This window comes from Apodemus sylvaticus, chromosome 19 (assembly GCF_947179515.1).
Source record: "Apodemus sylvaticus chromosome 19, mApoSyl1.1, whole genome shotgun sequence".
In the NCBI taxonomy this organism is placed as follows: domain Eukaryota; kingdom Metazoa; phylum Chordata; class Mammalia; order Rodentia; family Muridae; genus Apodemus; species Apodemus sylvaticus.
The window spans coordinates 36,541,818-36,613,906 of NC_067490.1; the positions used below are offsets into that span (position 1 = coordinate 36,541,818).

General features: G+C 39.2%; 1 protein-coding gene across 1 annotated transcript; it reads left to right on the forward strand.

Annotated features, from left to right (window-relative positions):
* The first annotated feature begins 852 nt into the window (after window positions 1–852).
* LOC127670233 (amine sulfotransferase-like) lies at window positions 853–29,001 on the forward strand. Its single transcript, XM_052164616.1, has 6 exons — window positions 853–994; window positions 4,835–5,043; window positions 6,173–6,299; window positions 7,200–7,294; window positions 12,416–12,602; window positions 28,880–29,001. Exons 1-6 carry the CDS (start codon window positions 853–855, stop codon window positions 28,999–29,001), a joined length of 882 nt encoding a protein of 293 aa, XP_052020576.1.
* Window positions 29,002–72,089: the final 43,088 nt, after the last annotated feature.

Here is a 72,089-nt window from a genome sequence, read left to right on the forward strand (position 1 = left end):
ATTCAGGGCTTGCTGTGGAGGAAGAACTCAGTTCTGATGATGCCTAAGTATATTGACTGCTGTTGCTTATAGTCTTGTGCTTGCCTCTTGCCATTTGTCTATCCCTGGTGTTTGCTGGTCTGGGTGATTCTGTCTAGAGTCTACCTCTTTAGTCCCTGGGTTGCTTCAGGTCTCTTATTAGGCCTGAGTCCCTGGCAGTAGCAGAACTCCTGTGGGTCCTTCCAACTGGGGAAATCTTCAGAGGGGAAGAAAAGCTACTGATCTGTTACCCTGGTGGCAGTAGATCTCCTCGGAGGCCTTCAAACTGTTGGGTCTTCAGCAGAGCATTCAAGCTATTTTCCTGTGTGAAGCTGGATGGGTGGGGAGTGGAGAGGAAACTATGCATTGTGGTTTCTGTCTCTCTTTATGCAGCAGAAATCCAGGGAGGCTTTCAATGTGTTATCTGCTCTGCATGCAACAGAGTCCCTGGGAGCTCTTCAGACTGTGGTGTCCACTGCCAAGTTGCCCTATGTACAGAGGAACTCCTGGGATACCTTCAGGCTGTGTTGTTTTCAGGGAGGAGACAAGCTAGTGATCAATTGCTCAGTTGCCCTGTGTGCAGATGATCTCCTAGAATGCCTGAGACTGTGGTGTCAATAACCCTGAGTGCAGCAGATCTCCTGGGATACCGCAGGAAGTGGTATCTTCAGGACAACAGACTGTCTCAGTCTGTCCCAGCAAAAAGTACTGGGCAAAAAGGCATGCAAGATTCTTAAATGGTTCTCAGTATACAATATTTCAGTAATTATTATTCTATACTGTATATTTAAAAAACAATGTGAATTATATGTTTTTACTTCTAGGTGAAAAGTTATGGACAATACAAATGAATATTTGCTTAACTTTAAAGGATATAATTTTGAAAAAAAATCAGTGAACATTAAGCTATTAGAAAAGATGGAAGTTTTTGAAATTAGAGATGATGATGTCTTCATCATCTCATATCCAAAATCTGGTAAGTGCCAAGATTGTCCATGTGCCATTAATGTCTCTTTTGGTTTAGTATTACCTGTAAAAAACTGACTCCTGTCCACTCACCATAAGAAACCTCCCTTTACGTAACAATGTGTGATCAAATAATATGTAAATAAAATCCTAATCTGTAGAATTGACACTAATTGGAATGAGGTTTGCAACATAGAACCAGGAAGAGACACTTTGTCAGCACTGACCATTTAGGTCTGCTGGGTGGGAAATATTTGAAATATTTTATTCCAAATGCAAATGCTTCATAATTTAGTATGATAATTTTTAATCTCATATGAGTTACTTTATGCATGTTCCACAGAAACTGAAGTCTACTTCACACAATTTAAGACATATAAAAGAAAGTTTTTCCTCCTGGGCCCAGGCTCCAGGAATGATGACTCTGAGACTCAAAATTCATCTACAAATACCTTGACCATAAGCCTATTTGATTCACTGGTTAGATCATGACTTTATTCTCATCTAAATTTTACAAGACTGCTGGTTCCATCTGTTCAGCTGTCATAATTTTCCCTTCCTCCATGTTTTTAAGCTCCTATTTCCCCTATCCCAGAATTCACTCTCCCAGTCATATATTCCACCTTCAATTTCCTGACTAATCATGTAGGCAAATCAGCACTTTCTTGACAGGTACTGCATTCATACATTACACAAGAGATGTTCTACAATTCTCCCTTACATTTTCCTGGGTATAGCTGGGTCCTTACAGTCTAACCAAAGGATTTTTCTCTTAAAAGATACTATGTACAATAATTACAATTATGAAACAATTATGGAGACTATCATGTAAGTATTACATTCACAAAATTCAGTCCATATGTATTTGACAACTACGAGGGAAGTATTCTATTATCTATCCTATCTTAGTGAGTTCAGAATTTGGTATATAAGAAATCCTTATTATAACTTTCATAGATTTAAAAGAATTTATTTATATCTTAAGACACTTAATTTCATATGAAAGACAATAACTATCTGGTTGTCAATCCCATTACACATCTGAAAAGGAACAAATATTTGAGTATCCAGGAAGTACAGGCAAGCTGATTCCAATACTATAGAAATGACAGGGAGAACTGGCTCCTTGAACAATCCCTCCACCCATATTTCCCTATAATGTTGGAGCTTCTAGCTTCAGACTTCTGACACAGAATAGTTGACAGACATTTGGGGGAAGCATGAATTATAATGGACTACTTACCTTGTCTTGGGAAAGCTCAGTAGTCGACTTCTATGCATGCATGCTTGTCCAGTTTGGACAGTATAATGTCAATAGGTGAAGTAAGGTCATGTTTTTTTGTCCAGTGGCAGCTTCCTAAGTTTGAAACAATTATCTTCTGGGACTTTCAGTGGGGTGTTCTTCCAGGAGCTGACATTTGTCATTGTCAAAAACAAAAGCCTTAGATTAATAAAACCATCTTTAAATGCCATTTTCTGAAGGTATCTGAAGTTTTCAAGTTGATCTATTAAGAGCTTCTTCAAATAGGCAAGTGTTTCTTGTTTCTAGATATTCAGTGTTTGTTCAATATAGGGAGCATATTTCTGTGATGAATTAAAGTAGTATCTGATGTGATCATGAGTTTGACAAACTGTTAACTTGCATTGCATAATTATCCTAAAAATTTTTGTCATAGCACTTTTAAAAGAACTCCTACTAAACATGGCATTTTAAATGAGTTGCATAGCTCTGATATCTTATATAAAATTAAAACATAACATACAATATGTTGTTTTCCACTAATATCCATATAGTGAGTGTATACCATGTATGTTGTTTTGTGATTGGGTTACCTCACTCAGGATGGTATTTTCTCAATCCATCCATTTGCCTAAGAATTTTATGAATACATCATTTTTAATAGCTGAGTAGTACTCCATTGTGTAAATGTATCACAATATCTGTATCCATGCTTCTGTTAAGAGACATATGGGTTCTTTCCAGCTTCTAGCTACTATAAATAAGGCTGCTATGAACATAGTAGAGCATGTGTCCTTATTACATGTTGGAGCATCTTCTGGGTATAGCTGGGTCGTCAGGTAGCACTATGTCCAATTTTCTGAAGAATTGCCAAAATGATTTCCAGAGTGGTTATACCAGCTTGCAATCCCACCAGCAATGGAGAGATGTTTCTCCTTCTGTACATCCTCACCAGCATCTGCGGTCACCTGAGTTTTATCTTAGCCATTCTGACTGGAGTAAGGTAGAATTTCGGGGTCATCTTGGTTTGCATTTCCCTGATGACTAAAGATGTTGAATATTTCTTTAGGTGCTTCTCACCCATTCAGTATTCCTATGTTGAGAATTCTTTGTTTAGCTCTGTACCCCATTTTTAATAGGGTTATTTGTTTCTCTGGAGTCTAGCTTCTTCAGTTCTTTGTATAAATTGGAGATTAGTCCTCTGTCAGATGCAGCATTGTTAAAGATCTTTTCCCAATCTGTTGGTTGTTGTTTTGTCCTATAGACAGTGTCCTTTGCTAGGAGAAACTGCAATTTTTATCTAAGCCATTCTGATTCATGTAAGGTCTAATTTCATGGTTGTTTTTATTTGCATTTTACTGATGACTAAGGATGTTTAACTTTTCTTCAAGTGCTTCTCAGCCATTCAAGAATCTCTGTATGTTCAGCTCTGTATATCACTTTTAAAATTGGTTTATTTACAGATAGGAGGTTTCTTGAGGGGAAACGGGGAAAGGGAATAACATTTAAAATTTAATTAAATGAAATATCCAATAAAATTGGGTTATTTGGTTTGTTAGAGTTAAACTTCTTGACTTCTTTATATATTTTGGATATTAACCCTCTGTTAGATGTAGGGTTAGTGAAAAACTTTACCCAAATTGTAGGCTGCCATTTTGACCTATTGACACTTTCATTTGCCTTACAGAAGTGTTTCAGTTTCAAGAGGTCCCAAGTATCTTTTTTTTTTTAATCTTAGATCCTAAGTCATTAGTGCTCTGTTCAGGAAATTTTCCCTGTACCAATTTGATCAAGGCTATTTTCCAATTTCTCTTCTATAAGTTTCAGTATATCCAGTTTTATGTTAAAGTCCTTGATTTACTTGGACTTCAGCTTTGTAGAGGGAGATAAATATGGGTCAATTTGAACAAATGTCCTAAAATGCAGGGCCTGTACTGTCCTGACCCACAGGACAGTCAACAGGGTTCCGGAGCTATCTAGAAGAAAGGCTATGGGGTGACAAGACAAAAGAGGGACGGACAGCAAATCTAATCCTGATCAAGCTGTCAAATTTTAATTTTTACATAAGTCAATATAAAGGGAAGCTTACAAGGTTTGGGAGGGGTAAAGGGAAGACAATCTCAGGGGGCTGACATCATTTCTAAGAAACAGTTTCTCATAATTTCTGGTAAAACTAGTTATTGCTGCTGGAATTCTGACATGATAAAGGGGGGTCATGAGGAGGTGAAGTGGAAAGGGGTTTCTATAGTAACCTATCCACAGATGAACTTCAAAAGGAGGGGGTTTTGAGATTTATATAGGAATAGTTCCTGGCATGGAGATCTAAGTGAGAATGACTCCTGGTATCGAGATCTCCTGGCATTAAGAGCCAGGTGGGGATGGCTCCTGGTATGGAGAGTTCTTGGCATTGAGTTCTAAGTGAGGATGGCTCCTGGAAATGTACTATATCATTTCAAATCATATACCTAAGTATTAAGAAAAATAAAACAAATACTACACTTGCTTATTAACATACACAAAGTATTAAAAAAGCACACTTGTGTTTAAGATGTATGTTTTTACCATAGATATTATTTAAACCTACCTTAGTATTGTTATCTGTATTTACAGGTACCATCTGGACTCAGCAAATCCTCTGCTTGATTTATTTTGAGGATTTTCGAAATGGCACTGAAGACATCAAAACATATCATAGAGCACCATTCCTTGAGTATGCGAATCATAATTTAGACTTTGTCAAATTGCCATCACCCAGGATCTTCATTACCCACATTCCATATTACTTAGTACCAAAAGGTCTCAAGAACAAAAAGGCTAAAGTATGTCACAGAGTTTAGTAAGTTTTTGCACAATTAAAATACTTTTATCATTGGATAGCATAATTACTTCAGAATTTGTGCTATGATGGTATATCTGATCATATTTCCACCAATTTCCCAGAATATCAGTCATGAAAGGAACTGCAGAGCAGCAAGTACCAGAGCACACCTTTTTAAGAGGTAGTGCTGCATTACTGAAGAAAGTGAATATTCAATTATTTTGGAAATCAGCAAAGGAAAAATTCTTATTTTTCCTTTAGTAATTTGACATCTCAGACTTCAATGTTTGTCAATATGGCAGTAATTCAATTGTGATTTATCCTTGTCTTAATTTGCATATCTATAATAAATAATGAGATTAAAACATGCTTGATATTTACTGACCATAATCAATTGTGATTTTGTGAAAGGGCACTACCATTGATATAGCTTTATATTCCTATAACATTGCTATTATATTTCTAATGTTTTAAATTCTGTCACTTTTTGATACTAAAATATTTATACTGTGAACTTTTTTGTTTTATAACTTTGTTCATATTTGTGGCTTAATTTGATTGGAAACACAATTTTAGTTATATCTAACATTAATTTTTTAAATATAAATTCATTATGTACTCATTTCATTATTTAAGAAATCTGTCTCTGTTTCAAGACTAGAAATATATTGATCTTAGGTGTAATACTCTCAATTTACTTGATTTTATTCATAATAGTATGAAAGAATGTTTTACAAAATTTGGATGCTTCTGGTGTTGTACTGAAATAATAGTTTATTTATTTATTTTCTACGTATTTCCACTCATATCCTGGTTATATATCAAATATCTCAGGAAATTCAGTGAAAGCCATTTTCTCTAGCCTTTGTAAAATGTACTTATTATATTTATCACCTTTCCAAGTAATATAACTTATAGAAAGTTGACCGGTGTTCTTGTACAAGCATTGAATAATACAAAAATGAAAATACTCTTTTTTTCCTTCTGGCATGGAACAATAAGTTGATAAGCAACTAAATGTTCATAGTTATTACCTGGATGAAAATGAATTATCATATGAGTCTTCAGAAATTACCAAGATAACCAAGAATATCTAAAACAAATAGTAATTGTGTTTTTTTTTCCTGCAGATTGTTTACATTTACAGAAATCCCAAAGATGTTATGATCTCATATTTTCATTTTTCAAATTGGGTGGATATCTTAGAAAGTACAGATACCATAGAACATTATATGGACAAATTTCTCGAAGGAAAAGGTAACAGCATTTATCCCTCTTACCCGTTTATAAAGTACAGAGGAAAATGGAACCATCACACTGTATGGAGCATACATCAGAGTGATGGGGGGGAGTGGAGTACACATAAAAGGTAATAACATCATGATCAACTTAGCCTGAAGCACAAGAGTTTTCTCTGCCATTTTTGGAACCATTTGAGAATTGTAAATTTTATAATGCTGGATTATTTAGGATATATTTTGACAAGATATATAAAAATATTTTATTCATTTTTTTCTTTTAGTTTACAAAATGGGAAGAGTCATGTAGCTGAAAGTGAGGGTGAACAGGTACTGGGCATGCACACAATTTTAGGTAAACTGAAGAATTTTTTTGTTTTACCATTGTGAAGAATTGATTAATGAAAGGCAGGAGGATTGGAGAATCAGGATTGCACATGTATGTATGATTACATTCAGTTCTGTCTCGTTGTAACATGGAAACACTTCCATTCAAAGATCTTGTAGTGTAGGAGAAATGGAGATATATGGTTTCAGGTAGAGAAGAAATAGTCAGAGGTAACAAAAGGATACTAGATTCCCTGGAACTTGAGTTATAGCTGATTTTCAAGACACCATTTGAGTGCAGAGACCTACATTTGGGCTTTCTGCAAGAGCAGATAGTGCTTTAAACACTGAGCAGTGTCTCTAGCTTCTGACAATGGAAATCCTCAATGACTATCGTACTGTTTTCATATATTGGTAGGAGCTTTGTGTGAAGTCTGCATACAAATAACCCCTTTAAAATTGTTATATGGACAAACTAATGTAGGTATTACATTTTCATTTCTGAATATACTAAATCAGTAAAGAAACAAACAATTTTGCTGCTCAGTAAGTATAATGCCTTCAACTTACTACCAAGTAATGTTCTTTTCAGTTGTAGGAGGCCGTTGGTTTGATCACATTAGAGGCTGGTATGAACACAGACATGACTTTAATATAATGTTCCTGAGCTATGAGGATATGAAGAAGGTAAGATGGGAAAGAATAATTTAAGAAGACGAGAGAATAATGAAAATTATTGCAATGGAGGAGTGCTTATCTTTTTCCACTCCTTACCAGCATCTGCTATTACCTGAGTTTTTGACCTTTGCCATTCTGACTGATGTGAAATGGAATCTCGACGTTGTTTTTATTTGCATTTCCCTGATAACTAAGGATGTTGAACATTTCTTTACTTGCTTCTCAGTCATTCAGTCAGTAATCCTCAGATGAAAATCTCTGTTTAGCTCTGTTCTCCAGGTTTTAATATAGTATTTGGTTCTCTGGAGTCTAGCTTCTGAAGTTCTTTGTATATATTGGATATAAGCCCTTTGCCAGATGAAGGGTTGGTAAAGATCTTTTCCCAGATTGTTGGTTGCCATTTTGTCCTATTGACAGTGTCCTTTGCCTTACAGAGCTTTGCAATTTTATGAGATCCCATTTGTTGCTTCTTGATCTTAGACTATAATCCATTTTAGTTCTGTTCAGAAAAATTTCCCTTGTGCCTATGTGTTTGGGTATTTTTCCCACTCTCCCTGTTATTATATTCAGTGTATCTTATTTTATGTTAAAAGTCCTTGATACACTTGGATTTGAGCTTTGTATAAGGAAATAAGAATGTATCAAGTTGCCATCTTCTACATGTTGACTGCCAGATGAACCAGCACCATTTATTGAAAATGCTGCATTTTCCCCACTGTATTGTTTTAGCTCCTTTATCAAATATTAAGAGACCGAAGTTGTGTGTGATCATTTCTGGGTCTTTAATTCTATTCCATTGATATACCTGTCTGTAACTGTACCAATATTATGCAGTTTTTATCACTATTGCTCTATAGTATGGCTTGAGGCCAGGGATGGTGAATCCCCCAGAATTTCTTTTATTGTTTAGAATAGTTTTAGCTATACTGATTTTTTGTTATTCCAACTGAATTTGAGAATTGCTCTTTTTAACTCTATGAAGAATTGAGTCAGAATTTTTATGTATATTGCAGTGAATCTGTAGATTGCTTGTGACAAAATGGCCATCTTTACGATAATAATACTGCCAACCCATGGTCGCTAGAGATCTTACCAGCATCTGAAGTCATTTTACATTTCTTTCTTCAGAGACTCAAAGTTCTTGTCATACAGATCTTTCACTTTTTGGTTATAGCTACATCAAGATATTTTGTATTTTTTTTTTGTGACTATTGTGAATAATGTCATTTCCCTACTTTCTTTCTTAGCCTATTTATCCTTTGAATATAGGAAGGATACTGATTTGTTTGAGTTAATTTTATATCCATCCGCTTTCCTGAAGTTGTTTGTCAGCTGTAGAAGTTCTCTGGTAGAATTTTTGTGGTCACTTTAGTATACAATAATATCATCTGCTATAGTGATATGGTGACTTCTCCTTTTCTAATTTGTATTACTTTGGCCTCCTTTTGTTGTCTAATACTTTGAGATAGAACTTCATGTACTACATTGGATAGATAGAAACAGAATTGGCAGCCTTGTTTAGTCCCTGATTTTGATGGGGTTGCTTCATGTTTATTTCCATTTAATTTGATGTTACCTACTGGTTTGTTTTTTTGTTTTGTTTTGTTTTGGTTTGGCTTTTTGTTTTGTTTTGTTTTTTTGTATAGTGCTTCTACGATGTTTAGGTATGGGCTTTGAATTCCTGAACTTTCCAAGACTTTTAACATGAAGGGATGTTGATTTAGTCAAACTATTTTCCAGCATATAATGAGATGATCATGTGGTTTTTCCTTAAATTTGTTTATGTAGTGGATTACTTGATGGATTTCAATACATTGAAAAATCCCTGCATCCCTGCAATGAAACCTACATTGTCATGATGAATGATCGTTTTGATATGTTCTTGGATTTGGTTAGCAAGAACTTTATTGATTGTTTTGCATTGATATTCAGAAGGGAAATTGGTCTGAAGTTTTCTTTCTTCATTGGGTATTTCTATGGTTTTAGTATCAGCATAACTATGGTTTCATTGGATAAATTGGGTAGTGTTTCTTCTGTTTCTATTTTGTGGAAGAGTTTGAGAAGTATTGGCATTCTATCTTGTTAGAAGATCTAATAGAATTCTGCACAAAAGCCAGCTTGGTCCTGGGTTTTTTGTGGTTGGGAGATTTTTAATAATAGCTTCTATTTCTTTAGGGGTTATGGGACTGTTTATATGGTTGATTTGATTCTGATTTAACTTTGGTATCTGATACTGCTAGAAAATTGTCCAATCCTTACAGATTTTCCAGTGTTTTGAGTATTGACTTTTGTATTAGAATCTGATGATTTTTTTCGAATATCCTCAATTTCTGTTATGTCTCCCTTTTCATTTCTGATTTTGTTAATTTGGATACTGTATCTATGCCCTCGGCTTAGTCTGGATAAGGGTTTGTCTATCTTGTTGATTTTCTCAAAGAACCAGCTTCTAGCTTTGTTGATTCTTTGTATAGTTCTTTTTGTTTACACATTGTTAATTTCAGCCCTGAGTTTGATTATTTCCTGTTGTCTAATCCTCTTGGGTATAGTTGCTTCTTTTTGTTCTAGAGCTTTCAGGTATGCTGTTAAGCTGCTAGCATGTGTTCTCTCCAGTTTCTTTTTGGAGAAACTCTGAGCAGAGATTTTGTCTTACCAGTGCTTTCATTGTGTCCCATAAGTTTGGGTATGTTGTGCCTTCATTTTCATTAAATTCTAAAAAGTATTTAATTTCTTTGTTTCTTCCTTGACCAAGTTGTCATTGAGCAGGTTGTTTTCAGCTTTCATATGTATATGGGCTCTCTGTTGTTTTTGTTGTTATTAAATACCTGCCTTAATCCAAGGTGATCTGACAGGATGCATGGGATTATTTCAATATTCTTGTAGCTGTTGAGGCCTGTTGTGACTGATTATATGGTCAAATTGTGAGAAGGTACCATGAGGTGCTTACAAGAAGGTATATTATTTTGTTTTAAGATGAAATGTTCTATATCTGTTAAATCCATTTGTTCTGTAACTTCTGCTAGTGTTTCTGTGTCTCTGTTTATTTTCTGTCTCCTTGATCTGTCTATTCATGAGAGTAGGTTGTTAAAATTTTTTACTTTTATTGTGTGAGGTACAATGTGTCCTTTGTGTTTTAGTAAAGTTTCTTTTATGAATGTGGGTGCCCTTGCATTTGGAGCATATATGTTCAGAATTGAGAGTTCCTCCTGGTAGATTTTTGCTTTGATGAGTATGAAGAGTCCTTCCTTATATTTTTGACAACTTTTGGATGAAAGTCTATTTTATTCGCTATTAGAATGGCTATTTCAGCTTGTTTCTTGGGACCATTACTATATTGCCTTTTCTAGGGTGTAGTTTCCTTCATTGTGTTGGCATTTACCATTTATTATCCTTTGTAGAGCTGGATTGTGGGAAGATATTATGTAAATTTGTTTTAATCATAGAATACTTTGGTTTCTCCATCCATACTGATTGAGAGTTTTGCTGGTATAGTAAATGGGTGGCATTTGTGAGCTCTTAGCGTCTATATGAGATCTGCCCAGGATCTTCTAGCTTTCATCTGATGAGAAGTCTGGTGTAATTCTGATAGGTCTGCCTTTATAAGTTACTGGCCCTTTTTCCCTTACTGCTTTTAATATTCTTTCTTTAGTTAGTACATTTGGTGTTTTGATTCTTATGTGCAGGGAGGACTTTCTGGTCTGGCCCAGGCTGTTTGGAGTTCTGTAGGCTTGTATGTTCATGGGCATCTCTTTCTTTAGGATAGGGAAGTTTTCTTCTATAATTTTGTTGAAGATATTTACTGGCCCTTTAAGTTGTAAATTTTCACTCTCTTCTATACCTATAATCCTTAGGTTTGATCTTCTCATTGTGTCCTGGATTTCTTGGATCTTTTAGCTTAGGAGCTTTTTGCATTTTGCATTGTCTTTGACTGTTGAGTCAATGTTTTCTATGGCATCTTCAGCACCTGAGATTCTCTCTTCTATCTCTTGCACTCTTTTGGTGATATTTGAGTCTGTGTCTCCTTGTCTCTTTCCCATGTTTTCTATTTCCAGTGTTGTCTCCATTTGTAATTTCTTTATTGTGTCTATTTCAATTTTTAGATCCTGGATGGTTGTGTTCCATTCCTTCACCTGTTTGGTTGTGTATTCTTGTAATTCTTTAAGGGATTTTTTTACTTCCTCCTTCAGGCCTTCTACATGTTTGTCCGTGTTCTCCTATATTTCTTTAAGAGAATTATTCATATCCTTCTTAAAGTCCTCTATCATACTCATGAAATGTGATTTTCAATCAGAGTCTTGCCTTTTAGGCATGTTAAGGTATACAGGCATCACTGTGCTAGGAGGATTGGGCTTGATGATGCTTTGTAGCCTTGGTTTCTTTTGCTTATATTCTTGCCCTTGCCACACAACATCAGAGCCTTCATAAGACCAAAGGCCTCTCCTCCTATTCATGCCAGACAATGCTATCCTATGCTACCTATGAGACTGGAACCATGAGTCCCTCCATGTATACACTTTGGTTGGGGATTTAGTCACTGGGAGCTCTGAGAGCTCTGGTTGGTGGATATTGTTGTTCTTCCTATGGAGTTGCAAATACCTTCAGCTTCTTCAGGCTTTCTCTAACTCCTCAGTTGGGATGCTCAGTCCATGGATTGCTGGGAGTATCTGCTTCTTTGTCAGGTAGATCCTTTCAGGAGACAGCTAAAAAAGGCTTCTGTCAGCAAGCATCCAATAGTGTCTGAGTTTGGGGTCTGCATATGGGAAGAAGCCCCAAGTAGTGCAGACTCTGGATGGCCTTTCCTTCAGACCCTGTTCCACACTGTCCAAGTATTTTCTTTATACAAGAGTCACTCTGAGTTAAAAATTTGGAGATGAGTTGGTAGCCATATCCCCCAACCAGGAACCTTGTCTAACCTCTGGATATGGCCTCTACAGTTTCCCTTCCCCTTTGATGGGCATATTAGAGGAAATATTAGTGATTTTTCTGAAAATTATATAATCCAATTGATTAATTTGCTTATTTGTGCCATTATTGCATTCCAAGAAGTAATCTTACATGTCCATGTCTCATGTATGGCTGTAACTCATATGTCCATTATAGAGTCAGTAATTTTTCATCCCATGACTCTTTCAGGACCTCAGAAGCACAGTGCATAAAATCTGCAGTTTTGTAGAGAAAGAATTGAGTGAAGAAGATGTAGATGCTATTGTGAGACAAGCTACCTTTGAGAACATGAAATCTGACCCCCGAGCAAATTACCATCATGTTATGAAAACTAATGTTGGAGTGAAAAATAATGAGGGCCATTACCTGCGCAAAGGTGACACTAAATGGTTTGTTGTAATGAGAGTATTGAGATTTCCCCAGAATCTTTTTTCTCAGAGCGAAAGTACTGGGTTTCCAATTTGTTTCTCCATGTTGTAAAGAGACCAGGAGCTCAAAGGTCACAAATAATCTTAATGGAAAGAAAGCAAGGAGTTTCTCAGAAATGTAGTAGTTAGTTTAGTTATTTAATAATTGTGGCTTTCCTTCCTTATAGCCTATATGACTCAGCTCTCTTAATGAATATCAATAATAGTGTCATAGGCAACAGATATTTGAGAAGAGATAATTATAAATTATTTTACTTTCTTTTATCATGAATGAAAGTCTTACACCTTGGTCAAGTCTGGCAACATAGACACTATAGAACAGATTAGCCTAGAATTTGATTTGTTCCTGCCTGGTACTTGCACGTTTTGGGATTAGATTTGAGAAAACTAAATCATTTTAGGCCAGAAAAATTTTAGTTTTACTACTGATCATTTATTTCAGGATATTATTATAAGAAAATATATTCTACATTTGAAGTGGAGGAAGTTAAATTGCTCTTTCTTTGTGTGTCATTTTTCTCTATAATTACACAAGAATTCATATAACTTCATAAGATGTACAGTGGCATCTTACTTAACCTATCTTCTGTAATTATGTTATCAACACTTAAAATTGTATTTTTTATTTCTGGGACAAACTCTTATTCATGGGACTGAAGCTTGACTGTAACTTGCTATGTGCACCTGAGAATTACTTCAAACTCTTAATTCTGTATCTATCTCTCAAGTGATAAGATCAAGGAATGATCAACCATATCCAACCATAGTGACCTCATTGTGACCATTGTGCCAGAAGTTGATAATAACAATATGACTTCTGAATTGATACTCTTCATCTCCCAAGATCAACTTGTTTCCATCAGTAAATCATTTAATGACATATTCTAAAGCATAACTTAACATGCATTTAGAATAATTTAAATTATTCATGGGCATTGATGGCCATCATAAGATATAATACTGGGCATTGACTAATACATAATTTTAAAATGTTTTATTGAAATTGCTGAAGATTTTGATAAGTGACAACATTGTTTCTTTTCATCTCTTATTCTATTTAACATCCATTTACTTCTTATTCTCAAGTAGACCAATGGTCATCAAATCTCATACAAATATTTGTTTGTTATCTATTCCAAAAGCAATAAACAGTGTATGTACTGTAGTGGTCCAATTTCAACCTAGGATCTGGGTTCTCAGCTCGCAGCAGGGATATCTGGAAAGTGCATAATAAACACACACAAACACCTTTTTCAGGTACAAGCTGACAGTCAAATTTCAAGGCTTGAGGTTGCTTTTTCTCTGTGTCTGTCTCTCCCTATCTCTGTATCTCTGTCACTGTCTCTATCTCTGTATCTCTCTCTGCTCACTAGCTTGCAGCTTGAGGCTGTAAGCACTCTGCACTCTCCTGTTCACTCTGCTTTTCACCTGTGCTCTATACTTTTCTTGAACTCCCATATACCTACAGCACATATACCACACACACACACACACACACACACATACCATATACCACACACTTCACTCACGCCTTACATGTGTTGTCCTCCTCTCACACACATATTCTTCATGAGCGCTCCTTTCACTCACACATACACCCCACACACACTCTCCCCTCGCAATCTCTCCTGACAGTCTCCACAGTCCTCTTGCTTTTAACTTGTCCCATTCTTTTATTGTTACTCAAAAAGCAGGCAGAAAAAAGACAATTTATAATCATTGCCAAATCAAAGTGAAAGGAATGACCACATCCCACAAAGAAATAAGAATAAGAATTGTTCTACTAAATTTCAAGGATCACTAATTCCCAGGCCTGTGGCCAATAGTAATAATAATTGCAAACTTACCATTATTTAAACATTACCTTTTGACTTATTATATTTCAAAGCTCAGAGCTCCAAGTTTCAGCTACATGCATTTTCCTCTGAAGCTCTCATGAACAATGACAAGGGCAAAGTGACAGACAGTAGCCAGAAAGAATTAAGTTAACCCTTAACTCAGCAGTTTCACTAACTTTCTGCTTCTTCACATTGCACTCAATGGCTCTACTAAAAGTCCCAGTGTTTTGACTTAGTTTTACTAGTATAAGATTTTTATATATTTGATATTTTCTTGTCTATACAACTACAAAGGAGACTATGAATTACTCTCAAATGTCCAAAAATCATATCATAACTTCAATAGAGTTTTTTTTTAATTTCTTGGAAACCCTATATTTGCTCTGTCAGTTTCATTTTCATAATTTCTTCAAACTTTTATGAGGAGTGAGCACATTCTATTCTTAACTCTAACTTTATATGTTATCGTTTTTAATTGGTTATTTTATTTATTTACATTTAAAATGTTATCCCCCTTCCCTGGTTTCCACTCAGCAATCTTCCTGCCACATCCCTACTCCCTCTGCTTTTATGAGAGCTTCCCCCCAGCTAAAAACCCATCCCTGCTTCACTGCCCTATCATTCCCCTATTCTGGGGAACTGAGCCTCCACAGGATGTAGGGGCTCCCCTCCCACTGATGCTAGATAAGGCAATCATTTACTACATATGCTCCTGGAACCATGGGTAACTCCATGTGTACTCTTTGGTTGGTGGTTTAGTCTCTGGGAGCTCAGGAGGTTCTCGTTGGTTGATATTGTGGTTATTCCTATGAGATTGAAAACTCCTTCAGCTCCTCCTGTTCCTTCTCTAACTCCTCCAATGGGATCCCATGCTCAGTCCAATACGATTATAACTTTATTACATCTTTCTAACAAAACAACTAAGACCATCTCCTAACTCTTCTTACATTTACTTGAATCAAATCAGGAAATCTATAGAATCACCAATTCATCTAAACATCATTAATATATGAAAGTTCATCTTTATGTTGATCTGTAGGAAATATGATCAATAGGGTAAGGTAATGCCCAGGGATTATTATTTTAATTTCATGACAGGAAAGACAAATAGCTGCAAGAAGCAATCTTGGTATGAAGTCTTTTTGGACCCTTCACATTGAACGTACCCCTTGAAGACAATGCAAAAAATTCAGGCCAGTACCCAGGAAACCTGGCAACTCCACAGCTTTATGTGCAAAGCCCTCCAGAAGTGAGTGATCTCCCAAAAATTGTTTCACTTCTGAGCTTGGAGGGGGAACAGCTGAGAGCACACAGGGCATAAGATCAATGGAACTGCTGGGACAGTGGTTTTCAGGCTGCCATTTTCACCATGAAGCCAGGCAGCTCCATGGCCTTCTGTGCATAGACCCTGCCAAAAGAGAATTGGTTTGCCAGGTGTATAGACACAAGCTTACAGGTCCACAGGAAGAACAAGCTCCATCCAGAGGCAGCAAAACTAACTAGCACAAGAAATAACCAGATGATGAAAGGCAAACACAAAAACCTACCAACAGAAACTAAGGCTTTTAGGCAACATCAGAACCCGGTTCTCCCACCACAGCAAGTCCTGGATACCCCCAATATATTGGAAAACAAGATTTGTGTTTAAAATCTTATGTCATGATGCCGATAGAGGGCTTCAAGAAGGACATAAATAACCCCCTTAAAAATGCAGGAGGACATGGGTCAACATAAAAAAGCCCTTAAAGAAGAAACACAAAAATTCCTTAAAGAATTACAGGAAAACACAAACAATCAAGTGAAGGTACTGGGAAAAAATATCCAGGATCTAAAAGTGGAAGTAGAAACAATAAAGAAATCACAACATGAGATAACTCTGGAGACAGAAAACCGAAAACTGTGGAAATAAATCAGGATTCATAGATACAAGCATCAACACCAGAATACAAGAGATAAAAGAAAGACTCTCAGGTGCTGAAAAAAAACATAGAAAAATATTAATTCAACAGTCAAAGAAAATACAAACTGCAAAAAGCTCCTAACCTAAAAGATCCAAGAAATTCAGGACACAATGAGAAGACCAAACCTAAGGATTATAAGTATAGAAGAGAGTGAAGATTTACAATATAAAGGGCCAGTAAATATCTTCAACAAAAGTATAGAATAAAACTTCCCTAACCTAAAGAAAGAGGTGCCCATGAACATACAAGAAGCCTACAGAACTCCAAACAGCCTGGACCAGACCAGAAAGTCCTCCCTGCACATAAGAATCAAAACACCAAATGTACTAAACAAAGAATATTAAAAGCAGTAAGGGAAAAGGGGCAAGTAACTAATAAAGGCAGACCTATCAGAATTACACCAGACTTCTCACCAGAGATGATGAAAGCTAGAAGATCCTGGGTAGATCTCATACAGACCCTAAGAGCACACAAATGCCTGCCCAGACTACTATACCCAGCAAAACTCTCAATTACTATAGATGAAGAAAACATGATATTCCATGACAAAACCTAATTTACTCAACATCTTTCCACCAACCCAGCTCTACAAAGCATAATGGATGAAAAATAGCAACACAAGGAAGGAAACTACACCCTAGAAAAAGCAATATAGTAATCTTCTTTCAACAAACACAAAAAAGTTAGCCACAAAAACAGAATTCCACGTTTAACAATGAAAATAACAGGAAGTAATAATCATATGTCCTTAATAAATATCTCTTAACATCAATGATCTCAATTCCCCAATAAAAATACATAGACTGACAGACTGGACACTTAAACAGGACCCAACATTTTGCTGCATACAAGAAACCCACCTCAGTACAAAGATGGTCACTACCTCAGAGTTAAAGTTGGAAAACAATTTTCCAAGGAAATGATCCCGAGAAAAAATCTAGACCATTCATATATGGGACAAAATTGACTTTCAACCAAAGGTTGTCAAAAAGATAAGGAAGGACATGTGATTCTTGTCAAAGGAAAAATCTACCAAAATGAACTCTCAATTCTGAACATCTGTGCTCCAAATGCAAGGGCACCCACATTCATAAAAGAAACTCTACTAAAGCTCAAAACACACATTGCACCACCCACAATAAGAGTGGGAGGCTTCACCACCCCACTCTCAACAATGGACAAATCATGGAAACATAAACTAAACAGAGACACGGTGAAACTAACTGAAGTTATGGATCAAATGGATCTATCAGATATTTATAGAACATCCATCCTAAAACAAAGGAATATACCTTCTTCTCAGGACCTCATGGTACATTCTCCAAAATTGACCATATAATTGCTTACAAAACAGGCCTCAACAGATACAGGAATATTTATATAATTAAATGCATCCTATCAGACAATCAGAGTCTAAGGCTGGTCATAAGTTCAAACAAAACCAATGCAAAAACACACATAGACATAGATATTGAATGATGCTCTACTCAATGATAACTTGGTAAAGGAAAAAATAAAGAAATGAAAGACTTTTTAGAACTTAATGAAAATGAAGCCACCTCATACCAAAACCCATGGGATACAATGAAAGCAGTGCTAAGAGGAAAACTCATAGCACTAATTGCCTTCAAAAGGAAAATGAAGAGAGCATATATTAGCAGCTTGACAATACACTTGAAAGAACAAAAAGCAAATGTATCCAAGAAGAGTAGATGTCAGGAAATAATAAAACTCAAGATCCAAATCAACCAAATAGAGCCAAAAAGAACTATGCAAAGAATCAACAGAACCAGGAGCTGGTTCTTTGAGAAAATCAACAAGATTGATAAACCCTTAGCCAGACTAACCATAGGGTACAGAGGCACTACCCAAATTAATAAAATCAGAAATGAAGAGGGATACATAAAAACAAAAACAATGGAAATTCAAAAAATTATGAGATACTACTACAAGAGCTTATACTCAACAAAATTAGAAAATCTGGATAAAATGGAGAATTTTCTAGACACATATTAGGTGCCAATGTTAAAACAGGATCAGATAAACCATCTAAATAGTCCCATAAATCCTGAAGAAATAGAAGCAGTCATAACAGTCTCCCAACTGTAAAAAACCCAGAACCAAATGGGTTTAATGGTGAATTCTATCAGATCTGCAAAGAAGACTTAGTACCAATATTTGTCAAACTATTCCACAAAATAGAAACACAAGGAATGTCCAGGTGGCAGCGGCAGCAGGTAGCAGCAGCAACTCGTCCAGTAGAAAGGCCACCACCAGTGGAACCAAGGCGACAGGGTCCTGGCAGGTCCTGCACCTGCTACCACTGACCATCACTGGCCAGCGGACTACAAGTGGCGGAGTTACAGTGCTTTTCATTGCACTGAAGCCACATCAGAACTCTGCCTTCCGCCAGTCAGTTACAAGAGTCTCTCCACCATCTTGGCTCTCGGACACCAGAGAGAACTGACAGCCCAAGGTATGCAGACTTAGCCCAAGGCCAACATTGCAGGGGTCTAAGCCTGACAGGTGTTGGCCTGCACCCAGGCCCTGGGCTGTTTGGGGGGCCATCGGTGTGCCAACCCAGCCAGGAGGTTGTTTGCCCGGCAGTCTGTCCCGGCACTTACAGGAACTAAGCACCACCATTTTGGCTATGGGATGCCAGAGAGTTCTACCAGGCAAAGCTAGCTAACAGTCATAGCCAGAGGTCAACATCGCGGAAGGTGGGGAGGGAGGGGGCAAGCCCAACAGGCATTGGACTGCACCCAGGTCCTGGAATGTTCAGTGGGCCATCTGTGTGCCAACCTGGCCAGGAGGTTGTCAGCCCAGCAGTCTGTCCCCGCACTTACAGGAAGCATGCACCACCATTTTGGCTATAGGATGCCAGAGAGTTTTAACAGGCAAAGCCAGCTAACAGTCATAGCCCCAGGCCAATGTCACGGGGGTCTATGCCTGACAGGCATTGGACTGCACCCAGGCCCTGGGCTGTCTGGTGGTCCATCTGTGTGACAACCTGGCCAGGAGGTGGTCAGCCTGGCAGACAGTCCTGGGACTTGCAGGGGGCATGCAGCACCATCTTGACTACCTGACAGAACCAATTAGCAGTCATAGCCCAAGGCGAACATTGTTCGGGACTAAGCCTGTCAGGCTTTTGCCTGAACTCAGGGCCTGAGCAGCTAGGCTAGCCTTGTGTGCACCAACCCAGTTGGGGTATCAGCTGCCCAGCAGAGTGATCAGCACTTGGAAAAGGTTCCCAAAGCATACACTATCAGCACTCCCTGAAGGAGCAAACAGGCATCACCTGGTTCACAGAAACAATCTGGGGCAAGGCACACTAGGGCTCCAAGGACACCCAAGAGGAGGGCAGCTCATCAACAATCTGCGAAAGGGGAAACCCAGCCATGCAGTGTTGAAAAAAAATAGCCTTACAACCTCACACGAGGCTCAAACACCAGCCAGAGACAAGACGAACTAATGCCAGAGATATCAAGATGGCAAAAGGCAAACGTAGGAACGCTACCAACAGAAATATAGGCAATATGGCAGTGTCTAAACCAAAATCTCCAACAAAAACAAGTCCTGGATACCTCAACACACCAGGAAAACAAGATTTGGATTTAAAATCACTGTTCATGATGCTGCTAGAAGAACACAAAAAAAACATAAATGAATCTCTTAAAGAAACACAGGGGAACATGAATAAGCTAGAAACCCGTATAATGGAAACACAAAAATCACTTAAAAAATTTCAGGAGAATAAGGTTCAAGAGATAGAAGCCAATAAAGAAGAAACACACACACAAAAAAAAAAATTAAAGAAATGCAGGTGAAAGTGAGTCAAATGCCAGAAGTCATAAAAGATAAAAGAAAAAAATCTCTTAAAGAATTAAATGAAAACACAAATAAACAAATGAAGGAACTGAGCAAAACCATTCTGGATCTAAAAACGGAAGTAGAAACAACTAAGAAATCACAAAGGGAGACTACTTTGGAGATAAAAAACCTTGAAAAGAAATCAGAGGTCATAGATGCAAATATCAACAGCAGAATATAAGAGATGGAAGAAAGATTATCAGATGGCAAAGATACGATAGAAACCATTGACTCAACAGTCAAAGAAAATGCAAAATGCAAAAGCTTGTATCCCAGAACATCCAGGAAATCCAAGACACAATGAAAAGACCAAACCTAAGGATTATAGGTATAGATGAGAGTGAAGATTTACAACTGAAAGGGCCAGCAAATATCTTCAACAAAATTATGGAAGAAAACTTTTCAAACCTAAAGAGAGAGATGCCCATGAATATATAAGAAGCCTACAGGACTCCAAACAGACTGGACTTGAGCAGATAAACTTCCCGTCACATAATAATCAAAACCCCAAATGTACTAAACAAAGAAAGAATATTAAAGGCAGTAAGAGAAAAAGGTCAAGTAACATATAAAGAAGACCTATCAGAATCACACCAGAATTCTCACCAGAGACCATGAAAGCAAGAAGATCCTGGGCGGATATCATGCAGACTCTAAGAGAACACAAATGTCAGCCAAGATTACTATACCCAGCAAAACTCTCAATCACCATAGATGGAGAAACCAAGATACTCCATGACAAAACCAAATTTACACAATATCTTTCCACAAACCCAGCCCTACAAAGAATAATAGGAGAAAAACTCCAACACAGGAGGGAAACTACACCCTGGGAAAAGCAAAATAGTAACCTTCTTTCATCAAACCCAAAAGGAGATAACCACTCAAATATAAAAATAACACCAAAAATGACAGGAAGTAATAATCACTATTCATTAATATCTCTTAACATCAATGGATTCAATTCCCCAATAAAAAGACATAGACTAACAGACTGGATAAATAAACAGGATCCTACATTTTGCTGCATACAGGAAACACACATCAGTGTCAAAGACAAAAACTACTTTAGAGTAAAAGGCTGGAAGACAATTTTACAAGTCAATGGTCTCAGAAAAAAAGCCTGAGTAGCCATTCTAATATCAGATAAAATTGATTTTCAACCTAAAGTCATCAAAAGAGACACGAAAGGACACTTCTTGCTGGTCAAAGGAAAAATCCACTAAAAACTCTCAATTCTGAACATCTATGCTCCAAATGCAAGGGCACCCTCATTGGTAAAAGAAACTTTACTAAAGCTCAAAGCACACATTGCACCTAACACAATATTGTGGGCGACTTCAACATTCTACTATCCTCAATGGACTGATCAGGAAAACAGTAACTAAACAGGGGCACAGTACAACAAAGTGAAGCTTTGAACCAATTGGATTTGACTGATATTTATAGAACATTTTCACCCTAAAGCAAAAGAATATACCTTTTTCTCAGCACCTCATGGTACCTTCTCCAAAATCAACCATATAATTGGTCACAAGACAGACCTCAACAAATATAAGATCAAACTAATCCCATGCCTCTTATCAGATTACCATGGAGTAAGAGTGGTCTTCAATAGCAACGAAAACAACAGAAAGCCCACAAACAAATGGAGGCTAAACAATACTCAATGACAACTTGGCCAAAGAAGAAATAAAGAAAGAAATCAGAGACTTTTTAGAATTTAAAGAAAATGAAGGTACAACAGACCCAAATCTTTGGGACACAATGAAGGCAGTGATAAGAGGAAATCTCATAGCCCTGAGTGCCTCCACAAAGAAACGGGAGAGAGCATACACTAGCAGCTTAATGGCACACATGCAAGCTCTGGAACAAAAAGAAGCTAATTAACCCAGGAGGAGTAGAAGACAGGAAATCATTAAACTCAGGGCTGAAATCAATCAAGTGGAAGCAAAGTGAACCATACAAAGAATCAACAAAACCAGGAGCTGGTTCTTTGAGAAAATCAACAAGATAGATAAACCCTTAGCCAGACTGACCAAAGGGCACAGAAAAAGTATCCAAATTAACAAAATTAGAAATGAAAAGGGTATATAACAACAGAAACTGAGGAAATACAAAAAAATCATCAGATCCTACTACAAAAGCCTATACTAACACAACTAGAGAATCTGGAGGAAATGGACAATTTCCTAGACAGATACCAAATACCAAAATTAAATCAGGACCAAATAGATCATCTAAACAGTCTCATAACCGCTAAAAAAATAGAAGGTGTCATAGAAAGTCTTCCAACCAAAAAAAGCACAGGACCAGATGGTTTCAGTGTTGAATTCTATCAGACATTCAAAGAAGACCTAACACCAATACTCTTCAAACTATTCTACAAAATAGAAGCGGAATGAACAATACCCAACTCCTTCTATTAAACCACAATTACGCTGATACCAAAACCACACAAAGATCCAACAAAGAAAAAGAATTTCAGACCAATTTCCCTTATGAATATCGATGCAAAAATACTCAATAAAATTCTTGCCAACAGAATACAAGAACACATAAAAACGATCATCCACCATGGTCAAGTAGGCTTTATCCCAGGGTTGCAGGGTTGGTTCAATATACGGAAATCCATCAATGCAATCCACTACATAAACAAACTCAAAGTGAAAACCACATGGACATTTCATTGGATGCTGAAAAAGCATTTGATAAAATTCAGCATCCTTTCATGCTTAAAGTCTTGGAAAGAACAGGAATTCAAGGCCCATACCTAAACACAGTAAAATCAATATACTGCAAACCGGTAGCCAACATCAAACTAAATGGAAAGAAACTTGAAGCAATCCCTCTAAAATCAGGGACTAGACAAGGCTGCCCCTTCTCTCCTTATCTTTTCAATATTGTACTTGAGGTACTAGCTTGGGCAATTAGACAACATAAGGAGGTCAAAGGGATACATATTGGAAAGGAAGAAGTCAAACTCACTATTTGCAGATGATATGATAGTCTACCTAAGTGACCAAAACAACTCCACTAGAGAATTCCTACAGCTGATAAACAACTTCAGCAAAGTGGCAGGTTATAAAATCAACTCAAGCAAATCAGTAGCCTTCCTATACTCGAAGGATAAGCAGGCTGAGAAAGAAATTAGGTAAATGACACCCTTCACAATAGCCACAAACAATGAAAAGTACCTTGCTCTGACCAAACGATTGAAAGATCTTTCTGACAAGATATTCAAGACTCTGAGGAAGGAAATGGAAGAAGACCTCAGAAAATGGACAAATCTTCCATGCTCATGGATTGGCAGGATTAATATAGTTAAAATGGCCATTCTGCCAAAAGCAATATACAGATTCAATGCAATACCCATCAAAATCCCAACTCGGTTCTTCACAGAGTTAGAAAGAGCAATTTTCAAATTCATCTGGAATAATAAAAACCCAGGATAGCTAAAACTATTTTCAACAACAAAAGAAATTTTGGGCAATGAGTATCCCTGACCTCAAGCAATACTACAGAACAATAGTGTTAAAAACGGCATGGTATTGGTACAATGACAAGCAGGCAGATCAATGAAATAGGATTGAAGATCCAGAACTGAACCCACACATCTATTGGGTCTAAATTCAGGAATAATAGAGGCTCTTTTGTAGGTATTACTTCTAATTCAGATAAAACGATCATCAAAGTGCAAACTCCTGATCATCTGGCAGGTGGATGATATGTCTCAGTTCCATAAAGAAATGGTGTGTTCTGAAATGCATGGCACTGTGGCAGAGATGAGCTATCAAGGGTTATGGTTCTTTTGCAGTCTAAAAAGCTTATCATTCCATCGTGCCAAATGAGTGATTGAGAACAGATATGGGGTTGAAGCAACAGCAGAGTCAGGGCAGCTGATAAAAGGTGAATTGAAGTTGCTTGTCAGTGTCACTGGAGAAGCTGTAAATGCCAATTGTGAGTCAGTTCCAGGGGTGTACACATAACTAGAAATCTTTAAGGAGCCTAGGTCAGGTGATGGTAATTAATTGATGGACCAAGGTCAGGGTTTGAAGCTGAAAGAAAAATGACAGGTTAGTTTCATTTATGAGGGGGCATGTCATGGAAGTAAGACATTGGAGGAGTGTTTGATTACTTCTCCTATTTTTCTGATACACAGAGGTTGTGCAATTGGGACATGGTTTCTCTGGATGTAAATAGTACTTATTCAGGACCCAGATTTTGGTTTATGGTAGAGCTTAACAATAACACCTGTTTCCCATGTGGGATTTCATGTGTCTTAAACACAGAAGAAGAGGGTCTTGCATTGTTGACAGAAGATGTGAATGGCCTGTGATTCTAACATATGTATCTGGCAAGAACAATATGAGCATTCCCCGTATTTTTCTGTCCATTTTTTGACAATCATTTTTAGTCTGGTTAAAGAAGAAGCAAACAGAGAGATCATAATATTTAGATGGAATTGTGGATATACGAATGACAGCAATTTGAATTGGTTCCTGAGATCCAGCTGTGGAGCTGTTTCCTGACCCTATTTGGAAAGACTGGGATCAGTGGATGTTTCTTGAACCTCCAATCTCCAGATGTGAGGGTTACCCTGAGTAGAAACGAACAACAGGGGGAGGATGAGAACCCCTTATCTAATCCAGTGGGGTCGAGTGCAGCTGCCAGAATGAAGTCTCATTTTTTGGAATTTGTGATAAAGTGTGTGGTCTTAACATCTGTAGTTTAAGAAATCAGGGTCCTATTGAGTTCAATATGTATGAAGAAAAGTAATTTTGTGGGGGATGGGTGAAAGGATTGAGGTGAGACAGGACAACTCAACAAGAGAGTCCTTCAAGATTAGCAGCTGTACATTAGTTGCACACATTACTTTGAAGGGGCCTTACTATTTAAGAAAGAGAGAGGTAAGGGCCATTGATCTAGAGGCAAGAGAAGAACCTGATTTCAAATGTTGGTAGGGAATGGGCAGGTTAAAGTGTGTGGTAGTGGAAGACTGTAGTAAGCAAAGTTCCATAGGAGAGAGTGGAGGTGGCAAAGAATTGGGTAAGAAGGTAATTAAGGATGGGGAGAGTATTTCCACAAAACATCAGTAGCTAGGACCGGTCATCCATATATCAGTTCAAACTATGAGATGAAAAGATTATGTCTTGGGTATTCAAAGTTTCTAGGCTAATATCCACTTATCAGTGAGTTCATACTATGATTGATCTTTTGAGACTGGGTTACCTCACTTAGTATGATGTTCTCCAGCTCCATCCATTTGTCTAAGAATTTCATGAATTTGTTGTTTCTGACGGCCAAATAGTACTCCATTGTGTAAATATACCACATTTTTTGTATCCATTCCTCCGTTGACGGACACCTGGGTTCTTTCCAGCTTCTGGCTGCTACAAATAGGGCTGCTATGAACAAAGTGGAGCATGTGTCCTTATTGCATGCCAGGGAATCTTCTGGGTATATGCCCAGGAGTGGTATAGCAGGGTCCTCCGGAAGTGTCATGCCCAGATTTCTGCAGAACCACCAGACTGATTTCCAAAGTGGTTACACCATCTTGCAATCCCACCAGCAGTGGAGAAGTGTTCTTTCTCCACATCCTCGCCAACACCTGCTGTCTTCTGATTTTTTGACCTTAGCCATTCTGACTGGTGTGAGGCAAAATGTTAGTGTTTTGATTTGCATTTCCCTAATGACTGATGATGTTGAACATTTCTTAAGGTGCTTCTCAGCCATCCAAGACATAATCCACATATTAAATGATGTCTAAGAAGAACGGAGGAGTGGCCCCTGCTTCTGGAAAGACTCAGTGCAGCAGTATAGGGGAATACTAGAACAGGGAAGTAGGAAGGGGTAGATGGGGAAACAGATGGAGGGAAGAGGGCTTATGGGACTTCCGGGGAGTGGGAAGCCAGAAAAGAGGAAATCATTTGAAATGTAAATAAAGAATACATCGAATTTTTAAAAAATAGGATATAAAAATTCTAATGTACAATAAGCTCAAAGAAAACATTATACAGATTCATACCCAAAATTGGTTTAAATGTTAAATGAAAATAAAAACAGAATATGTTAACAATAATGACTAAAAGATCAAATATGTTATGTGCCAGGGCTGGTTATATATCTCTAATAACCATCAACAATGATTGTCTTTAGTCTGTGTGATTACTTTTTTACATCACTCCATATTCGCTAGGATATATATTTGGCTAAGAAAATTCCTAGAATCATCCAGGTGTTTGGGTCAACCAAAATTCTTCAGCATCTACTGCCACCATTTCCTCCTTTAGAAGAATGATGGTCAAGACAGTCTGTGGTAAATATGTGTGTTATTTATTGTCAACTATACTCTCCTGGGAAGACATGAACAAGTATCTGTTCATGCCAGATATGGCTCTATGACAGACAAATGAAAAGTTTCTATCTAAGTCTGGCTGGGTTGACCATTGTGTCTATTGGGGTTAATGATGGTAGTATGGTGACACAAAGGAAGATGCATTACTGAAAAGTGACCCAGCATAAGGGACAAATTGTGAAACCTTTGTCACTGACACTCCTTGCCCAGAAACCCCATCAGATACTCTACTCTTGCCAGCAATCCTCATTAATTTTATAGCCTCAGGGAGGAGCCTTTTGAATTTCATAACTTTCTTTTCTTGCTGAATATAATAAAATTCTGTGAGATTTAAAAAAAACTGAGATGAAAAGATGTCCTTTGGGAGGAGTTTGTAGCCTAAAAAGAGCCAGAGATAGTAGATTTCCCCAATCAAAGTGAAGTTCCTATGACATTTTGCCAAGAGCAGGTTTTAGGAAGTAGTTAGTTCTTTCTATCTTTACTGAAGACTGGGAGTGATAGGGAATATGAACGAATATGCCAGGGGATGTCAAGGAATTTAGATATAGTGTAAGAAACTTGGAAGGTTTATTCAGGGCCATTGTCTGACTAGAGGGAGGCTGGGACACCAAATCAAGGTGTGATCTGTTGAAGGAGGGGATCAGAGACTCTCATCCCTTTTTGTTGTTGGTAGTGAGTGCCTCGACTTGCTCTGAGGAAATGTCCTCCATGACCAGGATTTACTTGGCACATTTGACAGTCAGAATGTGGGTAATGTCAAATTACCAGTAGGTTCCAGGATGGAAAACTCTAGACTACTGGGAAGGAAAAGGGTGCTACAATTCCTGGAGTTGGAGTCTGATATCTGACAGAGTTTGCAAGAAGCAGTGTAAGACTTAATAAATGTGAGTTCTCAGAAGTAGGCTGTAGATGAGTTTTAAGAAAATAAGAAAAGGCTTGCCTGTTAGGATGAAAGAGCTGGTAAAGATAGGACAGAGTTTGATGAGTGTCAGGCTGAGAGGGGGATGTGGATTGTAGTACAAAATGTTCTGTGGTGGGTGAGAAGAGTGTAGGCTTCTACGGGATGAAACTCTAGGTGCCTCTTCAGTTATCTGTCTGGTGGGATCTGCAGTGGAAAATTCCAATAGCTGTGGGGAGATGGGAAGCCTTTAACATGGACATAATTTGGTTTGCATTAGTTACTGGTCCTCCTTTTGTTGTAAGTAACCCTCACTCTTCCAGATACCAGATACAGGAGGATATGAAGAGTATATTGATGTCTCTATAGATGTTTAGGGATTGTCCCTGTGCCAGTTGAAAGGAAAAGGTAAGAGATACTTGTTCAGTCTGTGGATTGATGGTATGTGCAAGACGGCTATGCCTCAACCACCTCAACCAAAATAGGGTGGCCTAAGATTCCAAGGGAAAATCCCTCTTTTTTGGTTATTTTGAGGAAGAAGGAATGTGTCAGATCAGGCTGGTATAAGGCCAGGATCTCAAGGAGACCCTTTTGGAGTCTTTGAAAAGGCATAGTGACAGGTTCAAGAAGATTTTGCATGGGGCCTAATGTTCCTTCATATTGGGAGGTAAGAGGATGAAATGCAGGAACATAAAATGCTGGGTATTTTTAGGTATGATAAAAACTCTTCCTTTGTTGTGAAGATTGTTAGAGACAGAATTAGATTCTTTCTTTCTAGGGTAATAGTTTGTAGGTTGGAGTAACAGTTAGTCCCAAAAATTTGATCTCAGGAGTGGACAGCTTTACTTTAGAAGATGAGTTTTTATAGCCTCAACTGGACAGAAAATTTAGAAGAGCAATTGTGTCATCTTGGCTAATTTCTAAGTGAGATTTCAGAGAGGAATATCTTCTAGTGATGGACAATTGAAGGTGAGACACACAAAGTTGGAAGCCAGGGCCTGGCCAAATAGTTATGGGCTGACCCAGAATTCCTGTGGAAGAACAACTCAACTGAGTTGGTTAGAAGATTAGTTGTTCAGGTCAGTCCAGGAAAAGGCACAGATGTTGTGACTCAGCTATTTCATACTTTTCTTTCTTGTACTGCTCATCCTTCTATAAAGTAATGTAAGGTATTAAACTCCATGACAAGTAATATTTGGTTTAATTGGGTAAGAGAAGATACTGATGTTGATTAGAGTGACCTTTCTTTTAATGTTCCCATTTACTGACCTTTGTGTGGTTCCTGTGCTTTTCCCTTTAGGTATTATTGGAGACTGGAAACACCATTTGACTGTGGAACAGAATGAAAGATTTGACATTATATTCAAGAGGAACATGAAAAATATTGCATTGAAGTTTATCTGGGACATGAATGAAGACTAGAACTCCAATGTTAGCATAAAATAAACATAATAATCCATTAAGAAGAAGGCATGCTTTAATATCAATCTTGATTTATTTCCAAATATTAATTATTACATAAAAACAGCCATTAAGGAATAAAATATATAATTTATGAAATCATTGATTATAATGAGATTAATACATGATTTCAGATTTTCAGGTTAAATTAGTTTGATCCTCATTAACAATGGTATTGTGCACTAATGGCATAAATTATGATTGTGTGATGTGGAAAAAGTTTGAAAAGCACAGTATGCAGTGCACATATTTTTCATCGTCTATGATAAAATTTTGCATCAAGAAACATTAATAAACTTCTCATACATACAATAAAACTAATTTCCTCTGAGTCAAGAACATGTGAAGAATCTTAGAAATTTTCATTTAGAAAACTGGCTAAGCACCAACAGAATTCACAAAAGAACTGCAGAGATAAAAATGGAGAAAACACTGAATGAAAGGAGGTCCAGTGACTTACTCAACTTGGGATCCATCTCAAAGGGAGGCTGTAAGGCCTGACACTATGACTGATGCTATGGTATGCTTAAAGACATGAGCCTAGCATGGGTGTCGTTTGAGAGGATAAACAAGCAGCTGACTGAAACAGACACAGATACATATACCCAGCCACTGGAATTAAGGTGTGGACCCCTTGAATTAGGGCAAGGTGACCCTATCAGAAGACCAGCAGTTTCAACTAAGACAGACCCCTGAGATGTCTTAGTCACTGAGTCACCAACCAGGCAGCATACACTAGCTGGTATGAGGTCCCTGACACTTATAAAGCAGAGGGGTGCCCAGGTCTTGAGAACCTTGAGTCACCAATGAGTGGCGAAGCCTGGTGGGGTAGGGTTGGGTGGTAGGTTGTGGATGAGTGGAAGGTGGAATGTGGTGGGGGGGGGAGGGACATCCTCTTGGAAACAGGGATGTGGAAGAATGGAACTGTCAGATGTCGGACCAGATGGGGGAATAAAAACTGTAGTGTAAAAAATGATTAAAGATAAATATATTTTTAAAAAGATGTTAAAAGCATACATATAAAATTATTATGAAGTAGGCAACATCACCTATTAAGAAAGGTAAAAGATGGTTCAACAGAAAGGAAATGTATAATTACTGGCAATTTAAAAGATTAAAAAGGTTTATACTGGATAATTCCACATAACTGAACTAATTTCCCAAATAACATCAACAATAAAAAAGACAATTAAGAACTAGAAAACTGCCAGGTATGGTGGCACACACCTGTAATCCCAGCACTTGGGAGGCAGAGGCAGGCGGATTTGTGAGTTCAAGGCCAGCCTGATCTACAGAGTATGTTCCAGGGCAGCCAGGACCACACAGAGAAACCCTGTCTCGAACCCCCCCCCCCAAAAAAAAATAGAAAACTGAAAACTGAGGAGAAGGTGTATTCAACTTCTTAATGAGGTCTAAGCAATTTTTTGATAAATTTTATTTGATGATTTTTGTACTTATATAAAATGTGCTGTTATTACTCTTTTGGGCCAAAATTTGGAGATAATGGACTTAAAATTTTCCTTCACACTTACATACAATTTTATTGATACTGTGAAATAAATTTTAATCTAGTAATTCTGTGTGTGTGTGTGATTGTGATTGTGAATGTGACTAGATTAAGTCAGTTTTAATATTATAACATGAATAGAATAACACCTGAAAGTTGAGAACCCCCTGGTTACTAAGACCTTGCAAGCTAGCAGTCAGTGTAGCTCCACAAAGTTTCTCTCAACAGACAAAAGATGTGGAGTAACAACATTTATTTCTCCAGTATACAAGGTTGTAAGCCTCTACAGTCCCAATCTAACAATAGAAGCCTGAGGGTTCCTGAAGCATCACTGGTACCAGTCTTAAATAAGCCCTGGAAACATTTACTCCAATTTCAGTGAGGGAATCAACAGCAGTATCAACAAGGCAAATTAACAAGGTGCCAAGAGGAAAGGTCAAATGAACAAATAGAACAATGATATTCCTTCTGCCACACCATTTTATATGAATTACTTAAGATATTGATGCAAGTGGGAAGGGTCTTTCCCTATCAACTAAGGCAGGACAATTACTCAGGGGATGTGCTTAACTCACATATTCTGACGTATTGCAGATTATAGGCCTTTAAAACCAATGATAATAATAGTCAATCTTTATTACAGGTACTGTATTTCAGCATCAGTTACATGATTATAAAGATACTTGCATCATACACACCTGTGATAAAGGAAGGGGTTTGAAATATAAGTGACAGATGTGTTGGAGAAATCGTGAACAGAGGAGAAAGAGAGATGAATATGGTAGAGGTTTGGAGGTTAAAGACTACTTGGGGTCTCACTGAGTGAAGGAGTTCTTTGAATCAATACCAAATAAGAAAGAAAGAAAGAAAGAAAGAAAGAAAGAAAGAAAGAAAGAAAGAAAGAAAGAAAGAAAGAAAGAAAGAAAGAAAGAAAGAAAGAAAGAAAGAAAGAAAGAAAGAAAGAAAGAAAGAAAGAAAGAAAGAAAGAAAGAAAGAAAGAAAGAAAGAAAGAAAGAAAGAAAGAAAGAAGATAAAGAAGAATAAAGAACAAAAATAGAAAAAGCAGTAAAGAAAAGGCTTATAAGGAGCTAAGTGGAACTCCAGGATGTAGAGGTACAAATAGTAGGAGTTGAAATAATTGAATATATTAGAAGAGACTGCAGAGAGAGATTTTCAATTCCTCATGGCATTCAAGGCTTCTAGCAGCATCTTGCTAACAAGAGACAGAGAGTTGATGATGTGATAAATGGGGACGGAGCAGTGGGTTTGCAGGTGCAATGGAGTTTCTTTGGGAAAATGAGGATCAAATAGAAACAACAGACATCTAAGTAAGTCATCCCAGTATTTTAGGCTAAGAAATAATAAAGACAAGAGAAAGTGCAATTAGAGCCAAGAGAACAGGAAAAAATCCTCTCTGAACATAGAACAAGAAGTTCTAGAAATGGGGTATCCTTCAAACAGATGTAAAACCTTTAGCTAGCTTCAGAGTGTTTACTCTTAGACTCCAACAATCCAAACATCTACATTCCAGATTAAATATGCAGTTGGTGCTGTGCTAGTCTTTGAATTATTCTCAACAATTACTCCCTATAGTTAGAATGGATGAATTACTCAGAGAGAAATAATTGGTATCAGTCACTTCAGATGCCTTATAAAAAGAATTAATTCGATTAAACACTCACATATAGCCATGCTTTTGTACAAAGAAGGAACAAACTGGTGATCACATAGCAAATGAAAGGGAGAAAAAAAAGAGCATAAGAAAACAATTCTGACAGTGACACATTCAGTTGCCACTTGAGCAACTGTCCTCATGAATGAGGTTATTTAAATTGTCTTCCAATTGTCTCTGTTTTTTAGTTGCTTCTTTCTCTTGGTTAACTGAGGCACAGGAAATTAAATTAACACTGATTTTTTTTTTTTTAAAAAGGACATGAAGTTGGAATGGTGTGTGTCAGGGAATCCCAGATGAGTTTGGTGACAGTAGTAGGTATGATCAAAATAGAACATATTCATATGATTTTCTCCAAGAATAAATTGAAAATTAAAACTACAAGGTGAGAAGCAATAGCTCTATCTCCACATTTGAATGTTACACACAAAATCAATAAGAGAAATTTGAATCCATGGCTTAATTCACAGAAAAAGAAAAAAAGCTGAAGGCAATTTTTAAAAATGACCCAATCTGTGTGGATTTTACTGATTTGCAAAACCTACTTTGACATTTGTGTGCTGTCATTTGACTCAATATGAATTTTAATGCCCATAATTTTAGGTGATTTTCTGTTATCTTGGAATTAGAGTTTTTCATTTGTATACTGGATGATGTTAGTGGAAATTTTGTTTTTTTTTTTTTATAAATCTTGTCAAGCAACTCAATATAGAACCTTATTGTGTTGTTTTCAGTTGCTAATCACGCTATGCCAAACTACTCAGTCTAAATGGATGCCAAGAGTCAGTGTCATTTACAAATGAGTTTTCTCAAATAATCTCTTTGTTGTTGAGAAATTTCTTATCAGTATTTATAATTTTATGATCTTTTGATACAAGCGGGAAGGGGGGATGACTTTAATCCTGGCAGAGGTAAAGGCAGAGAGGGAGAGGGATGGGATACCATGAGTATTTAGAACCTGTCCAAAAAATATTTTGGAGGAGATTCCTGGTTGCAATTTGAAAATTTTAGTAATTTCCCTGTGTTTCTATGTCGCTATGTCCCTGTGTATTTGTGTCAGCTTCTCTGTGTCTTTCTATATGTCTGTTTCTGTTTTTATTCCTCTTCCTCTCTATATATTTGTATGTGTGATATGTGCTCTTTTGTGGGTTCATGAAACTTGATGATGATGGCAAGTGTCTCTGTGAAGCTAAAATTTGTAATGCAGTTGTAAGCTATGGTCATAATTTTATTTATCATTAGAGTATGGGTAAAATTCATTAATTGATGATGTAATTTTCTACACTTCTTCAATGTCTGAAATCTTTATTCAGTCCCACCAACAATCCCTTCTCCTGGCTATTGTGGGGCTTCTGACAATCTGCAAGATCACAGTAGGAGAAATTAGTCCTGGCTGCCTCTGCAGGTTTTGTAGGCGATAATCAGGAAGTAACAACTCTGAGATGCTCAGCATCAGAAGAGCAACATCCTGATTTGTCCCTGTTTGATACAGCATGCCAGCAGAAGGAAGACTATTACCAAAAGAGTGGTACCAAACAAATGCTGAGAGCTTATACATATCAGGCCTCATAAAGGGTGTTTATTTTTCACATTGGGTATAAATGATCTACCCTTAAATATTAATGCTGTTTATTATTTTTTTCTATTTTTCTTGTATTGAAATAGACTTCCTATTCCTCAGTTTTCTAAAATCCTCTTCTCCCATCTCCTTGTCATCTACACACTTTCTATCATTCCTTTGAAAACAAACAAGCAATGACCTCAAAATCATACTAAAGTGAATCACAATAAGGTAAAACAAAAAGAAACAAACAAATAGAAGAAAAAGCCCAAAGGAAAAAATCATAAGAAGCACATACATATACAGACATAGAGGTGTTCAGGAACGCACAGGTATTCCATTAAACACATAAGACTGGAAGCCTTAATTTATAAACAAAGAACTTATAAAATTAAAAATTGAAAAGTAAAGAAAAAACCCTGACAAGTCATTATGTCACAAACTCTGAATATGGCATTTCTAGGCATATGCCCTCAAGAGTGGATTATATCCACAGTGACACTCCATTAAAGAAAATTAGGATTTTTCTGAGTGACTATTGAGTGGAAAAAGTTTCTGAATTAGTTATGATGGTTTGCATCCACTATGCTTTCAGTGAAGACACATACAACCCCTACACATTCTGCATACTCTATGATTTCATATGGGTGTCTATCCTTTGGTTCTTAGAAGCACTTCTTTCCTTGGTGTGCTTGATCCCCTATGAGCCTTGTACTCATTCCTCCTTCTCTTCCTCCAGATTCCCTGATCCCCATAAAGAAGAATTTTATGAAGATAACTCCTGTTCAATATAGTACTCCAAGTCCTAGCCAAAGTAATCAGACAATAAAAGGAGGTCAAAGGGATACAAATTGGAAAGGAAGAAATCAAGGTATCACTATTTGCAAATGATATGATAATATACATAAGTGACCCCAAAACTTCCAACACAGAACTCTTAAACATAATAAACAACTTCAGCAAGTTGGCTGGATAAAAATTAACTCAAACAAATCAGTAGCCTTCCCATACTGAAAGGACAAAGAGGTGGAAAAAGAAATTATGGAAATGACACCCTTCACAATAGTCACAAATCATATAAAATACCTTGGTGTGACTCTAACCAAGCAAATGAAAGATTTGTATGACAAGAACTTCAAATTTCTGAAGAAACAAATTGAAGAAGATCACAGAAGATGGATAGATCTCCTATGCTAATGGATTGGCACAGTTAATATAGGAAAAATGGCCATGTAGCCTAAAGCAATCTACAGATTCAATGCAATACTCATTAAAATTACAACTCAATACTACATAGATTTACAAAGAACAATTTCCAAATTTATCTGAAATAATAAAAAACACAGGATAGCAAACATTATTCTAAACAAAAAAAGAATCTCTGGTAGAATCACCAACCCTGACCTCAAGCTATTCTACAGAGCAATAGTGATAAAAACTACATGGTATTGGTTCAATGACAGACAGGTAGATCAATAGGATAGAATTGAAGACCCAGAAACGAACCCACACACCTATGGTCACTTGATCTTTGACAAAGGAGCTAAAACCATCCAGTGGAAAAAAGACAGCACTTACAACAAATGGTGCTGGGTCAACTGACAGTCTACATTGCATGTAGAATGATGCAAATTAACCCATTCTTATCTCCATGTACAAAGCTCAAGTCCAAGTATATCAAGGACCTCCACATAAAACTAGATACACTAAGTCTAATAGAAGAGAAAGTGGGGATGAACCTGGAGCACATGGGCACAGGGAAAATTTCCTGAAATGAACACCAAAAGTGTATGCTCTAAGATAAAAAATGCACAAATGGGACCGCATTAAATTACAGTTTCTGTAAGTCTAAGGCCATTGCCAATAGGACAAAATGAGAACCAACAGATTTGGGAAACGATCTTTATCAATCCTACATCCAATAGAGAGCTACTTTCAAATATATATAAAGAACTCAAGAAGTTACAGTCCAGAGAATAAAATAACTCTATTAAAAAATGAGGTACAGAGCTAAACAAAGAATTCTCAACTGAGGATTACTGGATGGCTGAGAAAAACCTAAAGAAATGTCCAACATCTTTAATCATCAGGAAAATGCAAATCAAAACAACCCTGAGATTACACCTTATACCTGTCAGAATGGTTAAGATCAAAACCTCTGGACAGCATATGCTGGAGAGGATGTGGAAAAAGAGGAACTCTCCTCTACTGGTAGTGTGATTTCACGCTGGTAAAACCATTCTGGAAATCAGTTTGATGGTTCCTCAGAAAAGTGGATATAGTAATACCTGAAGACCCACCTATAACACTCCTGGTCATATACCCAGAAGATGTTCCAAGATGGAACAAGGACATATGCTCCACTATGTTCATTACAGCCTTATATTCAATAGCCAGAAGCTGGAAAGTACCCAGATGTCTCAACAGAAGAATGCATACAGAAAATGTGATACATTTACACAATGGAGTACTATTCAGCTTTTTAAAACAATGAATTCATGAAATTCTTAGGCAGATGGATGGAGCTAGAAAATATCCTGAGTAAGGTATCCTAAGTGATTACAAGAGAACACATATGATATTCACTCACTGATAAGTGCCTATTAGCCCAAAAGCTTGAAATACACAAGATACAACTCAAAGACCACATGAAGCTCAAAAAGAAGGAAGAACAAAGTGTGGAAACATTGATCCTTCTTGGAAGGTGTATCAAAATTCCTATGGTTCACAGCTAACCAACAGATTGAGCATAGGGTCCCCACTGGGGCAGTTAGAGATAGAACCCAAGGAGCTGAAGAGGTTTCTAGCCAAACAGGAAAAACAATAATATATATCAACCCGTATCCCCAGAGCTCCCAGAGACTAAACCATGTACCAAAGAATATACATGGAGGGACCTATGGCTCCAACTACATATGTAGCAGAGGACGGCCATTTCGTACATCAATGAGAGGAAGGGCCATTAGTCCTAAGAAGGCTCAATGCCCAGTATAGGGAAATGCCAGGTCAGAAAAGTGGAGGGGTGGGTGAGGTATGCAGGGGAAAGGGGAATGGGCTGCGGGTTTTCAGAGGCGTAATAAGGAAAAGGGATAACATTTGAAATGTAAATAAAGCAAATATAATAATAATAATAATAATAATAATAACTCCTTTATGACTGAGTATTCCAAGCCTCTCACTCTTCACATTTTCTGACTCTGTATTTCTATATTCAGTCCTTTCAACTGCAGGAGGAAATTTCTTAGATGATGGCTGAGCCAAAGCCTGCACTATCAATATAACTGGGTGCTTTTAGGAGTCATTTTATTGCTATATTACTTAAGAGTGGTTATCCAATTTCTTGATCATGCAGAACTTTGATATAGTTTTTCAAGTATAAAATTATTCCATAGGTCCTTCCTAACTCTATTTTTTGCTGCTGTTATCAATTGCAATATAAATCAAAGATATTTAGGATATCTGGCAGGCAATCTCCAAAGGGATCACAAGCCGCAGTTGAGAACAACTTCTTTACTAGAAGAGACTAGTAGCATTTGGTTTGATGCTAAGTCACTAGGCTATGTAGTCTCAGGTTCTTGGGCATCCCTACAGTATTGAGCATGGGTTCCATTTTATGAACCCATGAGTGAGCCTTAAATACAATCAGATGTTTGTTACTTACTACACAAGCTTTGTGCCTCAATTGTACTCATAAATCTTTCAGGCAGGTCATCATATTAGATCAAACAGTGTTTATCTGAGTTGCTGATCCCCTTTCCTTTCTGGTAATGTACAATGTCTTCCAGTGCCATGAACACTAGTGAAGATTCTAGGTAGGTACCAGTTTGACTTCTCCGTGTTCAATGAGTTCTATAGGTATTGTCTTCTGCAATAGGGTCCTAATATTAGATTTTAGAAAGCAAACCAATAAACTTGGCAATAACCTCTATTGTTTGGGATAGTAATGTGGACTGTTTGGCCAACAATTTTGTTAAATGTAACCCATTGTCAGTTCCTGAAAAAACTGATTAAAAGAGGTGTATAGTTGGGGTGCCAAATATCTTCCAGTCACAGAAAGCAGCAGAACTCAGCAGCTTTGTCAACATGGTTCTCACTTAAGGGTCCAGAATAGAAAAGAATAGCAGAACAATTGATTCTGCTTAGCTAGAGCTAAAAAATAAGAAGTGATTATGAAAAGACCAGCATCCTGAGGTGAAATCTTCTGGAAAGTGTTTTCTGAGAGTACAATGAAACTGCATGACAGACAGAGCAAAGGTTGTAACTTGTCCTGCAGCTGTACTTGCTAACATTACCAGGTGGTAATGATTTTGAGGACATGAAAGGGTCATGAAGCTCAGCTCAGTTTTGGCAGTGTGAGAGGCCATGAAAGGGAATTGGTGGAGGTACAGCTGCAGTCACAGTGCAGTCCTGACTGAATCCCAGGACTGAAGGTAGTATGCAAAGGATTTGAGGCTTGGCACGATGAAGAGAGCCTGTGAGAGATTATTGGTGAAGCCTAGTTTCAGTGAAAGACCCCAAAGTATTAGAAATGCCAGTATCATGGAATGATCAACAAGAACAGCAGCAGCAATGAAGTGGACTGCCTCAGCTTGGAGTACAAAAGACAGCAGAGCCAGAGTAATGCCAGCACTTTGTAGTGGCCCAGAAGACTATTTGTGGATTCTAGATACTAAAACAAGAAGCTATAACATTTATGTAGCCTTGAAGACCCCAAGATGTTCACGATGCCAGAGTCTTGGTTTATCTGCTGAAAAAAAAAAGTGCTGACAGTGAGTGGAACCAGCCGAAGGGAAAGAGGTTTGTTGCAGTCAACAAAATAAAGAAGGAGTTGGAGATCTGAAGACCACTTTGACATCAGAAATTGGAATTCAGAGTTTGGAATTTGCCCAGCTAGTTTCCTGTCTTGCTTTGGGGATTGCAGTTAAGTGATTGAATGAATCTCCAAAGAGACATGAAACTTTGGATTTTTAACATTGTTGAGACTGCTATAGACAATGGGGACGTTTGAAGCTGGACTAAATATATTTTGTATCATTTTATGTGTAGGTATGGTCCCTATAGGACTCCTATGTTTGAAAAAGCATATAGGGCTCGAGGAGTGGAATGTTGTGGTTTTAAATGCTTGGCACAGAGTGAGGCACTATTAGACATGTGGCCCTGTTAGAGTAGGTAGGTGTGTCACTTTGGAGGTAGGCAATGAGACCATCATCCTAGCTGCCTGGAAACCAGTATTCTGCTAGCAGCCTATACATGAAGATGTAGAACTCATAGCCCCTCCTGCATCATACCTGCCTGGATATCTCCAGGTTCTCATCTTGATGATAATGGACTGAACATCTGAACCTGTAAGCCAGTGTGTATTAAATATTGTCCTTATAAGAGCTGTGTTTCATGCTCATGGTGTTTCTTCACAGCAGTAAAACCCTAAGATAAAGGGTTAAGAACAGTTTGTACCCTAAGGATAAATGTATCATATGTTTTACCAGCTTGGGAGTATAATCTATGCCCTAGACTAATTCTAATGACACCCCTATGAAAAGATTGAATGTGTTGAACAGATATGACATGTATCTTCTCCTGTGTTGCTTAGAAGGCCTTGTCTCCTTGATATCCTTCATTCCTAGTGTCTCTACTATTCTGTTTTCCTCTGTTTCCTCACTTTTCCTGGGGCCTATGAGGAGGAATTTCCTAATGAAATACACTTAAAGCCTGAATGCTCAAGTCTCTCACTCTTCACATTGTCTGGCTATGAATCTCTATATGTCTTCCCTTCAAGTGAAAGAAGAAGCTTCTGGGATGCTGGATCAGCAAGGCACTGATCTACAAATGTAACAGAATGTCATCAGAGTCATTTTATTGTCATATTCCTTGACAGTGCTTCTCAAATATCCTAATGAAGTAACCATTTATTACAGCCCCTCATGTTGTGTTGACCTACAACTATAAAACTTTTTCATTACTACTTCATAACTGTAATTTTTCTAGTGTTGTGAATTATAATATAAATATCAGTTGTGAAAGAGATCTGACACACAAACCCCAAAGCAGTCATGACCAACATTTGAGATCCACTTCTGTAGAATCATACTGTTTGCATTTATCCTAATTCCCTGGGCTATTTATTCTCAGGTTCTTGGACAGCCCAGAAGTGATGAGCACGGATTCCATCTTATAGAATGGGCTTTAAATCTAATCAGATATTTATTGTTTACTCATATATACTGTATGCCACTACAGTACTCACAAATCCTACAGGCAGTTACTCACTGTAGATCAAAAGCTTTGTATCTTTTTGGTGATTACCTTGCTCCACAGGTAGTGTATAGTACCTGCTTGTACCAAGAATGCTAGTCAGGTATGACAATTCTAAATTGATATAAACTTGACCATTCCATGCTCATTGAGCTGTGTAGGTGTTTTCTTCAACAATAGGACCTACCATAATATTTTAAAGAGAAACAAATACCCTGTCAAGTGCCTGGGCTGTTTTGGTGTTCCAAAGGGGATGCTTTGGCCAACAACTTCGTTAGATGTAAACCATTCTCAATGCTGGAAGCTTAATTCATTGATAGAGCTATATAGTTCATTTTTTTTATCTCCTCTTACTTGGGCATTTCATTTAAACTGCACTATCTGCTATATTTGTTTGTTTGTGTGTGTGTGTGTGTGTGTGTGTGTGTGTGTTGTCTGTCTATCCGTCTCTACCTCCGTGTCCACCTCCACCTCCACCTCCACCTCCACCTCCACCTGTACCTCTAATTCTGTCTCCTCTCTCTCTCTGTCTCTCTGTCTCTCTGTCTATGTGTCTGTCTCTCTGTCTTTCTCTGTCTCTCTGTCTCTCTGTCTCTCTGTCTCTCTCTCTCTCTCTCTCTCTCTCTCTCTCTCTCTCTCTCTCTCTCTCTCTCTCTCTCCCCCTCTGTCATTTGTATTGTACTAGTTTCCCATATAACCCTTCAAATGACTCTCACATTTATTTGTTCCTCCTCACATTCCTTCCACTGTTTCGCTCTTTAGATGCCTGTATTTGAATATATTTACAGCTGATATCTAAATAGTAAGTGGATGTATACCAAAATTTTCTTTCTGGGGCCTGATTACCTAATACAACCTGATCCATACTTTTGCCTGTGAGTTTCATGATTTCACTAATTTTTTATTATTATTTATTTACTTACTTCACACTCAATGATTAACCCTGCTGATGCCCAAACAACAGCCCCTCACCCATGCCCCCATCCTCTTCTCTTCTGAGTGGATGGTGGCATCCTCTGGGTATCCCTAAGCCTGGCAGTCTCTGCAGCGATAAGCACATGCTCTCCTACAAAGGCCAGACAGGCAACATGGTTAGAAGAATGTATTTCAGAGACAAGTAACAGCTATAGGGATAGCCCTCACTTCAGTTGTCTGAGAACCACATGAAAATGTAGCTTAATATGTGTGAAGATGAGCCCATATATACTTTTTGCTTGGTGGTTTCTTCTCTCAGAGCTCCCATGGGTCCAGGTCAGTTGACTCTGTTGGTCTTCTGCCAGGAGCCATCCTCACTTAGATCTCAATGCCAAGAACTCTCCATACCAAGAGCCATCCCCACCTGGCTCTCAATGCCAGGAGACTTCAATACCAGGAGTCATTCTCACTTAGATCTCCATGCCAGGAACTATTCCTACGTAAATCTCAAAACCCCCTCCTTTTGAAGTTCATCTGTAGATAGGTTACTATAGCAACCCCTTTCCACTCCACCTCCTTATGACCCCCTTTATCATGCCAAAATTCCAGCAGCAATAACTAGCCTTACCCAGAAATTATGAGAAAATGTTTCTTCGAAATGATGTCAGCCCCCTGAGATTGTTCCCCCTTTACCCCTCCCAAACCTCGTAAGCGTCCCTTTATATTGACTTGTGTAAAAATTAAAATTTGACAGCTTGATCAGGATTAGACTTGCTGTCAGTCTCTCTTTTGTGTCTTCCTCCCATCGCCTTTCTTTTAGGTACCTCCAGGAACCCTGTTGACTGTCCTGCAGGTAAGAACACTCTGGAGTCCAACACTGAGGTACCTGTGGAGTGACCAAGAGAAAGGAGGCCATGGATTAAAGGAGGAGGGCCCTCCGCGTATGGCTCCCCGAGAGGAACAGATTTGGTTGAAGCACCCATTGGCGCGCTCAGCCAGGGGAAAACCTCTGCAGCAACTTCGTCTCAGAAGGTGAGACCCCATGGGGCAAGCTTTTACTCAGCATTCCCTGTTCATTTCAGGGTTAAAGGAATCTCTCGAGACACAAGAGGCTGGGTTTAGACAAGAAGATCTTAGGTACTTCTTTGAGAAGTACTTAGTAGGGTCTAAAGTATTATCTCGGACAAACTGTCCCTGATTCCCAGAGGAAGGAACCATAGATAAGAAAACATGGGCTAGAGTAAGAGATTACTATGCAACTTTCGGTCTGAAAAAAAAGTTCTAGTTACTGTCTTCAACTAATGGTCTCTGATTAATGACATTATTCAGATTTCCTCCTGCTTCCAGGATCTAGTACTCTGAAAAAGCGCTCGTCTGGACACTGTCTTTGTGCTCTCTTATCCCTCCTGCCTCTGATAGATATAGAGGAGGGGCATGTAAAATGGTCTCCGTTTATGTCTGCTCTTTTCGCTGATTTCTCAAAAAGACCAAAGTCTATACTATACAAATTCTGAAATCTAGTCATAATTCAGGTGTTGACACTCTATCTCCCGGGAAGGAAGCAAGCTTGGAGAATGAAGATGCCAGCAGAAGAGCCACTTAAAAAACTTCTCTCCACCAAATGGTAGAGAGATGCAGAGAGCAAGAGCTTGCTTTAAGAGTAGCCCTCTTAAAGAAGCTACAAGACTTAGAGGGACAAATGGTCACTCTAACTTCAAGAAAATTTTAGAAAAATTAAAGTCCGCAATCACAGCCTATGGGCGGACTGCTACACTTTGGCACTTAGAATCTTCCACCGAGGGCTGGCTTACACTGGAGGAATTTATCCAGCTTACCTGAGCTGAGCTCTCTGGGGGAGAATTTGTTCTTTGGAAATCAGTGGCAGCTGAAGCAGCCTGAGAAATCGAAAGTAAAAAACCACTCACAGGCAGAGTGTAAGTCCTAGACTGCAAAGAAATTCCTGGGCTCTCCTCCCCTCCCACCTATCTCCACATGGTCATGGCCAGTCTGTACCTATCTACACACACACCCTCTCTCTGCCTTTCTCTGTCTCCACTAGCTCATTAACTTTCATCCTCTGTCCTGAATAAACTTTATTCTATACCATGTCTGTGTGTGTTCGCCTAGGCATCACCTTCCTCACATTATTTAAGCCTTTCTCTTTTTATGAACTCAATAGGGGTTTAAAAAGCAGGGCACTATGGAGTAACTATCAGTGGTTGCCACTGTGCCTCCCCTCCCTTCTCTGGAAGAATTCCCAGAAGAAAAAGAAGATAATGAGTTAACTCTTAAACAAGAGAAAAAGCAGGTTTCAGAAAAGCAGTTTTTCCATGTGCAAGACGTGGTATCAAAAAAAAAAAATGGTTAAAAGCTATCTCAAAACTCTCCTGGGGAGGAGAGGGAAATGGGAGCCATCCTGTTTACTCTCTGAATCCTACTGGAGATATCCTATATTCTTTATTTACAATCCAAAAGCTTTCCCCTTTCCCAGTCCCCCCCATATGTCCCATAAGTCCTCTTCTCTCCATCCATTCTCCTATCTTTCCCCCTCCCCTTTCTCTGACCTGGTAATCCCCTACAATGCTGGATCAAGCCTTTCCAGGATTAGGGCCATCTTCTTCCTTCTTCATGGGTATCATTTGATATACTAATTGTATTTTCAGCATTCAGAGTTTCAGGGCTAATTAATATCCACTTATCAATGATTGCAATTCATGTGTATGCTTTTGTGATTGCTTTACCTTGATTAGTATGATATTTTCCATTCCCAACAATTTGCCTAAAGAATTCATGAATTCATAGTTTTTAAAGGCTGAATAGTACTCCATTGTGTATATATACCTCATTTTCTGTATCCATTCCTCCATTGAGGGATATCTGGGTTCTTTCCAGCTTCTGGCTATTATAAATAAGGCTGCTATGAACATAGTGGACCATGTGTCCTTATTGCATGCTGGAGAATTCTCTGGGTATATTTCCAGGAGAGGTATAGCAGGATCCTCCAGAAGTGTCATGTCCAGTTTTATTAGGAACCACCAGACAGATTTCCATAGTGGTTGTACCATCTTACAATCCCACCAGCAGTGAAGGAGTATTCCTCTTTCTCCACATCCTCACCAACACCTGCTGTCTCCTGAGTTTTTAACCTTAGCCATTCTGACTGGTGTGCAGTAAAATCTCAGGGTTGTTTTGATTTGCATTTCCCTAAGAACTAAGGATGTTGAGCATTTGTTAAGGTGCTTCTTGGACATCTGATTTTCTTCAGGTGAAAATTCTTTGTTTAGATCTGTACCCCATTTTTTAATAGGGTTATTTGGTTCCCTGGGGTTTAACTTCTCGAGTTCTTTGTATATATTAAATATTAGCCCTCTATCGGATGTAGGGTTGGTGAAGATCTTTTCCCAATTTGTTGGTTGCAGTTTTGTCCTTTTGACAGTGTCCTTTGCGTTACGGAAACTTTGTAATTTTATGAGGTCCCATTTGTCAATTCTTGATCTTAGAGCATAAGCTATTGGTGTTCAAGAACTTTTCCCCTGTGCCCATGTCCTCAAGGGTTTTCCCCAGTTTCATTTCTATTAATTTCAGTGTGTCTGGTTTTATGTGGAGGTCCTTGATCCACTTGGAGTTGTGCTTAGTACAAGGAGATAAGAATGGATCAATTCGCATTCTCCTGCATGCTAACCTCCAGTTGAACTAGCACCATTTGTTGAAAAGGCTATCTTTTTTCCACTGGATGTTTCCCGCTCCTTTGTCAAAGATCAAGTGACCAGAGGTTATGTGGATTCATTTCTGGGTCTTAAAATCTATTCCATTGGTCCACTTGCCTGTCCCTGTGCCAATACCATGCAGTTTTTAAAACTATTGCTCTATAGTATTGCTTGAGGTCTGGGATACAGATTCCCCCAGAATTTCTTTTACTGTTGAGACTAGTTTTAGCTATCCTGGGTTTTTTGTTATTCCAGATAAATTTAAGAATTGCTTTTTCTAACTCTGTGAAGAACTGAGTTGGGATTTTGATGGGGATTGCATTGAATCTATATATTGCTTTTGGCAAGATGGCCATTTTAACTATATTGATCCTGCCAATCCATGAGCATGGAAGATTTTTCCATTTTCTGAGGTCTTCTTCAATTTCCTTCTTCAGAGACCTGAAGCTCTTCTCATAAAGATCTTTCAGTTGTTTGGTTAGAATCACAACAAGATACTCCATATTGTTTGCAGCTATTGTGAATGAATATACCCTTTTCTCAGTACCTCATGATACCTTCTCAAAAAACCAACCATAATTGGTCACAAGAGAGACCTCAACAAATATAAGATCTAAATAATCTCATGGCTCCTATCAGATCACTATGGAATAAGAGTGTTCTTCAATAGCCACAAAAAACATCAGAAAACCCACATACACACAGAGGCTGAACAACACTACTCAAAAATACCTTGGACAAAGAAGAAATAAAAAAAAGAAATCAAAGACTTTTTAGAATTTAACGAAAATGAAGGCGCAACATACCCAAATCTATGGAACACAATGAAAGCAATGCTAAGAGGAAAACTCAGAGGCCAGAGTGCCTCCAAAAAGAAAATGGAGAGAGCATACAATAGAAGCTTAACAGCACAACTGAAATCCCTGGAACAAAAAGAAGCTAATTCACCCAGGAGGAGAAGACAGGAAATCATCAAACTTAGGGTTGAAAGCAATCAAGTAGAAACAAAGAGAACTATACAAAGAATCAACAAAACCAGGAGCTGGTTCTTTGAAAAAAAAATCAACAAGATAAACCATTAGACAGACTAACCAAAGGGCATAGAGACAGTATCCAAATTAACAAAATTAGAAATGAAAAGGTAGATATAACAACAGAAACTGAGGAAATTCAAAAAATCATCAGATCCTACTAAAAAAGTCTATACTCAACACAACTGGTAAATCTGGAGGAAATGGACAATTTCCTAGACAGATACCAAATACCAAAATTAAATCAGGATCAAATAGATCATCTAAACCGTCCCATAATCCCTAAAGAAATAAAAGGTGTCATAGAAAGTCTTCCAACCAAAAAAACAAGGAACCAGATGGTCTTAGTGCAGAATTCTATCAGACCTTCAAAGAAAACCTAACACCAATACTCTTCAAATTATTCCACAAAATAGAAACAGAAGGAACCCTACCCAAATCATTCTATGAAGCTACAATTACAATAATCCCCAAACTACACAAAGATCCAACAAAGGAGAACTACAGGTCAATTTCCCTTATGAATATCGACACAAAAATACTCAATAAAATTCTTGCCAACCAAATCCAGGAACACATCAAAACGATTATTCACCATGATCAAGTAGGCTTCATCCTAGGTATTCATGGATGGTTCAACATATGGAAATCCATCAAAGCAATCTACTACATAAACAAACTCAAAGGAAAAAAAAACACATGGTCATTTCATTAGATGCTGAAAAAGCTTGTGACAAAATTCAGCATCCTTTCATGCTAAAAGTCTTGGAAAGAACAGGAATTCAAGGACCAAACCTAAACATAGTAAAAGCAATATATAGCAAACCGGTAGCTAACATCAAACTAAATGGATAGAAACTTGAAGCAATCCCACTAAAATCAGGGACTAGACAAGGCTGCCCCCTCTCCCCATATCTTTTTACTATAGTACTTGAAGTTCTAGCTAGAGCAATTAGACTACATAAGGAAGTCAAAGGGATGCAAATTGGAAAGGAAAAAGTCAAACTATCACTATATGCAGATGATATGATAGTATACTTAAGCAACCCAAAAAACTCCACCAGAGAACTCCTACAGCTGATAAACAACTTCAGCAAAGTGGCTGGTTATAAAATCAACTCAAGCAAATCAGTAGCCTTCCTATATGCAAAGGATAAGCAGGCTGAGAAAGATATTAGGGAAATGACACCCTTCACAATAGCCACAAACAACATAAAGTATCTTGGGGTGACTCTAACCAAACAACTGAAAGATCTCTATGAGAAGAACTTCAGGTCTCTGAAGAAGGAAATTGAAGAAGACCTCAGAAAATATAAAAACCTTCCATGCTCGTGGATTGGCAGGATTAATATATGGCCATGTTACCAAAATCAATCTACAGATTCAATGTAATCCCCATCAAAATCCCAACTCAGTTCTTCATAGAGTTGGAAAGAGCAATTCTCAAAATCATCTGGAATAACAAAAAGCCCAGGATAGCTAAAACTATTCTCAACAGTAAAAGAACTTCTGGGGAATTCAGTATACTGAACCTCAAGCAGTAGTACAGAGAAATAGTATTAAAAACAGCATGGTATTGGTACAGTAACAGGCAGGTAGATAAATGGAATAAGATTGAAGACCCAGAAATGAAGACACACACCTATGGTCACTTAATCTTTGACAAAGAGGCTGAAAACATCCAGTGGAAAAAAGCCTTTTCAACAAATGGTGCTGGCTCAACTGGAGGTCAGCTTGCAGAAGAATGCGAATTGATCCATTCTTACCTCCTTGTCCTAAGCTCAACTCCATGTGGATAAAGGACCTTTACATAAAACCAGACACACGGAAACTAATAGAAAAGAAACTGGGGAAGACCCTTGAGGACATGGGCACAGGCAAAAAGTTCCTGAATAGAACACCAATAGCTTATACTCTAAGAACAAGAATTGACAAATGGGACTTCACAAAATTACAAAGTTTCTGTAAGGCAAAGGACACTGTCAAGCAGACAAAACAGCAACCAACAAATTGGGAAAGGATCTTCACCAACCCTACATCTGACAAAGGGCTAATATCCAATATATACAACGAACTCAAGAAGCTAGACGCCTAAATAGCTAGAGAGCTAAATAACCCTATTAAAAATGGGGTACAGAGCTAAACAAAGAATTTTCACAGGAAGAACTTCAAATGGCTGAGAAGCACCTTAAGAAATGTTCAACATCATTAGTCATTAGGGAAATGCAAATCAAAACAACCCTGAGATTTCACCTTACACCAGTTAGAAAGCCTAAGATTAAAAACTGAGGAGACAGTAGGTGTTGGCGAGGATGGAGAGAAAGAGGAACACTCCACCACTGCTGGCGGGAATGCAAATTGGTACAACCACTTTGGAAATCAGTCTGGCTGTTCCTCAGAAAACTGGTCATAACACTTCCAGAGGACCCTGCAATACTACTCCAGGGCATATACCCAGAGGATTCCCCAGCACGCAATAAGGACACATGGTCCTCTATGGTCATAGCAGCCCCATTTATAATAGCCAGAAGCTGGAAAGAACCCAGATGTCCCTCAATGGAGGAATGGATATAGAAAATGTGGTATATTTACACAATGGAATACTAATCAGCAATTAAAAACAATGAATTCATGAAATTCCTAGGCAAATGGTTAGATCTGGAAAATATCATCCTAAGTGAGGTAACCCAGTCACAAAAGAGCACTCATGGAATACAGTCACTGATAAGTAGATATTAACTCAAAATCTCTGAATACCCAAGACACAATTCACATATCAAATGACTCCCAAGAAGAAGGAAGGAGGGGTCCTGGATCCTGAAAAGGCTTGTTCCAGCATTGTGGGGGAGCACCAGGACAGAGAACTAGGAGGGGGTTGATAGGAAAATGGGTGGAGGGAAGAGGGCTTAGGGAACTTATGGGGAAGGGGGAGCCAGGAAAGGGAAAATCATTTGGAATGTAAACATAGAATATCGAGAATAAAAAAAAAAGAAAAATTAGAGCTTAATGGTTTGATATTAAAGTTCCTATTCCCAGTAAGGTTAAGCTGACATGTGACAAATGAATTATATTACAGAGTTAAGAACTCATATTTTGGGAAAAGCAGGCATATGGATGAAAAAGGAACATCTGCTACAGGCTAATAAATTTTGAAGAAGCTCTAGCTTTGATTCATGAGGTCAAGGTATTGGGAGAGAATTACGATGCCCTCACTTAAGTGTAATCCTCACCCTTAGAACTTTCTCAGATCAAACTGCTTCTGCTTGCTGCCTCTTTGAAGGGAGTTGTGACTTCCATGGAACATTTCCTGTTTCTCAACTTTCCAGAAAACTGCTATATAGAAAATAACTCTGGGCCTGAGTTTCTCAAAGGGCACCTATAGAGTCCTGCCTGTGTCATGGACCATCCCAGTTGGGTATGGGGATCCATGGGATAAGGGTCCCTGAAAGCAAGCTGGGTAACTTGGCAATGACAAACAGAAACAAACACAGAAGCAGTTGGAATTTGAGTGCATTTTGCAGCTCTCAAGCAAGGGTTTTTATACATAAAGAAACAAGTATTACAACTCTTAGAAGATGTGAGGCAATCACTGATATCTGTGATTTGACACAATGAAGCACAAAACTCATCCAAGTATTACAACTCTGAAAAGATGTATTTAGTGGGGCAACCATGGATAGAACAGGTAGCATCATTATTATTTGGCATAATAAGAATCATCCAAGTATTACAACTCTAAAACAATGTATTCAGTGGAGCAATCATCCAAGGCCAGTGGCATATTACCAAGAGCAGGTTCATAAAATTTTATGATCAGTTATTATTTAACATCTAGTACCTGATTTTTTGTAAATCTTCAAAGAGTAAATTTAAACCATTTTAATTCTTTTTAATTAAGGCTTTCTTTACCATATACCAAAGCCCACTTCCAATGACACATGTGCAGCCATATGAAATTTTATTTCTGGGAAAGTTTCATCTATCATAATACTATGATGTAATTTTGTAAATGATTTATGAAGTAAAGCACTGGTTTTCCCAGAGATAAGGTCATGGCTAATGACCCAATCTCAAGGGATGGTTTCTTACCCATTTTACTTGATTAAGATCTTAGCCTAGGCTGTCAGGAACATGTTGTCAATAAGAAAAGGAATAAAAGAAAATAAAACAGATAAATTGCCATGAGAACTACAGTTCAATATTTTGTTTTGGCCAAAAGTTCCACAACCAGTTCCAGGATGCCTCCTCCTTTTGATGTTTTCCCCTCAGTCTATGGGACTTGTAACACAGATTCTACTGCGGTTGGTGTGACATGGATGCATTTCATTTAATCTTCATGCCTGCTTGTTGAATTATGGCAATTACCCCCTTTGTGCTGAATGGGCCAAGCTCCCTACAAGACCATGGCAAAGGAGTTCCATCAGGGTGAATTGTCATCTTCCAAATCTCTCCTCATATCCACTAGCCATTTAAACAGATCAGATTAAATACATGTGTTGCTTTTTAAACAACTTGAAAAACCCAAAGAAGAGGGGAGGGATAGGGAGAGAAAAAGGGTGAAGGAAAAGAAAAAAAAAAGAAAAAGAAATTCATCCATGCTATAATTTAACTGGGATTCTCTTTTGTTCTTGTTGTTGTTTTATACATTTACATTTCAAATGTCATCATTCCAGGTATCCCCTCTGCAAACTCCCCATGCCTTCCCCTATGCCTCTATGAGCATCCTTCCCCAGCTGCCTACCCACTCCTGCCTTACTCATTTAGCATCTGCATATGCTGTAGCATCAAGCCTCCATAGGATCATAGGACCTCCTATTGATGCCAGATAAGACAATCCTCTCCTACATATATAGCTGAAACCATAGATTACTTCATGTGTACTCTTTGGTTAGTGGTTTAGTCCCTGGGACCTCTGGGTATTCTGGTTAGTTGATATTATTGTTCTTTCTATGGGGTTATGATCTGCTTAAGCTCCTTCAGTTGTTCCCCTAACTCTTGAAGTGGGGTCCCCAGGCTCACTAAGGTGGTTGACTGTGAGTATCTGCACCTGTGCTAGGTGCTGGTGGAGCCTCTTAGGAGACAGCTATAACAAGCTCCTCTCAACAAGCACTTCTTGGCATCTACAATACTGCTGGGGTTTTATATCTGCAGATGATATGGGTCACTAGGTGGACTAGTCTCTTCCCCATTTTTGTCCCTGGATCTCCTTCAGACAGGAACAATTCTGGGTTAAAAAATTTGAGGAGTGCTTGGCCTCATCCCTCATCCCTCATCCCTCAACTGGGGTCAATGCCTATCTACTGGAGGTGGTGTCTACAGGCTCTATTTCTCCTTTTTTGTTCATTTCAGCTAATGTCAGGACAGTTGGGTCCTGGCAATCTTACATGCCTGACATCTGAGACTTTGTAATGGCTACAACCAGTTCCCCATTCTCCAATGTTACTTATTTCTATTCACTTTCCTGACCCTCTATACTTCTTTCTCTTCCTGTACCTGATCCTACCCCCTCTTTTGTTCTCTCCCCATCTTCTCTCCCTCCCAGCTTTCTACCTCCCTCTACCTATCTTGACTGTTTTGTCCCCCCTTCTAAGTAGTATTGAAGCATCCACATTTTGGCCTTACTTCTTCTTAAACTTCATATGGTCTGTGGGTTGAATCATGGGTATTCTGAGCTTCTGAGCTAATATCCACTTATCAGTGAGTACATAACCATCACATGTGTGTTCTTTTGTGTCTAGGTTACCTCACTCAAGACGATATTTTCTAGTTCCACCTATTTGCCTTCTAATTTCATGATGTCATTGTTTTTAATAGCTGAGTAGTACTCCATTGTGTAAATGAACCACATTTTATGTATTTATTCTTCACTTGATGGACCTCTTGGTTGTTTCTAGCTTCTGGCTATTATAAATAAGGCTGCTATGCTCATAGTGGATCACATGTCTTTGTTATAGCTGGGACTTCAGTTAGAACTATTTTCACTTTTCTGAGGTACTGACAAATTGCTTTCCAATATAGTTTTACCAGGTTACAGTTCACCAGCACTGAAGGAGTATTCTTCACCTCCTAACCAGTATCTGCTGTCTGATGAGTATTATATCTCAGCCATTCTGGTTGGTGTGAGGTGGAATCTTAGGGTCATTTCAATTTGCATTCTCTCATGACTAAGGATGTTGTACATTTCATTATGTGCTTCAAGGCCATTCAGTTTTCTGCAGTTTAGAATTCTTTGTTTAGGTCATGGCTGTATGTTATATACCTCATTCCCATAACATTCTTACTTGCTACCAGAATGCATAGTATATACACTGTCAGTGGCCTTCTATTCTACAAATTGGGGTTCCATTTAGATTTTATTTGATCATAAATTGTTATGTAAATGTATGTTTGCTGATCTTGGTTAATGGAAAGGAGTCATCAAATACTTTGATTTAGCATTTGCATGTATAATGCTAAATCAAAGTATTAATGGCACATAGCCACTCTGAGCACTTACCAGATTTTGGATAAGTGATGGTGAAGACATCATTACCTCTAATCTCAAAATCTTCCATTTTTCTAAATGCACAATGCTCATATTCATTTTTACAAAATTATATTCCTTAAAGTTAAGCAAATATTTATTTGTATTGTCCATAATTATTCACCCAGAAGTAAAAAAATAGATTTAATTTTGTGTGTTAAATATTGTACAATACTCAATAATGATGAATCAGTCGTTAATATGTATCACACACCATTTAAGAATGTTATGTATAAAAAAGGAAAAAAAGGATATTGATTATGTTATTGAAATTTCATAATAGTTTAACAAAGCTATATTTATTACATATGAGGAAGCATGTAGTAAAAGTTAACTATATTTTCCTGTATCTATGTAGGGAGGATTATTGCAATTCTAAACTCACAGATGAGAAAATGTGGCTATAGAGACGGCTACAAAATATACAAGATTGTCCAGCGAGACACCCTCAGAGGATTTCATAACAAATATTTGGGCACAGAGTCCATGAACATAACCTAGCCTTTTTTGCATTTTTATTACCTGTTTTCATTTCTACAATAATAAGAAACTGTTTAAGGTGTGTTTTTGGCATTTGGTGTAGACTTTGCATAATGATGCTTGGTACTGCTGGTCTGTCCAAGAACCTGAGACTAAATAGCCCAGGGAATTAGGGTAAAAATAGTATGATTCTACAGAAGTGTGTCTCAACTGTTGATCATGACTGCTTTGAGGATTGCATGTGAGATCTTCACAATTGATATTTATATCATAATTCACAACACTAGAAAAATTAGAGTTATGAAGTAGCAATTAAGTAGTTTTAAAGTTGTGGGTCAATACAATATTAGGTGCTATATTAAATGGTAACATTATTAGGATATTTGAGAAACACTGTCAAGGAACATTACAATAAAATTATTCCTAATGGCATTCTCTTACCTTCATAGATCAGTGTCTTACTGAGCCATCATCCCAGAAGTTTCTTCCTGCAGTTTAAGTGAACAGAGGCATCACTTGAGATGTAAGCAACTAGAATGATTAATAAAAAATTAAATAACTAAAAATGCAAGCTAAAAAAATGTTCAAAGTCTTTAGTCATCAAGGAAATGCAATTCAAAGACTCTGAGATTCCATCTTATATCCTTAAGAATGGATACAATCAAAAACTCAAGTGATAGCACATGCTTGTGAGGGCAATGTGTGCACTCTTCCATTGATAGTAGGAGTTCAAACTAGAACAACCACATTTGGAATCAATTTGATAATTTATCATAAAACTTGGAATAATTTGTCCTTAAACACAAACTATACTAATCCTTGGCATACACACAAAAATGCCTATCTATATCAGTGAGACAATTATTCAGCTATGTTCATAGAAGCTTTATTTCTAAGAGCCAGATACTGGAAAAATATAGATGTTGCTCAACTGAAGAATGGATAAAGAAAATGTGGTACATCTACACAATGAACACTACTGAATCATCAAAAACTATTCAGCTATTAAAAACAAAGACAGCATGGATTTTTATGCAAATGGATGGCACTTTAGAATTTCATTCTAAGTGTTATAACCCAGATACAAAACTTCAAAAATACATGTACAGTATGTACTCAATTATAAGTGGGTATTAGCCATAAAATATAATTTATTTTATTTTAACACACTGTAATATAAAGGAAAGCAAACAAGGTATAGTGAGGGGGTAAAAAGAGGCAAGACATTGATTGTCTCCAGTGAAGTCTCTAAGGGAGCAAGCATTGTCGCTAAGGAGTAGTTTCTCAGAATTGTCTCTCAGAATCTCATGGGGAAGCTGGCTACTACTACAGGAAGTTGTCTAACTAAAATGATCAAGAGGCAGTGAAGTGGAAAGAGATTGGTATGGTAAATTACATAAATGGAAAGAGATTGCTATGATAACCTAACTGCAGGTGAGCTCTGTTTGTTCTTACCAACTCAGGTGAGCTCTGTATGTACTGACCAACTTGCTTCTTGGCAAACCTGAGAGCTTGTATTTTTCCTTCTAATAGTAGGCTTGAGCATATAAGATGGCTGAAAGGATGTTTTTAAACCTAGGTGAGAATGACTCCTGGCATCTCTCCCTTCTCTGTATTATAGAAAGCAGAGGTTGGACAGCCATTGTTGAATAAAGCAGGTGAGGTGCCAAAAAGATGGAGTAGCACCTGTCTGAGGATTTGACCCAGTGATTCATAACTCTTACCCAAACCTGGAGATCCCTGACAGCCTCCAGGGATTCCTGTCATAGGTCCTGGGAAGGTACCTGTCATCAGCTAACTACTCAGAAATGGTATTATTACAGGTGCCTTGTGTTTGAGTGCTACTTCTGGATTCCTGACTAGAATGGCTGTGATAAGAATGCTCTCTCTGCCAGGGCACACGATTGTGCAATTTGGACTGTTTTGTAAATGCACTGGATGTCTGAGTAGCCTTCTTTTGATCCCCCCTATAGCCAAACAATGGTAATGTATCAGGATGGGCTTGGCTGCCAAGTTATCTACCTGTTGTTTGATTAGGGTAATGAGGTGATTAAAAGCCCATGGTCCAAAAGAACATAGCAATAATAGACCTATGAAGGGTCCAAGGATACTGGGTAAAAGGGTAGTGAGTCATGGGGAGGTGGAAAACCAAATTTTGTACAAACCTTCTGCCTGTTCTCTTTCTCTCTTTCGTTTTTCTAGTCCTTCTCTGACTTTTCTCATGCTTTCTTTTACAATTCCTGTTTTACTAGTATAGAAACAGCATTCTTCTTTTAAGGCTGCACAATGTCCGCCTTGCTGAAAGAAGAGATCAAGTCCTCGCCTATTTTGGAGGACGACCTCAGCTAGGGAGTCAATGGAGTCGGAGAGATCATCTATCCCCTGTTAAAGGCATTGGGCAACTTGGTCGGTGGTGGCACTGAACTCTGTGTACCTGGAGTTAGAACAAGGGAAGTGATACCTGTCCCCATTCCCACAGCTCTGAGGCCAAATAGGACAGAGATAGTAATGGCAGAGATAGGTTCTTTGTGGGAATGGCTCAAAGAGGTGGAGCCATCAGTGGATTGACCCCATCTGTGGAAAAAATCTTCAGAGTGGTAATAAACTAAATGAGGGACCATATTTATAAGGGTACAAAACTCAGGAATCTCTCCATTCTTTTGGCTTTGAAAAACAAAGGCATAGAGGCAAGGTGTGAGACCATCAAGGCACACCCACCAGGTTCCATTGGGGTGAGAGTAAAAATGTTGTTAGGAGAGGGGGAAAAGGTTTCATTACATGAGTGAGCATAGGCTGAGAGGATGTTCATTTCACTAGAGGTCACACAAAGTCCCAGGCCAGATATTTGGGTTAATGAGAGGCCTGGCCATGTGCCCCTCTGCCAACAGCAGTGTTGGGGATCATCAATATGGAGGGAATCACCGAGAATGGCAATTCCTTCATAAAAGGGTGGTTGGGAATGGTAACACAACCAGCAATTTTCAACAAGCTCAGGGAAAGTTACATTTGAGGTAAGAAAGGTCTGATTAACTAAGGAAGGGACAAGATTTTTAGTGGAAGCTGGTTGTGGGAGTGGAACAGGCAGAATAGTGGTTAGTGGCCTGGCTGGTGGCTAGTGACTACAGAAGTCAGGAAGGTGCCTTGAATAGAGGGGGGTATGGGTGATGATTAGGCCCCCATTGGGACTGTCTGGGAATGATGTAAAGTCTCTTTAAGAAGCTTAATAATGAAGGTAATACCGTATCCAAGCCATAATGGTAGAATCAAAGACCCCATTCATAACCTTTTTGCCAATTTAAATTGGGAGAATTTTCATTGGCGGTTAGCTTAATTTGTAAAGGTGTGTACAACCCCTTTGTAGAGGTATTAGAGGCCTTGTACGACTCATCATCTGTTAGAAAACTGGCCAGGGGTATAAAATTGCATTTTACATGGATGTAATTCCAATAGGAGGTGGGTTTCCAATATGCCTCTCCTGTGGTCTCACTGTCCCAGGAGGCACAGAACATATCTGTTCTGCCCCCACATTTATTATGTATGGATCTGCCACGATGGAACCGAGGGCAAACATAAAACTCAGTTCCCTTTAAAGAGCATGTAGGATCGAGTTGCTGCAACGCAACCAGGCTTAGAGCTGGGGCAGACAGAGACAAAGAAGGTCTGCATTCCAGTGGAGACTGCCATGAGGGTTGGAAGATCATTTTCTGGGACGATGGAGGGATCTAATAGATGTTTGACTCCCCAGATTATTCACACACCAAGTGTGACCTTGGAAAGATCAGGGGTCAGAATGTATGGCCACCAACCTTGATTAGACAATTTGGAAGTAGACCAGACAGGGTCCTTTCTTTCTGAGAGGACCACCAATGTAAAATTCCAAACCATGTGTCTAGAGGACATACCTGACAATGGTTGTTGGGGCAGTTTGATTGCCATCACCTGTGTATCTTGCCATGGTGGGGTCATCAGGAGGATCTGGATCAGGTGAGGTAACAGCATCTGTAAGAGAAGGAGAATGATTCTCAGGGGGAGGTGAGTGCTCCACTATGGACATAGGATTAACTTGTTTTATAAGTCATTTTGGGAGCCATCTGGGCTGAGAGTTCTTTTGAGCATAAATTCACGCTGAGCCATGACCCAAATAAGCACAGGATCGGGTCCCTTCCACTGATTGGTAAGGGGGTCCCTCCAAAGTACTGTGGCATGAGAATGTTTGGACCTAGAATGCTAATGTCGATCAGCAATTGAACATCCATCATTATCTAATCTCAAAAAATTAAGGACAAACAAGGCGTGAACATGTCTGTTGCAATGTGAAGGGGTCATAAAGGTCTCTGTGGAGGTGGAAAAGCATTGAAGCAGATTTTTAAAGCGTGATGTGCTCTCTCAACAATTCCTTGACCTTGAGGGTTATAAGGAATACCAGTGATGTGTTTAATGCCAAAGAGTGAGCAACATTTTTGGAACTTGGTACCAGTGTATCCTGGCCCATTGTCAGTTTTAAGGATTTGAGGAGCAGACCTCTTGGTTTGACTCTCAGATGAGGAGTGGGGAGTAGAGGGACACAAGCTTAGCAGTCTTTCACTATGGATCAAGCTTGTTCCCTAGAGATTTTAAACATCTGTCTCAACATAGAGGCACTGAGGTGATGGAGAGCATGTGCTTGTTGAACCTTGATTAAGGGAGTGGACAGAAAAGCGGAGACAAGGCGGGTGGCTTCATCTGCATTAGCATTGCCTTCAGAGAGGGGGACCTTTAGGCCTGTATGTGATCTTAGATGGCCCACCAAAAAAGGGAGTCATTCTTATAAGGATAAGCTGTTGAATTTTAGCAAATAGATGGGAGGCAGTAGAGGTAGTCTATATGTATGGGGCTGTCTCGAGGAGTGGGATGGAGTTAGCTACATAGGTACTGTCAGTATATAGGTTAAAGGGGAGAAACATAATCTTTCAAAGACCTGTTGTACAGCAAATAACTAGCTCTGTCAAGGAATATGGAGAATGTGACACAAAAGCCTCATCACCTAAGACGTAGGCAGCACATCCATTTGAGGAACCATCAGTGAAAGCAGTAACTCTCTTTAAGTGGTTACTGGGACGTAACTTTGGGGAACACAAATGAGTGAATTTGAGCAAACTGTATAAGGGGGTCGTTGGGAAAATTATCATCAATGGTGCCAGCAAAGGCAGCACACATGATGGCCCAATCATTGTCTGTCTGAAAAAGCCAGTCAACCTGTTCTGAGGTATATGGAACAATAAGGATGTAGGGGTCCTTGCCAAAATATTGTCTGGCCAGTTTCCTGCCCTTTAAAATTAAATTGGAAGAAAAGGAGTAATCGGTGGCTAAAACTTTGCTAGGCTTAGAATGAAGGGGGACCCACATCAGGGGGCACCCTGAAAAAGCTTCCGAAGCCCTTTGCCAAAAACACCAAAGGGAGAATGGGAAGTAGTACACATAATAAATTGTAGGGAGTAGTCTGGGACACATTGAAAGGTAGTCTGTGAGGATATGGCTTGTCCAATTTGTGTAAAAGCTGTTAAAGCCTGAGGATTAAATGAGTGAGGAGAAAGTGGATGGGGGTCTCCTATCAATAGGTCATGAAGGGGAAGCAAAATATCAGGTAATATTTTAAGATAGGGTCGAAGGAACTGTAAACTGCTCAAAAGTTGTTGAAAATCATGTAAAGATTTTTAGGGAAGCTAAATGGAGCTCTATCTTCAGGGTAAAGACACGATCTTGTGTAAGCTGGAAGCCTAAGTAAGAGTAAGAGTAAGTAAGAGTAAGAGTAAGGAGCTTGGAATTGAATCTTATCGGGGGTGATTCTCAAACCTCAAGAGGACTGGAGTTGCTGGAAGCATTGTAAGGCTTGGGTCTCAGTTGGAGCTCCAAGAAAATTATCATCCATGTAATAAAGAAAATAAATTTGTGGCCGTGCTTTATGAATGAGGTAGATGGCTTAAGCAACATACTTCTGGGCCAGGGTAGGACTGTTAGTCATGCCCTGGGGAAGTACTTGCCACTGAAACCGGGACCCATGGGCCTCTGGAAATTAATTTGTGGAAGACTGAAAGCAAAATGAGGACAGTCATCAGGATGTAAGGGGATAGTGAAGAAACAATCTTTTAAATCAATAATAATTTTAAAAAGGTCTTTGAGAATAGCTGCCAGGGTAGGCATACCAGACTGAAGGGCCCCCATAGGGACCATGACTTTATTGACAGCCCTGAGATCTTGAAGAAGTCTCTATCTACTGGACATTTTCTTAATTATAAAGATGGGTGTATTCCAAGGAGAGGAAGAGGGCTCTATAGAGGAAGAGGGTGGCGGTGATTTGCTCCTGTACCAGCTCTCAAGCAGCTTTTAATTTTTCTTGAGTTATGGGCCACTGATCAACCCACAAAGGAGGGGAGTCCTTCCAGCACATCTTTTCTGCATGAGTGGGGGGCATAGGCATGACAGTAGTCATTATGGAAAATCCAGACCAGGAAAACCCAGTCCTTGTCTATCTGGTCTTTGTTGGACTTGTATTGGGCATCAAATACCTTGAGCCTCCTTACCAAGTCTGCATCCTGAGAGGAACCCTTGTGACAGCATTTGTTTGGTAACCACCTCACTAAGGCTGAACATGATAACATTCATTTGAGAAAGTATATCTCAGCCGCAGAGGTTAACAGGGAGGTCCATGATGACAAAGGGGGTCACTGTCCCCAAATTTCCTTCCTGATCTGTTCAAATAAGTATCTTGGCACTGATCTGTGGGTTGAGTGGCCTATACCTTGAAGGTGGGTTGTAGAGGCTGTCAATAGTCAGCTATTAGGCCAATGTTTTGAGGGAATGACAGTAGCATCTGCTCCTGAATCGAGATCTGTAAAAGCCTTGCCATGTAATTTCAAGGTGAGCATGGGGTGGGAAGGAGTAATCTGGTGTGCCCAGAAAATATCTGCTATTTCTGTTTCTTCCTAGTCTCTGTGTTCCTTATTAACAGGGTTGTGGAGGGCAGTTTGTGGGAGGAGTAATTGGGCTATAGGCTGTCATGGAGAGATGGGCATAAGTCTTTCTAGGACTCTGGCACGACCATCATGCCATCATGTGGCACGACCACAGGAGTGGGAATAACTTGAAATCCTCCCTTAGACAGGGAAGTCCTTCCTATAACTAGGCCAAATGTCCTGAGTGGCAGGGGACCATAAACTCCAGTTGGAAACACTTGCACACCATCTTCAGGTTTTAATATTGAGCTAGGTGGTGGTGACACACAAGTCCAGGCCTGCACTGCTGGGGATGGCCCATGGTAGTTGGGTGATTGAGCATGGCTGTTGGTTGAAGGAACTGCTAATTGTTGTTGTGGGTCAAACCCAATTGCCCTAGGGTTGGTCCATGGGTAGGGGTCAGATGGTTGCCCCCACAGGGCGCTTCCCAATGACCAGGGAGAGAGAGGACTGCCAAAATTATCTGTCTTGGAAAAGCATTCCTGTTGCCAATGGCGACTTCAGTGGCAGTGAGGACAAAGGGTAGTTTGGGATCTTTGCCTTGGGGTATGTGGGCCTGTGGATTGAGGAGTTGAAGTTAGGGGCAAAGAATTTCTGGTGGCTCAGAGATAAGGACATTCACATTGAAAGTGTCCAGGCTGTTTGCAATTAAAGCAAGTCTTTGACTGTGTATGATTACCTGCTTTTTGAAGAGTGAGTCCTATTGACAGTCCTATAGCATGACTGGGTCCTATGCCTGAACATAAGCAAACATATTCTGCCAACGATTTAGAGCGATGATGTTTAAGCACATCCTGGCAGGCTTGGTTGTCATTCTCAAAGGCAAGCTGTTTGAGGAATGGACTATCACGGTCCTGAGGTCCAAAGATATGCTCAGCAGTCTCAGTAAACTGCTGATGAATGAGCTATAGGGTTTGTCTGGTCCCGGAAGAACCTTAGTGACAGTGTCAGATGACCCTATTTTAGAAGGTAGCTTTCTCCATGCCATTAGGCAGACATGACGAACCTGTGCCAGGAGTCCTGGGGGATATTTCATTTGGGCTTCTAATGTGTTAAAAGAAGAATGACCCAGGAGTTTCTTTGCAGTCCAGGACTTATACTGAGCCCATGAACGACTTCCACTTTTGATTTCTCTGGCTGTTTCAGCTACCTCTGACTTCCAGAGAACAAACTCTCCCCCAGAGAGTGCTGCTGGAGCAAGCTGGATAAATTCCTTAGTTGTGAGCGAGCCCTCAGTGGAAGATTATAAGAGTGCCAAAGTGAAAGGGGCAGTCGGTCCATAGGAAGTGACTGTGGACTTTAATTTTTCTAAAATATTGAAATCAAGGGACTTATAGGAGTAATCTTAGTCATGACCATCCCTGCCCTCATCCGGGGTCAGAGCATCTGGGGACTGTGGGGGTGAGGTACCTGGAGACTGATATCCTATTTCTCCCTCCTCCACTCCCTCATTCTTGCCCAGACTCTCCTCGGGTACTACTTCCCCAGGAACAGTGGTCCCACTATGTAAAGAGAGTGGAAAAGCAAGGACTGGGAGTTTCTGTGAGGATTTTGGCTCTGGCTTTATCCGGGTTTCTGTCTTTGAATTAAATCCTGAAGTCAGGGTGGTCATCTGTCCCTCCAAACCTCATGGACACTTTAAGAGGGCTACGTGGTCCCTGCAGCTTTCTACCCCTTGGAAGAGAGAAGAAATCTCTTCACTGGCGGCAGAAGCTGAGGGGAAAATAAAATTTTCATCAAAAGGCCCATAAGGTGGAGGGAGAAAAGGTGGAACCAAGTCTGTCACAGGGGTTGCCAAGGCAAAAGCAATAGTGGTGGTTGGGGCAGCAACTATAGGTGGGTCTGGGTCAAGATATCATGCTGCTTCCTCCTTTAAGCTGGCTTCCTCCCCAGGTGATAGAATGTCAGTATTGGGATTATGACTAGATTTCAGAATTTGTAAAGGATAGAGTTTCCTGCTATATGGTCTTTTTGAGAGGTCAAGGGAAAGAACAGACATAAACAAAGACCACTGTAAATGTTCTTCCTCCATTTCAATCACAACAGAGGTGGGAGGGATAAGAGTACAGAGATGGTGTCCAGGACAAATGTTTTCTCAGAGTGCTCTCCTTCAGAAACTAAATCCTGGAGGTCAGGCCATTGTGAAGAATTCTGAATAATATCATTAATCAGTGACCAGTAATTAAAGGCAGTGATAGGGATTGTTTTCAGAACTGAAAGTATTATAGTGATCTCTAAAGCAATCATCTACTCTAGCCCATGTTTTCTCAACAATCATCCCTTCCTCAGGGAACCAAGGACAAATTTGTCTGACAAAGTCTAAAAAATTCTTAAAATCCTTTTTCTTAACCCTATTCCCTCATGTCTTGAGAGATTCTTTAAGCCCTGGAATGAACAGGGATTGCTGAGTGAATGCTTGTCCCATGTCTTACCTTCCAAGACCTGCACCGTGACGATTATTCCCTGGACTAGCACTGTCATGTCAACCGTGCCTGTACTTTCCACTCCTGAAATTGCAACCAAAGGGCCCTTCCAATGTGTTGCACAGTGTTCTCTCCTGGATAACTCCACGGGGGGGGGGCACGTTAGGCGCCAGAATGTCCCAACCCAAAGGACAGTCAACGGGGTTCCTTGGACTACCTAGGAGAGAATGGGGGACAAGAGATGAAAGATATGGAAAGCAAGACAGGATTTGAGACAGACAGCAAAACAGGATTCTGATCAAGTTCTCAAATTTTATTTTCACACACTGTAAAAGGAAAGCAAGCAAAGTTTAGGGAGGGAGTAAAAGGGGGCAAGACATTGTCTCCAGGGAACAGTCTTACAGGGGGCAAGCATTGTATCTAAGAAGTAGTTTCTCAGAATTATCTCTCAGAATCTCATGGGGAAGCTGACTACTACTACAGGAAGTTGTCTAACTAAAATGACCAAGAGGAGGTAAAGTGGAAAGAGATTGCTATGGTAACCTACGGTAACCTAACTGCAGGTGAGCTCTCTTTGTTCTAACAAACTCAGGTGAGCTCTGTATGTACTGACCAACTTGCTACTTGGCAAACCTGAAAGCTAGTATTTTTCCTTCTAATAGGAGACTTGAGCATGTAAAACGGCTGAAGGGAGGTTTTGAGATCTAGGTGAGAATGGCTCCTGGCAGTGAGGCATTTCAAGGACATCCCTGAAAACTGGCATAGGGGGTGTTCCCACGAATCAATGAGAGTGATCTTAGCTGAGACTCACAGAAGTGGGGATATGGAATCTCAAGATGCCACTTTCTGTAGGCAGATAGGAACCCCATTAAACCGATAGGGACCCCAAACTACCCTCAAAACTTCTGACCCAAAATTCATCCTGTCTACAAGAAATGCAGCACCTGACTCAAATAGATGCAAAGATCCACATCTAAAAATCATATGGTGCTGGCTCTCTGCTGGCAGGTCTAGGCTGAGAGGAGAGAACCTGGACCAGCCTGGTCTCCTCGGGATTGAGTGGGATGGTGAGTGTCACAGCTCAGATCTCCTGCCTCCTGAGAATAACCACCTTGAGCAAGGAGTCTGTGAGAGCAGGAACTCATTTTATTGTATCAGTCTCTTGTTCATATGTTTGAGGAATGAAATGGGGATTTTGGAGAGTTAGATAACTTAGGGGCTGGGGAAGGGTGACAGAGGGTATTGGGTGACTGACAGGACCAATTAAGTTATTCTACATCAGCTGTAGGTAGGCAAAGGTGGGCTCAAGCAGATCCTTCTGAGTCACTCCAGTACTGAAGTGACCAAAACAGGTCTCTAAATTCAAGCAAAGGCTCAGGGTCCCTCACTAGGACTCAGTATCTGGCCAATAAGGCCCAACATCCTCCACCTTTTTTTCTCTTTTATGAGCAGGTAATATGGATTCTGTCTTAGATTATTCCCTGCCTGGGGATCTTACCAGTCTCTGGATAACATGTATCATGCTTGCTTCAGAGTCTGCTCCATGATCTCTCTTAGGTTGTCTCAGCACATCTGAGTCTTAACTGTCATTGGTCAAATGGAGAGCCATTGGCAGGAGGGTGGGGTGTGCAGGGGGGTGGTTGATAATCTGAGGGCCAATTGTATGTTGATCTTGGCTCTCAGAATGTGAGCCCTTAATAATGAACCTTGACCTAATGAAGCCTTATTGCCTCTAAACGCTGTTGGAAAACTGTGTGACCTTATTAACTAAGCATGACCCTACTGTGAGAGGGAGAAGGAGAAGGAGGAGTAGCCTCTCAGAAGACAGCCAAAACAGGCTTCCTTCAGCAAGAACTTCTGGCATCTACAACAGCAACCAGGTTTGGTGGCCATATACTCACTGATAAATGTATAGTTTCCCAAAATTTGGAATACCAAGATTCAATTTACAGACCATATGAAACCCAAGGAGAAGGAAGATCAAAATATGGATGCTTCTGTACTTTTTAGAATGGTGAACAAAATACTCACAGGAGGAAATATGAAGACAGTGTGGAGCAGAGACTGAAGAAAGGCCATCGAGAGACTGCCCCACCTGGGGATCCATCCCATATATGGCCACCAAACCTTTTTTCACTGGGTTATCCTACTCAAAATGATATTTTCAAATTACATTTCATATGCCTGTGAATTTCAGGAAGACTTTTTTGATACCTGAGTAGTATTAAATTCTGTAAATGTACCACATTTTGTGTATCCATTCCTCTGTTGAGGAACATCTGGATTGTTGCCAACTTCTAGCTATTACAAATATGGAGGCTATAAACATAGTGGACCATGTGTCCTTGTTATATATTGTAGCATCTTTTGTATATATGCCCAGGAGAGGTATAGGTGGATCCTCAGGAAGAACTGTGTTCAATTTTCTGTGGAACTGCCAGAAACTTCCAGAGTGGTTGTAAAAGCTTGCAATCCCGCCAACAATGGAGGAGTGTTCCTCTTTTGACACATCCTTGCCAGCATCTGATGTCACCTGAGTTTTTTAACGTATCCATTCTGACAGTTGTGCTGTAGAATGTCAGGGATGTTATGATATGCATTTCCCTAATGACTGAGGATGTTGAAAATTTCTCTTTTTTTCATTATTAGATATGTTCTTCATTTTCATTTCAAATGTTGTTCCCTTTCCCAGTCCCCCCCCCAGAAAAATCCCCTAACCCATCCCCCTCCCCCTGCTTACAAATGAACACACTATGTTTCCATGTCCTGGCATTCCCCTATACTGGGGCATCTAGCCTTCTCAGGACCAAGGGCCTCTCCTCCCTTTGATGTCCAACAAGGTCATCCTCTACTGCATATGCATCTGGAGCCATGGCTCCCTCCATGTGTACTCATTGGTTAGTGGTTTAGTTCCTGGGAGTTCTGGGGCGGGTACTGGGTGGCTTATATTGTTGTTCCTCCTATGGCACTGCAAACCACTTCAGCACCTTGGGTTCTTTCTTTAGCTCCTCCATTGGGGACCCTGTGTTCAGTTCAAAGGTTGGCTAAGAGTGTCCACCTCTGTATTTGTCATGCACTGGCAGAGCCTCCCAGGTGGCAGCTATATCACACTCCCATCAGCAAGCACTTGTTGGCATCCACAATAGTGTCTGGGTTTTGTAACTATATATAAGATCCCTAAGTGGGGCAGTCTCTAGGTAGTCTTTCCCTCAGACTCTGCACCACATTTTGTCTCTGTATCTCCTCCTGTGGGTATTTTGTTCCCCCTTCTAAGAAGAACCAGAGTTCTTCCTTCTTGAGATTCATTTGGTCTGTGACTTGTATCTTGGGTATTACAAGATCCTGGGCTAATAACCACTTATCAGTGAGTGCATAACATATGTGTTCTTTTGTGATTGATTTACCTTACTCAGGATATTTTCTAGTTCCATCCATTTGCTTAAGAATTTCATGAATTCATTGTTTTTCATATCTGAGTAGTATTCCATTGTGTAAATGTATACAATTTTTGTATCCATTCTTCTGTTGAAGGACATCTAGGTTCTTTCCAACTTCTGGCTAGTATAAATAAGGCTGCTATGAACATAGTGGAGCATGTTTCCTTATTACATGCTGGATAATACTCTGGGTATATGCACAAGAGTGGTATAGCAGGGTCCTCTGTTAGTATTATGCCCAATTTTCTGAGGGGCTGTACTGACTGGTTTTGTGTGTCAACTTGACACAGGCAGGTGTTATCACAGAGAAAAGAGCCTCCCTTGAGGAAAGGCCTCCATGAGATCCAGCTTTAAGGCATTTTCTTAATTAGTAATCAAGGAGGGATGGCCTGTTGTAGGTGGTGCCATCCCTGGGCTGTTAGTCTTGGGTTCTATAAGAAAGCAAGCTGAGCAAGGCAGAGGAAGCAAGTCAGTAAGTAAAACCCCTCCATGCCCTCTGCATCAGCTCCAGCTTCCTAACATACTTAAGTTCCAGTCCTGACTTTCTTTTGTCATGAACAACGTGGAGATGGAAGCTAAATTAACCCTTTCCTCCCCAACTTGTTCCTTGGTCATGATGTTTGTGCAGGAATAGAAACCCTGACTGACTGCCAAACTGATTACCAGAGTGGTTATATCAGCTTGCAATCCCACCAGGAGTGGAGGAGTGTTCCTCTTTCTTCACATACTTACCAGCACCTGCTGTCTCATGACAGCATTCTGACTGGTGTGAAGTGAGTGAAATCTCACAGTTGTTTTTATTTGCATTTCCGTGATGACTAAGGATATTAAACATTTCTTTAGGTGCTACTCAGCCATTTGATATTCCTCAGGTGAAAATTCTTTGTTTAGCTCTGTACCCCATTTTTAATAGGGTTACTTGGTTCTCTGGAGTCTAACCTCTTGAGTTCTTTGTATATATAGGATATTAACCCTCTGTATGATAAGGGTTGGTAAAGAACTTTTACTTATTTGTTGATTGCCATTTTGTTCTATTGAGAGTGTCCTTTGACTTACAGAAACTTTGTAATTTTATGAGGTCACATTTGTCAGTTCTTGGTCTTAGTTCAGGAAATTTTCCTGTGACCATGTGCTTGAGGCTCTTCCCCCACTTTCTCTCCTATTAGTTTTAGTGTGTCTGGTTTTATGTGGTGATCCTTGATTCATTTGGTCTTGAGCTTTGTACAAGGAGATAAGAATGGATCCATTTGCATGCTTCTACATGCTGACTGCCAGTTGAACCAGCACCATTTGTTGAAAAGGCTGTCTTTTTTTCCACTGGAATGTTTTAGCCTCTTTGTTAAAGATCAAGTGACCATAGGTGTGTGGGTTCATTTCTGGGTCTTCAATTCTATTCCATTGATTTTCCTACTTGTCACTGTACCAATACTCAATACCAATCCTTTATCTACCTTCAGAATTGTCAGGAGGCTAGCAATAAATGCTTTGAACTATCTAGGACCAAGGTCTTAGAGGAAACCTGCAGGAAACAAATGCATGTTTATGGGCAACTGCAGCTTAAAGAAGTAATCTACTTCCTTGTGAATGAAGAGCTAAGGCTGCCATGGCTTCACCCTGTCAGCCACACTCGATGCACATAAAGTCTCAGCCTTATACAGAAGGCTCAGGGCTCAGGGCACTAAGGGTATTGCAGCTCACAGGAGAGAAGACCTGAGCCAGGATATGGGTCAAGAAGACTCTCCTGGGTGGTTAAATCTCTGTTTCAGATCTTAACTAGAGACTGTTTGCACTCTTGGGAAGGATAGAAGTTTGTTTGTTTTTTTTTTAAATCAGGAATCCCCAACAACAGTGGTACAAATATGGATATGGAAGAGGCCCATCCAGTAGCCACACATGCTTACACAGCATCCACCAGGATTGGCCTATTGAAGAGGCTGGATGGAGAGCTGGAGATAGCTCCTTAAATAGATTGGACTCTGCTGCTTCTGCCTTCAACTGTGAATACATGTGTAGTTGAATAACTGGAAGTCTGAATTCTGTTCTGTTACATCATGAGTATCTGGTAAAGACTCTAGAGGTAGAAATGGTCATATTTAGTCAGGATGGTTGCTAGAGACTCTAGAGGTGAAAATGCCATTCTAAGTCATTGTTACTTATCAGAAATTCAGTCATTGTTACTTCTCCTAATCTCAAGGCTATAGGGTTTCTTCAGAGTCACAATCATGCCTCAAGAACCTATTGGGGAATCTTCTGAGCATGCTGTTCTTACAGGTACACCCTGGGGGAGGAAGCCATCACAGGGCTTGAGGTTGTTGTCTCATGGGCAACACTTCAGATACAGAGAACATTAGACAAGATAGGGAGCCCAGAGAAAAGCTGAGCAGATCCCTCTGTAGAGGAAGAGGCAACTGTGTATAACTCAGAATTGAGCCCAGAGAGGAGGGAGCCCAACAGGACCAGCCAGGGCTATGTGGTGTCACTGGATAGGGACAATATGCTGTTGACTATGACCAGGAGTGCTCATGCTTGGATCTTGCCTTTGAGTCTATTCTCTCCTTGTCTACTGAGCTACAATGCTCCACACAGGTAGTACTTACTTTCTGGCATGGCCAGGGCAACCTGGCTGTCTGGTTCCCAGAGCAACAGCTCTGAGTTCCCGTGAGCACTGGGTAACAGGGACCCACATGTAGAACCTTGGATAGAACTAGTGAGATTCCTCTGCATGTTCTCCATAAGGTCATAAATTCCCCCACTGCCAGAGGACAATGAGAGACACATTACTGACTTGAATTAGTCCTGAATTTTGTGTAGTGTTTCCAGTTAGAAAAGAGACATTTATATTATCTCAAGTACTCTGCAAGCACTGTTTGGCTTAATAAACCAATAGCCAGGAAGGTGTTGTGATGCCCAGCCCAATGCCTAAGTATCCAGTCTCCAAGTCTGCAGTTTCCTGTGGGACTGGGAATGTCCGTACTCAGCTGTGCTGGCACAGATCACTCACAGGAGGCTGAAAGGGGATGGAAGAATAGAAAAGCATCCTGTCTCACCACTACATCCTCAACACTGATAGGTGTTCACTCTCTCTGTACCCCACTCCTCCTGATTCCTGGACCCCTGCATGGAAACAAGAAACACAGTCTTAGACTGAGAAATGCACATTTCAGAAGTATGTATCAAGGCCATATGTTCCTATGGCATATGAGGGTTCTTCCTGGAGATATGACATCTACTTGCCTGGTGCTTACTCTCAGCATGCCTATTGGAGTAGAGAAGCCAGGGTGCCCTTAGAGCTTTACATCTGGATACTGTGCTCTGCCATTCCATACTCTGGGGCCTGCGCCTCTTCTGAGTCTTCAGTGTTCTTCCCTGAGATGTAGCCTTGGTGTTTGTTCTACCCAGGCACTAGCCCCATTATGTGTAAATGTGCCCTGACCCATGGGACCTAGTTATTCTGGGAGCTGAGGGGAATCCAAGCCTGAAAGAAACGGGTGGGAAAAGGGAGCGAGGCCAAGCAAAAGGGGGGGGGGGGTATTTCAAAGCCTCTTTAATGAAAAGCAAAACGCCTGGTTTTGAACACTCCGTAAGAAGAAGTGGGGAGGGGCTGAGGGGGACACTAAAAGCACAGAAGGAGGAAAGGTCATCCGGGACAGATACTGACTGTGGCATCCAGCAGCGTTTCTGGAATGCTGGTTCTGCCTAGACAACCCCAGGTGTTCAGCCAGGATGAGAACCTGTTGATCGACCTTGTGTGAAGAAGGGGGTGGTTCAGCTGTAAACTGCAATGTCAGTGAACTCTCAAGGTGAGAACTGTTGAGGGCCTGGTTTCCCAGAATTTGGTCTCCCACATATCGCTCCTTTTTTCTTTCTTAAAGTTGGAGGGTGGCTATGGAAAGGGTCGTTGGAGAGCCTGTTTTAAGCTATGTGGCCTGCCCCCCACGTCCAGCACCACAGTAACTAGGCCTGTTTAAGTCCTAGTAGGGAAGAGCTTCTGTCTTAGGCTATGTGAGTGGCAACCACTCCTGGTATCACGTCTCACTCCCATGACTTGGTGGTCATGATGAGCGCCCAGGTAGTCTCACAATAATCCCATCATGGAGTCACCCTGTAGCCAATAGGCGGTGTGCATCTGGCTCATGGCACGACAATTATTCCCGTCTTTGGCAACTCCACAGCTTATGGCCCTCAGCCACTATTAGGAGCCAGAGGTCACCCTCGCATCACTGACGTCTCCACAGCTTATGGAACCAAGAAAGTGCCATGTCTGCAGCAAGCATGGTGAATTGAAGGCCAATGCTTGCTGTCTATGCATCGACAGAACCTCGGATGTCTAGCCAATGGTAGTGGACTGCAACTGGTTTGTTTAAGGCAGAATCGATCTGTGATTTAATGAAACTGGTTAATCTGTTAAAAGCCCAGGGGCCAAATGACAAATGCAATAAAAGACCCACGAGGGGCCCCAAAAGGCTGGAGAGCAAGGTGGAGAGCCAGGGAGAAGTCTCAGCATCAGTACACTCTGGCAGCTAGCATGTTCCTTCGGCATCCTGCAGAAAAAACACAAACATGCCCTCCTCTCTACACTCAAAGTTCCCTGGCATTAAAATTTTAAAGTTTTTGTGGTATATAGAGATGTGATTCTCCCCTCTTTTAATGTAAAAATGGTGCTGTAAAGTTCTATGGGCCTGTTCTATGATATCTTATCTCTGCAAATTATGAGGAATCTCAGTAATATAACTAATATCAAATTGTTAATAAAACATCTCAAATGACTGACTATAATAATCAGTTATATTATTTGTCTTAATTTGATTTGGAACATTCAGTATATATATTGGATATTAGCCCTCTATCTGATGTAGGATTGGTGAAGATCTTTTCCCAATTTGTTGGTTGCCGATCTGTCCTCTTGATGGTGTCCTTTGCCTTACAGAAACTCTGTAACCTTATGAGGTCCCATTTGTCAATTCTTGCTCTTAGAGCATACGCTATTGGTGTTCTGTTCAGAAACTTTCTCCCTGTACCGATGTCCTCAAGGGTCTTCCCCAGTTTCTTTTCTATTAGCTTCAGAGTGTCTGGCTTTATGTGGAGGTCCTTGATCCATTTGGATTTGAGCTTAGTACAAGGAGACAAGGATGGATCAATTCGCATTCTTCTGCATGCTGACCTCCAGTTGAACCAGCACCATTTGTTGAAAAGGCTTTTTTCCATTGGATGTTTTCAGCCTCTTTGTCGAGGATCAAGTGGCCATAGGTGTGTGGGTTCATTTCTGGATCTTCAATCCTGTTCCATTGATCCTACTGCCTGTCACTGTACCAATACCATGCAGTTTTTAATACTATTGCTCTGTAGTATTGCTTGAGGTCAGGGATACTGATTCCCCCAGATTTTCTTTTGTTGCTGAGAATAGTTTTAGCTATCCTGGGTTTTTTGTTGTTCCAGATGAATTTGATAATTGCTCTTTCTAACTCTGTGAAGAATTGAGTTGGGATTTTGATGGGTATTGCATTGAATCTGTATAGTGCTTTAGGCAAAATGGCCATTTTAACTATATTGATAACATGTAAAAACAGTTATAACTAGAAAGCTTGAAAGGCTGTCAATGGTCATATGTATATAGATTAATTTTTTGAATCATATTTGTATAAATAATCATAAAGTTAAGAATTAGTAGCATTAAAAGGGAAATAATTTCAAGCAATTGTAAGCCATGATATATATATATATATATATATATATATATATATATATATATATATATATATATATATATAATTTATAGATAAATCAAAATTTTGATTTTTAACATTTTAAAAAGAACAGCTACAGCACCCAATTCAATTATCTGTGCTGAAGCAAAGGGACACTCAAAAGAATAAGCATGTGATCTAATTATACGAGTTTTACTCTCATAGTAGATGCATTCTTATAGGATGCATGTATAAATCTATAACAATATAAAAACGTATAGAGGCAAATTTGTAACAATTTATCTTTTAGATAACAATTATTAATTTGTCAAATAAGGCTTGTTACATAATAGATCAACCATCAATATTTGTAATAGCCATTTTGATTGCTGTTTGAAACAAGGAACAAACATTTTCTACCTTGAGAACAGAGGTTTAGGTCTTCCCAGGGCAAGCTTAAGATGAGGTTAATATAAGATAAAGCCAATTAATATATCCTAACAACCTTTAAAAATCATTTATGTAAAAATTCTAAAAGTCCATAGTTAGGAGCAAGGCCTATAACCACATTCCATGAACATTATATACTGAAAAATTTAAGATCCTAACTTCTTGTATTGAAACAGAGACAAAACATTTTTTCTCACATAAGGTAAGGCTATTAGCCATTCCTTGAGTAAAAAACCTTCTAATGAAATTGCTTTATTGCTTCTTTAAAGTTAGAAGCAAATGCTTTTATAATTATCAGAATGTAAAGCAAAAAACAACTCTTTAAATCTATAATAATTGTGTCTGGAGTAGACAGGCCAAATTTCAATGCCTTTAAAAGTTCTACATATCCTTATTGGCCTTTCATATATTTGAA

Excerpts from the sequence above, each read along its gene's own strand:
- LOC127670233 (XM_052164616.1), top strand. The coding sequence starts at position 853 with ATGGACAATACAAATGAATATTTGCTTAACTTTAAAGGATATAATTTT. Across the intron at positions 995-4,834 it reads CATCTCATATCCAAAATCTG|GTACCATCTGGACTCAGCAA; the intron begins GTAAGTGCCAAG and ends CTGTATTTACAG. Across the intron at positions 5,044-6,172 it reads TCAAGAACAAAAAGGCTAAA|ATTGTTTACATTTACAGAAA; the intron begins GTATGTCACAGA and ends TTTTTCCTGCAG.